At 39.4% G+C, this 72,089-nt stretch overlaps 3 protein-coding genes and 1 pseudogene across 3 annotated transcripts in view; 1 reads left to right on the top strand and 3 right to left on the bottom strand.

Annotated features, from left to right (window-relative positions):
* Positions 1–3,200, bottom strand: part of LOC119734507 (gamma-crystallin N-like) — a 9,081-nt gene extending 5,881 nt beyond the window's left edge. Inside the window, exons 1-3 of the mRNA XM_038208043.1 lie at positions 3,070–3,200; positions 2,177–2,213; positions 1,208–1,329 (exon numbers count right to left, since the gene is read on the bottom strand). Coding sequence (XP_038063971.1) covers positions 1,208–1,329; positions 2,177–2,188 — 134 coding nt within the window. The 5' untranslated portion in view covers positions 2,189–2,213; positions 3,070–3,200. The remainder of the gene's footprint in view (positions 1–1,207; positions 1,330–2,176; positions 2,214–3,069) is intronic.
* Positions 3,201–22,908: 19,708 nt separating this feature from the next.
* LOC119734553 lies at positions 22,909–23,631 on the bottom strand (annotated as a pseudogene).
* Positions 23,632–39,354: 15,723 nt separating this feature from the next.
* LOC119734201 lies at positions 39,355–40,562 on the top strand. Its single transcript, XM_038207558.1, has one exon. The coding sequence runs from the start codon at positions 39,648–39,650 to the stop codon at positions 40,530–40,532; it is 885 nt and encodes a 294-aa protein (XP_038063486.1). The 5' UTR covers positions 39,355–39,647; the 3' UTR covers positions 40,533–40,562.
* Positions 40,563–41,185: 623 nt separating this feature from the next.
* LOC119734552 lies at positions 41,186–43,106 on the bottom strand. Its single transcript, XM_038208088.1, has 3 exons — positions 43,074–43,106; positions 42,749–42,829; positions 41,186–42,412 (listed from the first exon to the last, which is right to left on the bottom strand). The coding sequence occupies exons 1-3, from the start codon at positions 43,104–43,106 to the stop codon at positions 41,186–41,188; spliced, it is 1,341 nt and encodes a 446-aa protein (XP_038064016.1).
* Between the last annotated feature and the right edge of the window lie 28,983 nt (positions 43,107–72,089).

Here is a 72,089-nt window from a genome sequence, read left to right as displayed (position 1 = left end):
TGCGAGCTCCACAACATAATAATTCCATATTATAAACGTCTTATATGAACATGCAAATTTTATACCTGACCCCGGCTGTCAGCCAATCACAGACGACTTTACAAATTGTGACGTCATTTTGACAGGAAATTATACCTAATCTGATGATTGGTCAATTGGCTGCCATGTTTTTGTGATACAACAACGGGCTACCGAAGACCTAGTAGAAGGCGCCTGTTGAATGGTCAGAATCTGGCGGTCTTGTGTTGCATATTATCAATGGCCAAATCTGCACGCGTATCGTACACGCTTGCTTTGCAAGCGGCTATTTCATTAGCCTTGTTCAAGGCGGTCTCTCGGCTTTTTGTCGAAGGGAGATAATCGGGCCCTGCACCCACAATCAACGCGGCTATACGTGCGTGTACCACCGACCCTTGTCCGTATGAACGGTTCGGTACTAACACAACCAGCAAGCACACACACGTGAGTACGGACTGTACGCATGGTGTAATAAGGCAGTAAATGTCAATAATAATAATAATTTGGGAGGCTAATCATCCTTACTCGCAGCTGGTATGCTGAATTGCGAAGGACGCGGCTACAATGGCTGCCGGCCACATCGACCCATATATGACCACGGAGCACAGCCTGAGATCGAAAGTGTTTGATTTTTCCGGAGGGAGGAAAACCGGAGGGCCCGGAGAAAAACCCTCGTGGCACAGGAGAGAACCAACGCACAACTCTACTCGCATGCGATCCGCGGCCAGGATTCGAACCGTGGTCACCTTGGTGAGAGGCGAGCGCTTTACGCACAAGCCACCCATGCCACCCTATGCATGTAGGCCTTCTATGCATGTTCTGCGTGTGGGTGTGCGTACGTACGTGTGGGGGATATACGCGCCGCGTGGCCTGTGCATGTACATGTACTGTGTGTGCATGGCTGTTACGAGTACGTGTGTTTACGTGCGTACGTACATGTACAAGCATAGCCTTGCTGTATGGTACAAGTTACTTTCTCACTAGCAGCGTACAGGCATCGATATGTGCACGCAATTATGCCTTGCCAAGTTGATTAGGGATTTTCTTATAGGCGATTTTTTTTTATCGGCGAATCGATAAGCCCAACGCCTTGGTCAAGGCTACTATTCCATTGACTACTTTAAAATTGGAGCAGTTCCATACATTAAAATTGGAGTCATTCCCACTGGTAATTTTGAAAAATACTTACACGCTCCCAACAACTTTGATCGACGACACTCGGTCGTTGAAGCCGATGGAACTCAGTTTGCTGATGTCTCCTGTAACATCTCGGGATGCTCCCCTGAAGTTCGAATCCTGGTAAAGGGTGATCTAAGAAACAAAACAATACCTCAGTTGGTTAAAAAGTCTGAGTTAGTGTATCGCATTCAGCAGTGTCATAACTTCTTGTGGGCACGTGTGGTCTAGCGGTAGGGCACAGGATTCATGATCGTAACATTGTGGGTTCGAGCCCCGCCGTGGCCATGCCCTTGAGTAAGGCGCTTTACTCCTCTCCACCCTGGTGTTAAATGTGTACCGGCATTATTCAATGCTGGGAAGGTAACAGGCTCGCTGTGGAGGAGGTGTGGCGATCCCCCCCCCCCCCCCCCCAGCAGCATTTCATGGATTCGAGTCTGGCCCAATCGCTTCGAAAGAGAGATGGGCACTCCGAAGTTCCTGTAAACATAGGTTCGGGACTTCGTTCTCCTTCTTTTGTTGTTTGTTCAATGTTTTGTTTTTAGAAAATGTTTAAGAGAAAAGCGTGATACACACGTTGGCTACTTTGGGTTGGACATGTCTTGAAGAGAGGAGGGAATCAAATCAACTAAAATTCTTGTACAAGGTCATTAACAACATTCACCCAGCAGCACTGGGTGAATGTTGTTAATGTGTGGCATTATGGCATAATGGTTAGGGTTTCCGTGAATGATCAGAGAGTGATCACACGTTGTGTCCTCGAGCAAGCCCCTTTATCCACACTTGCGTCTAGCTGTACACCCAGTAAAAATTGGTAATTGGTACCGGCATTGGTTGAAGAGTAACCTTCGATGGACCGGCATCCCATCCAGGGGAAATAGACATTTCCAGTCGTTTCATGCCACTGAAACCGGAGATAAACGCCGGTTAGATGGGCCACATAGCCTCGTACATGACAGACTTGACTTTGCATTTGTCTTACCTTTGCCGTCATTTTTGCTGAGATTCAAGCTGATAAGCTGCAGAGAAAGAAGAAAAGACGATGAATAAGTTTTAAACGTGATTAATTTCAAAGACATGAAACGAAATTCGCATCCAAGGCCAACGCACGTACATTCGGAAGTCTGGGGGGGGGGGGGGGGGGGGGGGTTCACCGTTAAACTAAAATCCCGTGAAGACAGAATCAGTCTATTTCGACAAAGTTTTTTCGTCACCTCGGCAATAGTTTCTGAGTGAATGTGAACGATTAGGTCTATAAATTAATTATCAGTTTGAAACTAAATGAGTGACGTTGTTATTTTCGACTCAATGTATTTGTTGACCCAATAGTTTTTCTTCAAGTCAATCATACCGAAATTTTATTGCATGAATGAAACAACTGCGAACGGACAAGGTTTTAAAATTATAGTTAGTACTGTAAGGGTCCCTAAAAACAAAACAAGAAAGATATATTGTGGGAATCAAATTAATCAATCGGTCCCAGGTTTCTAGAAATAATAATAGAAAAAAATGAATATAATGGATGGGCACACGTATAAGCCCACACCTCGTGCATGCAATTAAAACGTGCAATTAAACAGAAAGAAGAAAATATCACGCATGACCTTTGATAAATGAGATTGAACATTAAGAAGTAGGCCTACAGGAAAGCCGAATTCCGATTCCGACAAAAACAAGTTCCGACACGAGGCACCCACCACTAACTTAATTGGGGAATTCTTCACCGTATGACTATATCAGCCCACTAATGCAAACGTGTATGGACGAGTGGAAGCGATGAGTTGTGTAAAGCCGGCGAAATTGGGGGAAGGAGAAGTGAAAGTCCTGACTGCATGCGCGCAGCAGACCAAAATGTTATCAAAGACAACAACTCACCTCAGGATCAACAACCAGAACATCAATCGAGTGTCTCTAGAAAGTGAAGGTGCGGAGTGATGCTACAGCGGTCCGCGCTCTCCCTTTTAAAGGCTCTTGACAGCTCCCTGCACAGTACAGTGACACCTTGGCCGCGCCTCTTCTGTGATTGGCTCGGGCATTTTGACGTCACTCCTATGACAGATATAACATGGTTTATTTCGGGTTGACAGTCGATATTAGCCCCCCTCGGTATTGGAAGTTGACAAACTAGTTCCCTCGGCTTCGCCTCGGGAACTAGTTTGTCAACTTCCAATACCTCGGGGAGCGAATATCGACTGTTCACCCTCAAACCATGTTATATTTGTATACTGTCCGACCAAGTGCACTTTCACCTGTATATCCCTTCCGCCCGTGCACATGTGCCTAACCTTCTAAATCCTTTCCTACACTGGTGGCGCCAAAAAGGTTTGCACTTTTTCAGACGAAGATTTCTCAAAATTAGGGAGACATAGGCCTATTGAAATTGTTTTAAGATATTCCTAAACTACCAGGTTGTGGTGGCATATGGTGAAAATGGCACTGAATAGAAAGCCTAATTTAAGAAATGACGGTCATTTACAGAGAAACGGTCAAAAACTGGTTTGTCCACAACTCCAAATGCAAGTCTATGAAACTTGCTCAAATAAGAACACTGAATTTGTGCCTAGTAATTATTGACTTCCAGATTTCAAAATACTATGAACTATTCGTTTTCTCTCGCATGATACGTATAATAAGTTTGTTTAACTTATACCACTATTCCATGGCTGGATAAGTTTGAATTATATCAAAAAAGAAGTTGGGAACACAAAGGAAAGTCGAGGGAAAGGTTGTGAAACGTTGTTTGATTTGGTTAATGCTTGCAACAGTGTTTAATTTGGTTGTTTTCGTGACTGTGATATTGAATGCGACTTTTGTATTTTTGAATAAGTTTTAAACAAGCATCAGTTCTCACTGTTACTTGCACATTTGTTTTAACTGACTTTATTTATATGAGAAAATTTTTATACAAAGTTTTGCAACACGGAGCAATAAATCTATCCATTCTCCCGGCAGCAACAACAATGAATCAGTGACGGCAGGTTAAAACAAAACACTGTTACTTGCACATTTGTTTTAACTGACTTTATTTATATGAGAACATTTTTATACAAAGTTTTGCAACACGGAGCCATAAATCTATCCATTCTTCCGGCAGCAACAACAATGAATAGTGACAGCAGGTTAAAACAATGATCCAGCCTTTCACTTAAAATCGAAAGACCAAAAATGACACCTGTTTCCTCATCCGTGTTTTACGTTTCATCGGAAAACAACGTACACACAAACAAATTGTTGTGTCTCTTGACTCACTTTTGGACGATTTTAGTGAGTCATAGTAAATTTGACTCGTATTTAACACCATATGCATCGCATCAGACTCACTGAAATTTACGTAGCGAGTCAAAAGGGCATTGACTCACTTAGAATGTTTATTGTTGACTCACTTGTCCCTTGAAAATGAGTCTGGTTTGACATATGACTCAGTACCAAGCTGGCACCGAGTCATCCCCGAGCCCGTGCGGGCAAGCATAGGAAACCCGTTGTTTGCATCAATCCGCCATTGTTTTTGTCGCGTAGTAGTGGGAGCCAGAGCTTTTGTCATTGTCATTTGGTATTTTCATGTTCTTAACGCTGCTATCGTGTTGTTAATAATTGAATGCAATCTTCCCGATTCACGGTAGTTTTTTAATTCCTTGTTATCAAGCACTGTTTGCTCTGTGTAGCCAAGCCTAAATTACAAGTGGCTTTGCCGTCGTACGCCTAGGTTTAACGTTAGTACTAGGCCTACATTGTGTTAGGCCTAGTGTTAGGCACAGTGAGCAAAGTGAGCATTTTGTGATCAACAAGGTATATATGCCCTCTAAATCTTTTTGTACTTGTGTTACTGATGCTCTTGTGCGTAAACTGTCTTCGAATTTGATGGTTTATGCACATCGCAGTGTTTCAGCACAGGACGCAGCTAAAAAAAAACATTCAAGTCACATGACTCACATGTATCCCATTCTGAGTAAGTGGACTCGTTTATCACATGGGAGTGTGTCGCTACACGGACACAATGGTGACTCATTTAAATACCACAAAATGAGTCAAATGACCCAAATATTATTCCAGCCCGAGTAACTTGACTCATTTCATGTGAGTCAAATGACTCACTTAAGTCCAAAAGTGTCTCACTACACGGACAAAATCATGACTCACCTAAATGAGTCTTATGACTCAGCATTTATTTTCTGTGTACCTTGACCGATGCCAGATATCCTATTGCACTCATGTTTGACTTTTTGCTGCCTCGCGTTGCATCAGCATTTCCTCAACCAGAACGTTTCCTCAACCTGAGGAATGTCATCAGGCCAAGGCAGCAAGATAACAGATAACAATTTGCGGGAACAACTGCAATAGCCTGAACTCTTAACATTTTGGACGACATTGATTTTTTTAGCACTCGCTTAGGGGTAAAACCAGCCTCGACTCCATGGGCGCGTGCGCGTTCCTTCCCGCAAGGCATGATGGTAAACAACATGGCGCAGTAAGATCGTACCCATGTGGAACGAGGTTGGGGTAAAGCGGAAGTCACGGAAGATACAACATTTGCAAACATCAGAACATGGAATGATCAAATTATCACGAAATACCTTACTGGATTGTTAGGGAATGACAGTCTAAAGCATCCTGTAAAATCGTGGCACCTGGTGCGCTGACATTTTCAAGAAGAATTGTATTTTTCCAACGCTGGTCGGCCGACCTGCATTGGAGAAAACTGGCTTTTTTCAAAAACTGCTCCTATATTTTTATACATGTGTATTTATAGTTTTTCCACATTTTCTTTGCAATTGATTAGGCCTACACACCTGTGAAGTAGTACAAACCGATTCTCTGACCTTACAAACCGTATTATCTTACGTGGGGTCAGGGAACCAGACTACAAGAATATGATTGGTTTTGAATTCTTGGTTTATCCAGCATCTACAGGCCCAAAACGTGAAACAAGTCAGTTTGACAATATTTGCTTTAACATACTAATCCTCAAAATTCATTTACTTCTTAAACTTACATAAAAAGCACATGTTGTTGTACATTCCCTTTAACTTTGTATACAGGGTGAGTGAAAAACGCATTCCAAATGGCAGGACCAATTTTTGAATGAAGTTTTGCCTGTGGCACTTTCAAAATCTAGGATTCGAGAGCCCAATTAATGAGCGTTCTTTTATTACAAGAATCATTCAATTTACCCATGTACTTTTCAAGTTACGGCATTTTGAACACGCACACCGTCTTAAGTTCATTCCACGTATCACAAAAAAGTATACAGGGTGTCCTGAAAATAATGGTGCATGTAAACCCCGCCATTTTCGCCAATTTACAACCAGAATTTACTGCAAATGTTTACACGATCTTCAAGGTTACAAATTTAGCTTGAGAAAACCGTTTATTTAATTAAGAATGCTTTTGTAAATCCAGAGATATGTTTGAATAACCGCAAAGCCGAAAAAACAACATTGTAACACATGCTTTCCGTAAGGATTATTTAGACATACATTTTATCATGTTGCACCGAAATATCTTCCGTGGAGGTCAATAATAGTACAGGCATTATGTGAAAAATTAAGGGGTAACCTCAAACAAATTGCAGCAGAAACCATTTAAAAAGGTTATTACTCAGAAAAATCTCCTCTATAACATATTAAAAGTCTTAAGAAATCCGAGTGGTGGAAAGTAGTTTTCTAATGGGTTTCTTAAACACACCCAGTACCACTTTTTTGCTACTTTATAATGGAATATTTAGTGATGCTGCAACAATATATTTAATACTAAACACAGAGAGTTGATCTTGTTTTATTATTGAGATGCCCATTGACTTCAGAAAAGATCTGCAGATGACTTATATTCATTTATTATGCTGTAATATATATATATACTATCTGCAATATGATATATATGAATCTATAGATATATATGTATATAGTTAAATATCAAAATAATGCGTTTACTTGACTTTTAAAATTACATGGCAAGTTTCTTGACTATCTAATTGGCACTAATCGATGTTTGCACTGATGAACATCAACTTAAACATAGTCAAATTACTTAACATATATATGTCACTTCCAAATATTACAATTGAAATGTTACTTGAACAGTGACGAAGACAGTAAATTAAAAAAGTACAATGATATACCTTTAAGCAGCTTTCTTGTGAAACCCTTACACAGCTGCTGAAACAACTTGAAGGGGAAAAAAAATGAAAATTACATAATTATAAACAAACAACTGGTAATGAATAAGTTTCATAATGCATAACCCAATTTATTGAAAATAGCAATGTTCAGTGGTTTGCTATACTACTTAGGTGGGAGGTAGTACAGGCAAAATACTTCATTTTTTGAGTGAACCTCAAACAAATTGCAACAGAATTAATTTTTTTCACCACAGTGCATTTCTATAAGGTCCCTAAATTGACATACTAAAAGTCTTTAAAAATCCAGGTGGTGGAAATATGCCTAATTTGCATAAATCCAAAATGGCGGCATATTTTAGGACTTTCGCACTGATTTGGTCATATTTCATATACTAGGTAGCTTTTTGAGGTATTTTAAACAATAATTTTAGTCCTTTTACATTGATTTACTCATTATTCTAGACCTTGGTAAGTTTCAATATCCCTATGTTTCCAAAATTTGCAATATGCCGATAATAATTTGCATAAATGCCATTTATTAATTTGCATAGATTAAAGTTAAGATTATGGCTGTCATGTGTGGACATGTCACAATTAAATTTTCCCTGATTATCCAAGTTCTGTCATGTACATAAATTAATTTCACAACATGGTGCATTGCTATAAGGTTCCTTAAGAAAGGAAAGAAATCCAAGTGGTGGAAATGTGCCTAATTTGCATAAATTCAAAATGGCCACTAATTACATGATTTTGGATTTGGCCATAACTCTTGTCCTGCATTGCTTTTTGGAGTACTTTGAACAACCATTTGTCCTTTGACATTGATTTCATCATCATTCCAGTCCAAGGTACCTTTTAAGATCCTATGTTTCCTATGGAGTATAATATTTTTTGTTAGGTTTCTAGCTCTTGTCAAAGTTGGTATAAGTGTTGAAAAATGTGATATCCCTGTGTCGCAGAGCAAACCCTTGCGCCGCTCTACTCAGACCAAAAATCAAGGAATAACTCAAGAGAACAGAGGATTCAACACAGGAGTTACAAATCACAAAATCAAATTATATATTACGGGAAATAAATAAACCAAAAACCGCAAAACTCAATCCGAAAATACGTGGGCGAGGGTTTTATACCCCTCCCGGATGGGTGCAAGCCCGGAATTGGTATGCAACAAAGGAAAAAGGAATTACGATTTGCACAATTCACCTAGCACCCACCTCCGAAGTTAGATAACACTTTACGGCCGTAAAAAAAATAGTGATTGATAAATCAACTCAGAAAATAAAAGGAATAATTTTAACAGTCTTGTGACACCCTGTACATAAACACATTTCAGGGACAAAAATCCCTACTTTAAATCGACTAGTAAACTGCATAGGGATATCACATTTTGCAACACGTATGCCAACTTTGAGGTGAGCCAAAAACCGAACAAAATATTGTTCCCAATTGTTTGATATTTTGTAGCGAACATCTTGGGGTTTAATTTTTATCCAAGTTTGTCTTAATGTCGGGTGATCCACTAGGCTAAATTCAAGGTCAAATTAAAGGTCAAAATGTCATTATACTTCAAATAACTCCGACATGAAAAAAACAATGGTAAATTTGGATTTCTCATGATGTAACCTTTCAAAAGAAATTAAGATTAACAAATTTGGCTCACAGATTATAGAAATATGGTCATTTAAAAAATGGCAGCAATGTCTATTTTGACTAAAATTGCCTGGGCGGTAGCGCGAAAACTGTTTGTCCGATGGTGCTAAAAATTAAAATTTCGGCTTTTCAGCCGAAATTACCCCATAAACTAAATATGATCCAATTTGAAGAGGTTGGGGTTTCAAATTTAAAAGTTTTTTTTTGGGGGGGGGGTGATTTGACACTGAATGGCCCCAATGTCAAATGACAAAATGTTGTTTAAAGTACCCCGAAAAGCAACTTAGGAAGAGAGTTATTACTAGATAGCATTTTATGTCGTATTTTTGGCCACTGCATTTTTCTTTGCTAAAGAAGGAATGTTTCTCATATTTGGATAGACTTTACCTTCCTAAGCTGGAAATCCATTGGTAACATTTTTTTCTATCTACCATGTGGCGGTCATCTTGGAATTCAAAATGGCCGCCATTTCGGGCCTAATTTGTAATACTTCGGACCTGATTGTCATAAGAAGTTCAGTTTGGTGGCAAACCCCATGTTTTTGATACCAAGGAACCCAAGAAAATCATTGTTGATGGGATATACTCCCAGTGCAGTACCCCCATCAACAATGATTAACTTGGGTTCCTTGGTATATGCAGTTTACCACCAAGATTGACTTCATACGACATTCAGGTGCCACCTTATTATTTAAATGAAATCCAAGATGGCCGCCATTTTTGAATACCCAATATGGCTGCCATCCATTTGGGATGCCTAAATGTGCTAATTGGATTCCTTGGTTACTTTGGTATCAAATTTATGGCGTTTGCCACCAATAGTGACTTCATACGACATTCAAGTCCAAAATTAATATGCAAATAGTTCCGAATGGCGGCAATTATGAAATATCCAAGATGGCTGCCATCAACTGTAAGTACCCCGTCCACAGTGATTTACTTCAGTTCATTCAAATGCATGGGCTTCATAGGACATTCAGTTGCAATGTTATTATAAATGAAGATGGCGGCTATTTTGGGGTTTGCCATCAAAATGAATTTCATGTGACAATCAAGTCCGAAGTTATGATACAAATTAGGCTCGAAATGGCGGCCATTTTGAAATCCAAGATGGCCGCCACATGGTAGCTGGCAGAAAATGTCTCCAATGCATTTCCGGCTTAGGGAGGTAAACTCTTTCCAAATATGGCAAAAATTCCTTCTTAAACAAAAAAAAGCAAAAGTACATAACGGCTTATATACTATTATGGCCGCAAATCATATGAAAATCATGTAATTAGCGGCCTTTTGAATTTATGCAAATTAGGCATATTTCCACCACTTGGATTTTTAACAACTTTTTTAGGGACCTTATAGCAATGCACTGTGTTGTGAAATTTGACTTGGATCATCAGGGAAAATTCAATTGGTACATGTCCACACAGGGCATCCATTATTTTAACTTTAATTTAGGGAAATTGATATACGGCATTTATGCAAATTATACGGCATTTTGAAAATTTCGGAAACATAGGGATCTTGGAATTTACCTAGGTCTAGAATAATGAGTAAATCAATGTAAAAGGACTAAAACTGTTGTTTAAATTACCTCCAAAATCTACGTTGTATGAGAAATATGACCAAATCAATGCGAAAGTCCTAACATATGCGGCAATTTTGGATTTATGCAAATTAGGCATATTTCCACCACCTCGATTTCTTAAGACTTTTTGTATGTCATTTTAGGGACCTTATGGAAATGCACTGTGGTGAAAAAAATTATGTTGCAATTTGTTTGAGGTCAAACCTTATATTGCCTGTACTATAATCTGTGTATCACCCACGAGGTCTTAGTCTGGTTTATGTTGTGCATGTTACAATAGTTTCGGGCTGTAGAGTCAAGACACAGACATATGCTAGTGTGCATTGTTTTATGTGGGCTTTCTGCATCAACGATTTTGGGAAAGATAATCTGCCCAACTTCTTTTGTTTTTAATCAATAAGTAAGAAAGCGACATTCAAGGCAGTTTGACCTGACGTCTTTTCTGCTAGTTTGCTGTAGTTGACCTGTGCTCAACAAAGTCGTGAGTCTTTGGTTTCATGACTATTTGGCGTGCAATCATTGTTAGGATTGGGACTCTGAGGGGCACACATGTTTGGGGGAATAACACATGGGGATTTGTAATGCTGTCACATTCCTGATTTTGTTATTATATCTGTTCGACACTAAATTAACTGAATAATTTACTCCTCACATGGTTATGTTATGTATGTGTATTGTTTATTGTCATGAAAACATACTTACAAATTGTTATTTGATCTGTAGTTAATTTCAGATTAAACCTAGTTATATTCCACAAGTAGCCTACATTTGTGTGGAAAGCGTCAATGACCTCATGAGAGTGCAAGGGTTTATGCAAACAAGGCAGCAGAATTGCGTTACAAACATTCTGTGCCACTTTTAAGAAGCGAGCGCTTCAAAAGATCAGACAATGCCAGTATGGCTCTTTTGATAAGTTTATCCCAATGGATGTAAGATAAACATTCCATTCACACGACAATTAAGGGTTTTGTTGTTATGTTGAAACAGTTTAATAGTACAGACAGGTTCACACTCTCCTTAAAAATGTTAAAATCACTAACAGTAAAGTGATTTGGTTTTAGACTAGGACTATGTATATTGGTTTTAACTGCTTCACAGAAAGTGACACAAAGTGGGTTTCTTGGCTTTGCCGTTATTCAAACATATATTTGGATTTACAAAAGCAATCTCAATGAAACAAACGGTATTCTCAAGCTAAATCTATTACCTTGAAGATGGTGTAAACATCCGGAGAAAATTTTGGTTGTAAATTAGCAAAAATGGAGGGGTTTACTTGCACCATTTTTTTTCCAGGACGCCCTGTAGTGTTCTTTCAGCTAAACGGAAACAATTCTCATAGGGATGCCGATGTGAATGATTCTTATACTAACAGAAAGCGTAATGACTGGGCTTTCATATCCTAGATTTTGAAAATGTTACAGGCATTTGGCTATTTGGGTTGCGTTTTTTTTTAGCCTTACCCTGTAGTTTCAAATCTTTGAACTCGGGCCCAATTGTCTGATAGTACAAGACATAGTGAAAGTCATTTGAAATCGTGCTCGCATTACGGTTTCAATATCAACGTGTGCGCGCGCGCACGCGTACATCAATAACCTTCAACGTGAGCCTGTCCTTCATGGCAACCGCTAGTTTTCTTTAATAACCTCGGTTGAAAACAGGTCATATTTCCGCAAAAAAAGGTGTCCTCACTCGTTTCCTGGAAAGAACCTGCTGACTGTATTTTGACCTGTCTTGCCCAGAATGAACCTGTTTGTCAGGTCTAATCTGTGCAATTTTTTTTCATTGTTTCATTTTGATGGAACAGTCGCGAAACAAAGTAGCTCTTGCAAGTTTTCACTACTTTACTTGACTTTGAAGCCCCTCGCGTTGTGCCCGCCTTACACGAGAGCTATAGGTGCTGAGCAAGAAGTAATTCGAGGCCGTTTGTCCAGCACCTAGCTCAGAAAATACCCCCGCGTGCGGTCCCATTTCGCTGAGTTTTCTGCCTCGCGAGGCCGTGAGGCAAATATTTGTCCTGTTTAATTTCTTTCGCCTCGCAAGGCGAAAAACTCACCGTTTGCGGGCAACCGTGGCTACGTACCGTGCTGAGTCCCCAGAAAGTTATTAGCCAATGAAAGCACATACTCTGTTAGTTCGAGGTTGCCGACGTCACATTTGAGGGCATGTCTGTCTTCCTGTGGTATGCATACGCAAGAGTCGAGCACACATTTTTTTTTTTTTTTACTTTCATTGTTACCGAATTTAAAGAAGACACCAATTCCCTCGGTGAGGGCGCACCTTGCCTTGCCGTCATTTCAATTCTTCCTTGTACCGTTTGTCTGGACCACGGAATTATAAGCTCCGTTGGCGTTTCCCAAGCTAACAGAGCTTCCTGTATGATTATCCTGGGTTCATTGGGCCACGGATCCTACAAACAACAACGACGTGGCCAAACTCCTGGTTAGACGCGTGATAACGGCCCGTACTGGTGGCAAATACCATGAATACTTGTCAACAAAGACCCCTGGGTGCGGAGGATTCTGTCAAGCCAGCTAACTATACTTTTGAATATCCATGAGTCTACGTTTTTGGTCTTTATTATTGAATTCTGATAAGTGATAATTCTGATAAGTGATAACTGCATATCCGAGCACAATATCTTAAGCTTTAAAATGAACAATGAAATGTCGCTTTTGTTTCATCGGTTCGGGATCACATCTGTCTAAAACCTCTTAATAAAATCCTAATTATAAACGAAATTTGGGTAAACTGTGTTCTCGAAATTTGACGTTTATTTTCCGGGTAAATACTTCATCTTTGACGACAAAAAGTGCACAGTACCATCTGTTATATCATGGTTTATACTATAAGTCATTAGTTTCATCTCTCATTTCATAACCTAATTTGAAACCAAAGGGGAGAATAATCGCATTGTTCCTCCATGTTGGTTCATCACTTTCATCACTGTCCTTTGGAAGTTTGAAAGAAGGATTGTGTTCTTGACTTGGGCTCAAGAGGCTGGCATTGGCAGCCCACCGTATAGGCAGGAGTTTGATATAACCATTATTAAGTTCAAGTTCCTCTCTTTGCAGTCCAAAAGATCTCGTCCTGCTTTGCCTGCTGCTTTCCTCCTGTCCCTGCATGGTCATGTTCCCTTGTCCCCTGTGGCCTATGGTCATGGTTTTTAAGGCTATCATGGCAGATTTGGATCAGAACCAGACTAGGTGATTTTCCTATATACAAAGAAGTTTGAAAAGAAATAGATTCGTGTTATAAGCCGTCCTCTAGGCTGAAGCTTCTTACGAAAAATCAGGTTGATTATTTTGCTTTTCAAGCCAAGCTTTTATTCGTGTTTACATTTCTAAACATTAAAATAAGGTTCATCGTTTCGCAGAGAGTGTCTTGGCATCTACCATTGTACATGGCATTCACTCGGGATGTGGTAGTGATAATTATGTGGCCATATATCTTTGGGTAATCTTTATCTTTAGGACACCTCTATTTTTACGATTTCTGTTCAAACACTGACTTTGGCAGATGACTGTCTAGTACCAAAGTGACTTTTGCAGGCTATAGCAGTCTTGTTTCTTCAGAAAAGCTCATGTTAGTTGTAATTTTGAAAGCACTTTTTAAAAAAAATGTGATTTTTCCACCTTTTTTTGCAGTTCGCCATCTTGCTTTTTTGATATGTTTTCTGTTTCTCATCGTCGTCTTTAACCCCTCATAAATCAAAGTCCCTACACTCTTCCTACCAAATTAAACCTGCTGATATTCAAGGTGTCATTGCCAACTGTTCAAATGTGTCAAGAAATATCAGAATTTCACTTTTGAGTGTCATTTAGTCAGCTGTTTTGGTGAGACTTTTAACCTTATATTGGTAACGGGGTCCTAAAGGTAAGGATTACCTATCTTTGGCTCATATCCTTCCCTAATAAAGGGTGCACACCGGCAAATTGGCCTAAACTCATCAGCCGAGCTCACGAATAAAAGTTATACCCTCAAAATACTATATATTAGACAGTTCTGAGAGCCATAAAATTAGGGAATTAAAGAGATATGGCAATGAACCTCCGGCCCGGACTTTGGGCTTCCAATTCTGAGCATTTTGGATGCAGTTGGGCTCGATGCGCTCGAAAGTGGCACTATTTTGCCAGGTTGTGGAGGGATCGTTTTTATTCAAGATGGCTACTTTTCCGCTTTGGGGAAAAAAGGGGTCGTCTTCTTTGGGTGAGAATATCTCAAAAAGTCAATGGTCAACCCACCAAAAAATGAAACGAAACTGAAAGATGACATGTTAATCACCATTATTCTGTGCAGCTTAAATGCCTGTGAGAGTTTTGAGTACTTTTAAAAGAATTTTGAAGTATGGGCATTTAGCTCTAGTGTCTATGGGAATTGTAATACAAGGTTGTACCCTATAAGATGTGTGGACGTTTAGGATCCTGACTCCCTGGAAGGTTATGTTTGGAATCCCCATGCTCTTCTGTTGCCTCTCTGTTCTCAGTCTGGTGTTGACAGTTAGCATCCTCTCCTTGTGTCTTCTCCCCGGATATAGGTTTGGATAGGCTCCTGTCTTCTTTCAGGGATGTGCGTGTGGATAAGGTGTCATCTCACCCTTTGGTTGTTATATAAAATAAAAGAAAACCCAGGAATTTTATTGCTGAATTGTATAACATTCGTTGTAGAGCGTGTACGATGTTGCAAATCTGCTGACACCTGATACGAGGGCCCACTTTCAATCAACGTATACAAACTGTATAAGATGGTGTTTGCTGTTTAGTGGTTTTGCTTTGTATTTAAAAAAACTGCTGATTTTTGTTTAATCGTCATCGAAGTTCTTTTCAAAATATCAAGTTTGGTCGAAACAATATAAGAGAATCCTTTTCCATCGATGATTAAAAACGTTTAACATAAAAATAACTTAAAGCCTGTTCACAAACCTTAATATTCCTTTTCCCATCCTCAATGTATTTTAACCATATTTCCAATACTCCTATCTAAGCTCATTCCAAGAATGATCATTTTTTGTGATCATCCCTGTGTGTAATTTACCAACTTTTATCACAGAGTATTTTACCCCTGCACTACACTCTAGTTGCTGTTTCCAGTTTCAAGTGTTCACTTAGTCTTAACTAAAAATGACCACTAAATACAACTTAAATATTATTTTAACCCCCAACCCCCACCCGCTATATTGTCGTTATGTTTTTAGAGATCCGATTTGGTGTATACGTCGTATTGATATTGCAGTTGATTTGCAGATTCTATAGTTAAGCTGATTTTTTTCCACTAACATTTGAATGGTATTTTGTTCACTTAAATTTGAAAGGTATATATTTTTGTCCCCTATATATTTGAATATAGAATAACTTTATGATAAGTAGAAGATGCACGGCAGAATAGTTTTCTAACGTTGCTGATTTCCTAATTGTATAAATTAAATTTCAAAAACCCTGTAAATCACACTATTAACAAAAATCTAATCATTACTTTTTCTACTCATTTTCTGTGATGCTATTATTAAACGTGAATAACAGGAACACTCCTGGTAGTGGAGCTGCTTAGATCCATTTTTTGCCAAAATCGTGCACTTTGTGGTAAAAGCATGAAAATTGGCATGTGGGGTCAAAATGGGCTAGAAATCATTTTAAGATCGGGACCCATCCTGGATTTTGCCCATTTTGGGGGCGGAGCTTGATTTTTTGAAAAGGGGGTGCAAACAATAAAAACTGTATTTAACATCCATTTCCCTCATTTTTTCTTTGCGTTGAAGTAAGCTAAAACATAAAATAAGACATTCCAGCTTGTTAACACCTGTTATTTTCCACCCATTTTGTGGGCGTGGCCTAAATGTGTAAAAGAGGCGGTATATATTAGCAGTTTGGTTCAAATATGGAAAAAACCATTCAGTTAGGTGGTAAAATCTTGTAAATTGGCATGTTTAGTCGAAATGAGCTGAAAAATCATTTTAAGGGATGGATCCATCTTGGATCTTGCCCATTTTGGGGGCGGAGCTTTATCAGTTAAAAAGGGGAGTGCAAACATAAAAATTTAGAAAAACTGTATTTAACATCCATTTTCCTTTGTTCTTCATGCTTTTAAATACACAGAGACATGATAAAAAAATTCAAACATTCTAACACTTGTTATTTGTTACCCTTTTGTGGGTGTGGCCTAAATATGAAAAGGAGGCCGCACATTAAAGCAGCTTCATTCAAACGAGGGATAATGCAGCACTTTTGCTGGTAAAACACAAATTCTGCATTGGTTAACTATGTTTGCCATACACTTTAAAGTAAAGATAAGTTTAAAAGGTTGCAAGGATTTTGCCCTTTTAGGGGTGGAGCTACATTTTAAAGTAGAGGGCTGAATATTCGCATAGAAAGGTAAAAGGTGGTAATATTTCTGTGGTCATATTTCTACTGGGTATACTCACTCAAAGTGGTTTCATGTCCTTAGATGTACTGGTACATACAGCCTAGGCCACAAAATAGTTCTGCTTCTGATAACATGGCATTTGAAAATAGGGTAGGAAGGCAAGTGCATTCTTTTTGTGTTGATCATATGTAGGTGTCTGTGTGTAGTCCATGGTAAAAGGTGGTATTGATGGTTTTTGTTAAATTTTGTCATTGTTCCCAAAACAAAATTAGGGATGGGGCTGTCAAAATAGGGTAGGTGGGGTAACCGGAAGCAGAATCATTATTTCTTGGCCCTATGTGTAAATATTGAAGCAATTGCCAAGTCAGAGTCAATGGCTGTGTATTCTCTCTTCATTGATAGGACTACAGTCTATTGAAAGTTAACCCTATCACTATCAGGACTGGGGTGTTTTGGATCTGCTAAAGACCGAATTGCTGTTCCCCCTCACTCCCCCATTGTAATTCCTATTATTTTTTTGGGGCGTGATTTTCCTAATATTTGGCATGAATGTTGGTTGGCCAGTACTGTATATGATGTCATTTTGGTAGATACCACATTTAGAGTGCACTTTCGAAATTCACCCCATCTAATTCCATTTAGATGAATTCAAAACATCTGCTCCCAGAACGCCTTCAGGGCTTTTCTGCGCAAAAAAAGTGAGGAGTTAGCGTTCTGGTGATTTCATATAGCTCTGTGGGTACAACCCGATCAGAATTTTGAAATGGTCACAATTTTTCTTTTGCCCTTATGTTTCCTTTTATTTTTTTTCTAGATGATGCTCCGCTTCTTTTCTTCTAAACAGTACCTTGTAACATGAAACTTTGAACAAAAATTAACCCTTATCCAACATCTTCAAAAGTGGCCATCGCTTGAACGAAGTCTTGAACAAAATAAAACCCATGTTAATATTTTGTAATCAGATAGACCATTAATTGACAAACAATATTTTGTCAAGTACGTAAAGTCACTTGACCTTTACTTTAATACGGGGCTTACAAAAAAGTGAATGGTATTATCATCGCCTGAAAGAGCCCCGCCCCCCCCCCCCCCCCCCCAGCGGCACGTCCTAGAAGTTGGACTATTTAAAAACCATTCATCAAACTTTTACCAAACTTACCCTTGGATATTCTATGGAAAAAACGTAAAATTATGAATTTGTGAGGTTTTAGGAGCGTGACGTCATCAAACCGGAAGTTGTCATAGCGAGAATTAGAAAATGATTAGACCCTTAGACCCTTAAAGTCTCGCATGTATGTTAAAGTTTTGGAATTTCTCTCGTTTCCTAAATATTTGCCCAAATTTCCATAAAACTTGGACACAAGGGTCATTGGGTAGCAAAGATAATGTGTGATATATTTTAGATCAAATGTCATGGGTCAACGGTCAACTGAGGTTAATCATGATGTAATTAACAGTTTTGGGGAAAGCTTACAACATTCTTCATGCTTTCATGGATTTTGATGAAACTTAGATGCAGTGACCCTTGGGTGCATGAGAAGACACAATTCTTCATGGAATTACTGGGGTCAAAGGTCATCTAGGGCTGATTAGAGGTCATTGTTCAAATATGCTTCAAATGTTTCTTTGTCTAGTACAGAATTTGATGGATTATAATGTCACTTAGGAGTTGGATGGAGCGATCCTTTGGTTGGGGTTCATCACAACTCTTCCAAAATTGGAGGTTAAAAGTCATGTAGGGGTCATTTGAGGTCGTTGTTTAAAAATGCACAAAATGTCAAGAACATTTTTTTAAGAACACAAAATATATAGGTGACACATGCGATCCACAGATATAAGTCTTGTATTAATTCGTATCAAGTGGCAATGTTCGTGGCACAAATAATGGCACAAATAATGTTATCAGCTACATTGTGACGTAAACAGACTGTGCTTTCATTACATACATTTATTCATTCCTGCATGAAGTTTGTTTATTTTGGAAATGTTTATCAAATTGCAAGCACATTTTTTAAGAAGCTACATAATTTCTCAAAATATTAATCCCACCTTTTCAAACATCAAGATATTACTTTCCAAGTCCAAACATCCATATGATATAAATCCAGCAGTACACACTGCAAGGAATTGACATACATGTATACTCTGCGCATATTTTTTATTATTTTCATGTTTACATGCCCATATATACATGAAAAGCGCTTGCAAGAATAGGTGAAGTCCACCGTTGGGCCGCCCCCCCCCCCCCCGTGATGCCAGTAGTGTTTACAAACAAGGAAATGCCGCAGCTGCTGTAACCTATGTTACTTGTAGCCAATCACACTAATTTAAATATTAAATATTTAATCTTCTAGAATATTCAACCCCCTACTTTAAATTGTAGCTCCACCCCTAAAAAGGAAAAATCCTTGCAACCATTTTAAACTGATCTTTAAAGTGTATGGCAAACATAGTTAACCAATGCAGAATTTGTGTTTTACCAGCAAAAGTGCTCATTTTCCCTCGTTTGAATGAAGCTGCTTTAATGTGCGGCCCCCTTTTCATATTAAGGCCACGCCCACAAAAGGGTAAAAAATAACAAGTGTTAGAATGTTTGAATTTTTTTTTATCATGTCTCTGTGTATTTAAAAGCATGAAGAACTAAGGAAAATGGATGTTAAATACAGTTTTTCTAAATTTTTATTTGTTTGCACTCCCCTTTTTAACCGATCAAACTCCGCCCCAAAATGGGCAAGATCTAAGATGGATCCACGTCTTAAAATGATTTTCAGCCCATTTCGACTAAACATGCCAATTTTTAAGATTTTACCACCACACCAAACGGTATTTTCCATATTTGAACCAACTGCTAATATATACCGCCTCTTTTACACATTTAGGCCACGCCCACAAAATGGGTGGAAAATAACAGTCGCTAAAATGTTAGAATGTCCTATTTTATGTTGAAGTTTATTTTCAAAGCATAGAAAAACTAGAAAAATGGATGTTAATTACAGTTTTTATGGGTTTTTATTGTTTGCACCCCTTTTTCATAAAATCAAGCTCCGCCCCCAAAATGGGCAAAATCCAGGATGGGTCCCGATCTTAAAATGATTTCTAGCCCATTTTGACCCAACATACCAAATTTCATGCTTTTACCACAAAGTGCACGATTTTTCGCTTAGCAGCTCCACTATGGGGAATAATCCCCCCTTTTTTCCCACGGAATGTTAGTTGTCCTCCCTTGATCTGGGCTCATGTCCTCGATGATCCAGACGTCTTTCCAATCCCATCTCTCAATCCCATCTTCACTGTAAGGTAAAAAACGCATTAAATTAAAGGGAATATACATCATTTGCTTTTGCTGTAATTTTCAGAAAATGGATGGAATTGGGGGGTTGGAAATATATAGCAAATATAGTTACACTGACTTTTTTTAAGGTTTTAGGTTCGAAAATGCTATAAAAACCAAGAAAAACAATCATTTTCCTGCAGTCTGGTTCCCTGACTTTATTTAAGAAGAAACAGAGCAGTTTACAAACATTGGGGAATTGTAAGGTCAGGGAACCAGTCTAGCTGGCTTGTACCCGTTCATAAGTGTGTAATCGATTGCAAACAAGTGCGATGGTCAACTGGGGCCAGTATTTGAAAAAAAGCCAGTTTTTTCCAACGCTGGTCGGCCGATCAGCGTTGGAAATTGATACAAAAATACCACTTTTCTTGAAAATGACAGTATACCAGGTGCCATGATTTTACAGGATGCTTTACACTATCATTCACTAACAGTCTAGCAAGATATTTCAAAATGATTTGGTAGTTTTATTTTTTAATGTTTGCAAATGTTGTTTTTCCCCTTTAAACGCAAATGAGTGGGGCAGGTAAGGGGTGGGGGATTGTTTATACTTTGATGATAAATGCAAGGTATTTGGCACACAGTCCAGAGTATGTCTTTGGGTAGATACTTGGCTTTAGACCGTTATCATGTTGCAGCCGTTTGAATTTTCCCCATTCAAATCAACGTAACCAAAGCGAGGCTGGAAGAAAAATAGTCTGGTTCCTTTTTGCACAAGAAACATTATCATCCAGTACTGTGATTGGAAACAGGGACCATAACTGAAATGGTGGCAGCATGATAAAGGTCTATAGGGCCATCGCAGATTTGTTCTTTGAAAAAATAAAAGTATAGAATGACAAGCAAATTTCAAAATTTTCAAAATGACTGCCATTGTTTGTTATTTCGTATACCTTTACGTTTTTCAAAGGACACAATGACCCTATAGCCCAATATATCCTTCTCATTACATACTCTGACTGTGTGCCGAATTCCATGCATCTATCATCAAGTTAACAATCACATCACCAATCTGACGTACTGCATTATAAGCAGACGCTTGAATAAAGACAAGCACACTGATCAATAGACATAAGACATAATGACGTCATGCTTTGTTTACATGTGCGCTTTCATATAGGAACCAGGGAGGGACAAGAGCCACTCGTACCTACACGGCCGCATATGAATGTGTGCATTTAAACAAAGTATGATGTCATCATGTCTTATTTAGGTGTATTAGATCCCATTTGGTGAAGTGATTCTTCTGGTGCAGTTGACATCCTATATCCCATGACTACATGTCACAAAGGGAAATGTTACAATGTAGGTACACGATTCTTCAGTAGTATCTTTCTAACTACTACATTGTAATAATTATTGTCTTATTATTATTTTTGGTAATTACTGAAGGGTTTACCGAGCCAATCTGATGAGGAAGAATATTTATCAGACTTTTCACGATTTGCACTATTTTGCGACATTCACCTTTGGAGTGATCCTCAGTTGCCATATCCCAGTAGAACGATGATCACCTTCATCGACAATAAGTCGCGCGATGATGTTACACCCCCTCCCCCTCCCCCCCCCCCCCTTCCCGTGTGGACTGCGTCTCTGCACCGAGTCTTCAGAAGGAGAGAGATCTTTTAGGCTGGCCGCCAAATGTCGGTCATGGACCACTCATCATGGGCCGCCACTCTTGGTTGACATGCAGAGTGGCGACGTAGGGCACAGGGCCAGGACTGATGAGGGTCCACTAGGGCGGCTGGAGATCTCTCTTTAGGAAGACTCGGAGGTACTTGGGGAAAGTCGCTTGACGTTGATGATCCTGCAAAATGAGTTTTCATGGGAAATTTGTTGTTAAATGTCACTCATGCACCTGTTCTTTTTCAAAAAATACTACCACTTCCAGGAATCCTTTTTTGTATCATGCTACCACAGGATTTACGGAGAGCCATTCAGGGATAAATACATTCCAGGTCTCTAGCTTACCTTTTAGTCCTCCTGTATCCTGTTTCTTGGTGAATTCTGATGTTGCTCAAACGTTCTACTGGCGTCGGTCCGGTGTCTTCAGCTATTGCCAGCCCCATGATAGATGACATTTGGAGGCTGGCTTGGCAGGGCAGCTTGGGCAGGGGGCTGGGACTGAACTTGTTTACCGGGCTGGTTTTCCTTTCTTTGACTTGTCCAATCAGTAACGGCCCAGGCTGCCACGGGACGGGCGTCCACACCTGCAGGCAATAGGTTGGAGCCTAGAGGTGTTGTATCAACTCCAGATACGATGCTGCCACCGGAACTAGAGTCGAGGTGGTATAAGCAGGAATGTCACCCTGGTGGTGTACAGTGTGTTTCTGCTCCCAAGTCTTCAGGAGGAGAGCTCTTTAGGATGGTAGTCTGACAGACAACCAGCTAGTCGCCAAAAGTTGGTCATGGACCACTCATCATGGGCCGCCACTCTTGGTTGGCATGCAGAGTGGCGGCTAGGGCACATGGCAGGCTTATGAGGGTCCATTAGGGCGGCCGGAGATCTCTCTTAGGATCATTAGGATGGTAGTCTGACAGACAACCAGCTGTATGGTCGCCAAAAGTTGGTCATGGACCACTCATCATGGGCCGCCACTCTTGGTTGGCATGCAGAGTGGCGACTAGGGCACAGGGCCAGGACTGATGAGGGTCCATTAGGGCGGCCGGAGATCTCTCTTTAATAGGAAGACTCGGAGGTGCTCGGGGATGATGACTTGACGTGGATGATCCTGCAAAATTAGTTTTCATTTAAGATTATTTTTTTCTCTTACTGCCATTAAAAGAAGATTTAAAGAGCTGATGCATACGCATCAACATATTCGTCTGTTTTTCCTTTGAAGATTTATAAAAAGCTCTCCAGGGATGAATACATCATGTACACGTATGTATATCGTCTGTTGTTTACCTGTGAGTCCTCCTGTATCCTGTTTCTTGGTGAATTCTGATGTTACTCAATCGTTCTACTGGCGTCGGTCCGGTGTCTTCAGCCAAGCCAGCCCCCATGACAGATGACAGTTAGAGGCTGGCTTGGCTGGGCAGCTTGGGCAAGGGGCTGGGACTGGACTTGTTGAATGGGCTGGTTTTTCTGTCTTTGACTTGTCCAATCAGTAACGGCCCAGGCTGCTACGGAACGGGCGTCCACACCCGCAGGCAATAGGTTGGAGTCTAGAGATGTTGTATGAACTCCACGTGGGATGCTGCCAACGGAACTAGAGGTGTTTGTCGAGGAGGTGTCAAGCAAGGGGGTAACCTTGCTAGTGTACCTCCCTGTATACGTGGCTTCTACTGCCTTCCACCTTTCCCCCTCCTTGGTGCTTCCCGCTCCCCTGGTTGCCCCCTTTCCACGATGTTTTGTTGGTCCAGGGATGCCTGAAGTGAGATGGTTGGTCTCCACGTTGGAATTTGTGGAGACCTTTTCAGGCTGAGAGGCACCTGAAGATCTAGGATGAAACAAGATCTTTTTGGATAATGTGGGGCAAGAATGTTCATGTCAGTTCATTTAGTCATCTTTTATTTCTAAACTTAACATGTAAAACAGATTCACACAGAGAGACTAATTTACCCATTTGCAACCTCATAGAAGCCTGGGGGACCTCCGGGTGGCATGGGTGTTCTCGATCCCTTATTCCAAAAATCCCTGAGGTATCCGCAGGCTCGTCGGAAAGGACCAACAAGTCCGCCCTTCTTGGCCAACCCAGAGAGTCTCTTTCCCTCGTTACCCTTCCCGTCAACAGTATTGGAAGTTGAGGATTGGCTGCCCTGCTGGTCGTCACCCGGACCGTGTGGTGTTGCTGGACAGCTGGAGGAACCACCACTCTGCTGTGGGCTGTTCATGTGAAGAAAAAAAAAATCATGTTGATTTTATTATACAATTAAATTCCCTTTTTTACTCAGTGCTTTGTCCTCAGAGATGCCTACATGAACCACAAACTGTATCAGCCTGAGGGTTTGGTTGGTATCAAAAATGAAGGAAATAATGCTCATTGTGATTTTTGGCAAGGAATTCACCCCTGTAGTTGGAAAACATGTGATAGCACTTGCTTTCAACGATGTTAGCCTGTGGGTGGGTTGATCTTTCCGAAAAAATGATCGGTGACGCCATCAAGTGTTCGAGCGCCCTCCAGCGACAGGTTAAAAAATGTCCAAAACGCATTTTCAGTTGATGTCTGTTGCGAAATTTGCGGTAATCGCTTCAAAATTAATATACATAATAACCTTAATGCAGACAAGACCTGTGCACGAAAAATAAATGATTACGTCATCAGACCGGAAGTTAAAATGAAAATGCCTCTTTTCCTTTGAAAATTGTTACAAAATCAACCGTCAGAGATATAATCCAGTTTTGTGCTTTAAATGGCACTTTAATAATAGGTCTTAAACTTCCCAAGGTTTCGTTACAATAAATTAACTAGAAGATGCCCTGCAGCCCCCCTGAAGTTTGAAGTTGAACACGCCTACGTATTGAAACGCTCATTTAATGCCACGTACATTATGTGTACAACAAATGGGGATAATTGCGTACAAAGGGAAAATCCCGAAAAACAGTGTGCTGCGATTGCGTAAAAGGGAAATTCCCGTCATATGATACTCAAAAATTGGGCTGGCAAAAGCGCCCAATTGGGCGCCTTTTTAATTTGGGCGCTTGTTTTCTAAAAACATGCACATTGGGGTTAAGAGGATATGGCGAGCAATATCTTGTATTGCTCTGTATAATTACTCCTCGCGCTATTTTTCAACCCTCAACCCTCAACATCAACATCAACAATCAACATCAACAATCAAAATTAACATCAACAATTAACATCACTAATCAACATCAAATCCAACAATCAACAGCAACATCAACAATCAGCATCAACAATCAACAATCAACATTAACATCAAGAATCAACATCAACAATCAACATAAACAATCAACAATCAACATAAAAAATCAACATCAACAATCAACAATCAGCATTAACATCAACAATCAACAATCAACATTAACATCAACAATCAACATCAACAATCTGACATTCAATATCAATAACCAACATCAGTAATCAACATCAACAATCAACATAAACAATCAACAATCAACATAAACAATCAACATCAACAGCAACATCAACAATCAACATCAACAATCAACAATCAACATAAACAATCAACAATCAACAATCAACAATCAACAATCAACATCAACATCAACATCAACATCAACATCAACGATCAACGATCAACGATCAACGACCAACGACCAACGACCAACGACCAACGACCAACGACCAACGACCAACGACCAACGACCAACGACCAACGACCAACGACCAACGACCAACGACCAACGACCAACGACCAACGACCAACGACCAACGACCAACGACCAACGACCAACGACCAACGACCAACGACCAACGACCAACATCCAACATCCAACATCCAACATCCAACATCCAACAATCAACATCCAACAATCAACATCCAACAATCAACATCCAACATCCAACATCCAACATCCAACATCCAACATCCAACATCCAACATCCAACATCCAACATCCAACATCCAACAATCAACATCAACAAACATCAAATATCAACAGTTAACATCAACAATCTGACATTCAATATCAATAACCAACATCAGTAATCAACATCAACAATCAACATCAACAATCAACATCAACTATCCACATTTAACATTAACAATCATTAACAATCTACATCAATAATTGTTAATCACTATCAACAATCAATTATCAACAATCAACAATCGACATCAACATGAACAACTACCATCAACTATAATCAACAATCAACATCAACATCAACATCAACAATCAACAATCAACATCAACAATCAACAACAATAATCAACAATGCGAAAAAGCCACACCTCTAGCCCAACACCGTGCGTTTGTCCTCAGACTCTAGTTAGGTGTTGGGCTTTAGCCCAAAACCTATTGTTTTTGCTAGGGTTTTTAGGTTTTTTTTTCTTCTATACACATTCCTTCTCCAGAACTGTGTGTCAAAATGAAAACATATATGAACTTCAATTGTCAATACATGAATGCACAACCTACCGCAGATGTGCTTTTTTGCAATTACGTAATCATGACGTCATCACGGGTCACGTGACGTCACTTCAAAGTTTAATAAATTTAATCTTTGAAATTCCATATAAAATCAACCGTGAGAGACCGGAACCTGAAATTTGCGAGAATCGACATGGTAATACATGATCTTCATTTTATCCTGTGAAGGTAAAATCAAGTGACCCTTCCTTCCGGTAGAAACCGGAAGTGCCTAATAAATTAAAAGTGGAAAAAGATATGAACTTGCTTTTAACGATTTAAGTGTCTGCCTGGATTGACCTTTCAAAAACAATAATGGGTGACGCCATGAAGTGTTGGAGCGCCCTCTAGCGGCAGGTTAAAAAACGTCAAAAACGCATTTTCACTTGATGTCTGTGGCGAAGTTTGCGGTAATCGCTTCAGAATTAATGTACATGATGACCATTATGCAGACAACACCTGTGCGCGAAAAAAATTGATTACGTCATCAGACCGGAAGTAACAATAAAAAGACCTTTAAATCTTAAAATTGCTAGAAAATATACCGTGATAGATATAATCAAGATTTGGCTGTATACAGCACAGTAAATATAGCTCTGGAGGTTTCTGGTAATGACGTCATAATGACGTCATCAAGTATCGTATTACAAGCAATCAAAGATTTCTAGATTTAATCTTTGAAAATCAATGTAAAATCAACCGCTACAGATTTGATTTTGTTTTTTATGGCAATCGATACAATATTGCAGGGTCTTCATTTTTGGTATTAAGGGCAAAATCACGTGACCCTTCCTTCCGGTCGAAACCGGAAGTGCCTTATTATTTGAAATTGGCAGAAGATGCGAACTTGCTTTCAACGATGTGAGTGTCTGCCTAGGCAGAACTGTACAAACATATTACAGGTGACGTCATCAAATGTTAGAGCGCCCTCTAGCGGCAGTTTAAAAACGTCGAAAACGCATTATCACTTGATGTATGTGGCGAAATTTGCAGTAATCGCTTCAAACCTAACATACATGATGAACTTAATGCAGAAAAGACCTGACCTGTGCGCGAAAAAAAAAAGATGAAAGAAAAGAAAAGACCTTTAAATCTTAAACAATTGCTAAAAAATCAACCGTTTAAGATATAATCAAGATGTGGCTATATATAGCAGAGTAAATATAGCTCTGGGGGTTTCTGGCGATGACGTCACAATGACGTCATCAAGTGTCATATTACAAGCAAATAAATATTTCCATATTTAATCTTTGAAAATCAAAATAAAATCAACTGCTACAGATTTGATTTTGTTTTTTATGGCAATCGATAAAATATTGCAGGGTCTTCATTTTTGGTTTTAAATGCAAAATCAAGTGACCCTTCCTTCCGGTCAAAACCGGAAGTGCTTTATTAATTGAAATTGGCAGAAGATGCGAACTTGCTTTCAACGATTCGAGTGTCTGCCTAGGCAGTACTGTACAGCAATTTTACAGGTGACGTCATCAAATGTTAGAGCGCCCTCTGGCGGCATGTTAAAAAGTCAAACATGGATTTAGACATGCATATTTCGAGTTGATGTGTGTGGCAAAGTATCAGTTTCATGAATGACGCGTTAGGAGATAACATACAGAGACTCATCGCTTATTGCGAACCGCGTGTGGTATTTTCACACCATCAACGGATTCTTGCTCATTGTGAACTATCACTTCTTATGAATTCACTTGTCCATGTTGACTATACAGGGTGAGTAAGAAAATGAAATCCAAATGACAGGACCAATTTTTGAATGAAATTTTGCCTGTATCACTTTCAAAATCTAGATTATGAAAGCCCAATCAATGCGCTTTCTTTTAGTCCAACAATAATTCAATCACTCATATACTGTTCAAGTTACAGAATTTTGAACACGAACGCCCTTACATAAATTCAAAGTTCTGTCCACGGATCACAAAAAAAGGTAAGTGTTCTTTCAGCAAAACGAAAACAATTCACATGCATCCCTATGAGTATTGTTTTCGTTTTGCTGAAAGAATATTTACTTTGTTTGTGATCCGTGGACCGAACTTTAAAATGTGGTTGTGTTCAAAATTCCGTAACTTGAAAAGTACATAAGGGTCATTCCATGTCAGACCAACGCACTTTTTTACCTCATGTCTTCCGATTTTGATAAAAATTGTTGTGCTTGTAGGTCCTGATGAGCAATGAATGCACACCAATTTTTAGCCCGATCCGACCTACCATATGGTCAGGGCAGAAACCACAAAAAATGGACACTTGTAGAGTAAAATACCACCCTTTTGGTAGAAATATGTCAAAACCATGTCAATTTTCATCGAATATATGCGAATTTGGTATCAAAATAATAAGAATTGAATGTTCAAATCAACTCTTTTGTCAAAATTAAATTTTGTGAAAAGTAGGTCACGTGACGTTTAATATGTTATCGTGACCTTTGACCCCATTTATGTACTGATGTATCATTCCGAAAATCAACGAACTGAAAATGACTTGATAGAGCATGTTTTTCTCTATCAGAATCCACTAAAAATCAATTGGGGTCTTTAAAATTTACAACTTTATGACTATTTTTGTACAGTTGGTAGGTTACAAATTAGTCAATTTATAGACTTTACATTAGAAATCCACCCACACAACTTACTATTCTGTTTCTAAAGGTACTTAAATGAATCTTGGTTTGGGAATTTCTCATGTTTAGGGCTGATGAGTTCTAACCAGACTCATAATATAAATTATCAGCAGTGGCGCACCCAGGATTTTGCTTTTTTTGTGTGGGGGGGGGGGGGGGCTCATAATTTGTTTGTTTTCATATTTCTGTAGAAGATTAAAAAAAAAAAAATTACCCCAAAATCAAACAAACAAATTGACAACCTTGGAGGGGGGGGGTGGGTTCCAGCCCCTCGAGCCCCCCTCCCCCCCCCCGGTTCCACTGATAATTAGTTATCCCACGAGTGCGCTTTGAATTGAGGCCCCCCCCCCCCACCCCGGGGTGCCACTGATAATTAGTTAGCCCACGAGCGCGCTTGGAATATGAAACAATGCAATGCTGCTGTGACCCATATGCCACCCGACGCACTACATTATTCCATGTTCCACGAGCATAAGTGGGCTAACGAATTTATCTTCAAGCAAACTTGACATCGAATGCTTGATAGTCTATTGTCATCAGCAGTTACTGTTTAGGGTACGCAACAGCTATATGCTGTTTACCCGGACCCAGTACAGTGGACACACATCCAGGTGAAATTATCTCGAAGGAAAAAAATGCCAAGTCTGTGAGACTCATTACATTTCAAGAAGCGTAGTGATGAATGAGTAAGGTGACTTTGATTGCGATATTGAGTATTATCTTCAAGTAACCTTGAATCCTAGACCCTGATTAGTCCATGTATAGCAACAACAGTGTGATATAATACTGCACAGCTATATTGCACCCCAGATATCGAATGTACATGTACATGTATGTATTGTGTTCTTCTAATTTGCTGCTGAACGGTCTGATACACTATGCACCTACATCGAGGGATCGAGGGGCTTGCACCCACCCCCCTCCAAGGTTGTCAATTTGTTTGTTTGATTTTTGTTCAATCTTCTACAGAAATTTGAAAACAAAAAGCTATGAGCCCCCCCCCCCTCCCCCCAAAGCAATAATCCTGGGTGCGTCACTGCTGATAATTTATATTATGAGTCTGGTTAGACCTCATCAGCCCTAAACATGAGAAATTCCCAAACCAAGATTAATTTAAGTACCTTTAGAAACAGAATAGTAAGTTGTGTGGGGGGATTTCTAATGTAAAGTCTATAAATTGACTAATTTGTAACCCACCAACTGTACAAAAATAGTCATAATGTTGAAAAATTTTGAAGACCCCAATAGATTTTTAGTAGATTCTGATAAAGGAAGACATGCTCTATCAAGTCATTTTCATTTCATATATTTTCGGAATGATACATTATTACATAAATTGGGTCAAAGGTCACGATAACATATTAAAGGTCACGTGACCTACTTTTCATTTGAGCATGCAATTCTCATTTTTTTAATACCAAATTCGCATATATTCGATGAAAATTGACATGGTTTTGACATATTTCTACCAAAAGGGTGGTATTTTACTCTAAAAATGTCAATTTTTTTGTGGTTTCTGCCCTGACCACATGGAAGGTCGGATCGGGCTAAAAATTGGTGTGCATTCATTGCTCATCAGGACCTACCAGTACAACAATTTTTATCAAAATCGGAAAACATGAGGTAAAAAAGTGCGTTGGTCTGACATGGAATGACCCATAAGTGATTTGAATGATTCTTGTACTAAAAGAAAGCTTAATGACTAGGCGTTCATATCCTACATTTTGAAAGTGCTACAGGTAAAAATTGGTCCTGCCATTTGGGTTTCATTTTTTTACTCACCCAGTATGATGCATATATGCACTTCCTCTTCCTAAACGCTACCTTCGACTTTCCCATCGTCTATTTGACATGCAAAATTCAAGTTGTTCAACCTTTTAGTTTCAGATCTTTTCCATTTTGGATTAGTGGTTGTCTCTGCAACGTCGTGCACCTAGCATTGGAAAGTAGCGTACAGCTTCGAGTGAATTTATCGACGTGCGTTGTTATTTGGCAATCGTATCGACCTATGACCACCGAAGAACACACTGAATTTCTGCACTTGTTACAAGAAAGATGGCAATCGAGTACGGTCAAAAGAAGGGTATTTTTTTACGTATTTCCGTTTGACATATATTACGTAATAATGTCGAGGGCGCCCTCTACACATGCCACAAGGTGCTTCATTTGTGTGGACGGGAATGTCTGATTTAGCTTCACAATTTCTGGGTCGTGTTTAAAAACATCTTATGATACATTTTTGTATCCATTTTTTTGGTCAATTTGTATACACAAATAACTACATCAGTACAAGGCTGTTAACCGAATGCACTTTCTGAACTATTAAACTGTGAACACCATTAATTTTCTGTACATAAAATCTATATTGTATTGTTATTTTCACGGCTGCGATTCAAAGCCACATCATACCACAGACAGGTGGCAGGTTGATATTTTTTTACGACGTTATTGTGCTTGTGATTTTTTTATGACCATTGATTTAGTTGAGCTTTTCTCAAGCTAAACCGAGGTATTTCCTTTTTTGACATGTCTGGTTATTGGTGCAAGGAGAATTGCTTTCTACCTTGTTCACACACCGGGAATTTTAGTGATTAATGATCCTGAAACCACACTGCGTGCAGCAATGCCTCTCCAATTGTAACTCCACTTTTATTTAGTACGCGTTACTCCACCCACGGTTAGTTGAGGATTAAGGGGGGAAATACCCCCATCTTCCGGCTTATGTCAACGAATAGTTGATATGATATATTGAGCCGAAATGGCATACAGCATGAAGGTAGAATAAAACAACGATCTTGCACCCTTTTAAAACTGGTGCAAATCCACAATGGGGAAAGTACACCCCAGAGTTAATGAACCCATCAACTTGTGAACACCTGTTTACGACACAGTAGCTCTAAAATGTGAAACATTTCACTTACAGGTCAACATGGCTCATTTACACCATTTTGTACACGGACCAAAAGTGTTGAACACTAGTAGATTTTGGTTCAGCAGATATTTTTGAAATAACACAGACAAAGCACTTGCAACACGATCCGTTAGAATATTCAGGGGCGGATCTAGCTCTCGGGAAACGGGGGGGGGGTGATATAAGGGGTGGATCATAGGCTATAAGGCACACCCTACTGAGGGGTTCGGGAAAATCCCCGCCCCGAAAAATTATTTTGAAATCTACGATACCTTCTCTTGCATTCTAAGGCAGTTAGAGAACAAATTTAGGAAATTTAGCATATTCCATTCGTTATTTTTGGCTTTTATGTTTTTCTTTGAGCGCCCGGTGAGGACCCATAGCAGATACAGGATAGAAGTTATCATCTGGTCGCTGGCAAAACAAAATTCTGGCAATTATTTTTCTTTCAAAACCCGTATTAATTGATATTCATGCATGGGATTTCCCTCGGGTGTTGTCAGCCGTTCGTTTTTGACGTGCAGGTTTGACCAAAAAATTTAATTTTGACATAAGAGTTGATTTGAGCATGCAATTCTCATTTTTTTTAATACCAAATTCGCATATATTCGATGAAAATTGACATGGTTTTGACATATTTCTACCAAAAGGGTGGTATTTTACTCTAAAAATGTCAATTTTTTTTGTGGTTTCTGCCCTGACCACATGGAAGGTCGGATCGGGCTAAAAATTGGTGTGCATTCATTGGTCATCAGGACCTACCAGTACAACAATTTTTATCAAAATCGGAAAACATGAGGTAAAAAAGTGCGTTGGTCTGACATGGAATGACCCAGAAGTGATTTGAATGATTCTTATACTAAAAGAAAGCTTAATGACTAGGCGTTCATATCCTACATTTTGAAAGTGCTACAGGTAAAAATTGGTCCTGCCATTTGGGTTTCATTTTTTTTACTCACGCAGTATGATGCATATGCACTTCCGCTTCCTAAACGCTACCTTCGACTTTCCCATCGTCTATTTGACATGCAAAATTCAAGTTGTTCAACCTTTTAGTTTCAGATCTTTTCCATTTTGGATTAGTGGTTGTCTCTGCAACGTCGTGCACCTAGCATTGGAAAGTAGCGTACAGCTTCAAGTGAATTTATCGACGTGCGTTGTTATTTGGCAATCGTATCGACCTATGACCACCGAAGAACACACTGAATTTCTGCACTTGTTACGAGAAAGATGGCAATCGAGTACGGTCAAAAAAAGGGTATTTTTTTACGTATTTCCGTTTGACATATATTACGTAATAATGTCGAGGGCGCCCTCTACACATGCCACAAGGTGCTTCATTTGCGTGGACGGGAATGTCTGATTTAGCTTCACAATTTCTGGGTCGTGTTTAAAAACATCTTATGATACATTTTTGTATCCATTTTTTTGGTCAATTTGTATACACAAATAACTACATCAGTACAAGGCTGTTAACCGAATGCACTTTCTGAACTATTAAACTGTGAACACCATTAATTTTCTGTACATAAAATCTATATTGTATTGTTATTTTCACGGCTGCGATTCAAAGCCACATCATACCACAGACAGATGGCAGGTTGATATTTTTTTACGACGTTATTGTGCTTGTGATTTTTTTATGACCATGGATTTAGTTGAGCTTTTCTCAAGCTAAACCGAGGTATTTCCTTTTTGACATGTCTGGTTATTGGTGCAAGGAGAATTGCTTTCTACCTTGTTCACACACCGGGAATTTTAGTGATTAATGATCCTGAAACCACACTGCGTGCAGCAATGCCTCTCCAATTGTAACTCCACTTTTATTTAGTACGCGTTACTCCACCCACGGTTAGTTGAGGATTAAGGGGGAAAATACCCCCATCTTCCGGCTTATGTCAACGAATAGTTGATATGATATATTGAGCCGAAATGGCATACAGCATGAAGGTAGAATAAAACAACGATCTTGCACCCTTTTAAAACTGGTGCAAATCCACAATGGTGAAAGTGCACCCCAGAGTTAATGAACCCATCAACTTGTGAACACCTGTTTACGACACAGTAGCTCTAAAAAGTGAAACATTTCACTTACAGGTCAACATGGCTCATTTACACCATTTTGTACACGGACCAAAAGTGTTGAACACTAGTAGATTTTGGTTCAGCAGATATTTTTGAAATAACACAGATAAAGCACTTGCAACACGATCCGTTAGAATATTCAGGGGCGGATCTAGCTCTCGGGAAACGGGGGGGGGGTGATATAAGGGGTGGATCATAGGCTATAAGGCACACCCTACTGAGGGGTTCGGGAAAATCCTCCCCCCCCCCCCCCCCGCCCCGGAAAATTATTTTGAAATCTACGATACCTTCTCTTGCATTCTAAGGCAGTTAGAGAACAAATTTAGGAAATTTAGCATATTCCATTCATTATTTTTGGCTTTTATGTTTTTCTTTGAGCGCCCGGTGAGGACCCATAGCAGATACAGGATAGAAGTTATCATCTGGTCGCTGGCAAAACAAAATTCTGGCAATTATTTTTCTTTCAAAACCCGTATTAATTGATATTCATGCATTGGAATTCCCTCGGGTGTTGTCAGCCGTTCGTTTTTGACGTGCAGGTTTGACCAAAAAATTTAATTTTGACATAAGAGTTGATTTGAGCATGCAATTCTCATTTTTTTAATACCAAATTCGCATATATTCGATGAAAATTGACATGGTTTTGACATATTTCTACCAAAAGGGTGGTATTTTACTCTAAAAATGTCAATTTTTTTTGTGGTTTCTGCCCTGACCACATGGAAGGTCGGATCGGGCTAAAAATTGGTGTGCATTCATTGCTCATCAGGACCTACCAGTACAACAATTTTTATCAAAATCGGAAAACATGAGGTAAAAAAGTGCGTTGGTCTGACATGGAATGACCCAGAAGTGATTTGAATGATTCTTGTACTAAAAGAAAGCTTAATGACTAGGCGTTCATATCCTACATTTTGAAAGTGTTACAGGTAAAAATTGGTCCTGCCATTTGGGTTTCATTTTTTTTACTCACCCAGTATGATGCATATATGCACTTCCGCTTCCTAAACGCTACCTTCGACTTTCCCATCGTCTATTTGACATGCAAAATTCAAGTTGTTCAACCTTTTAGTTTCAGATCTTTTCCATTTTGGATTAGTGGTTGTCTTTGCAACGTCGTGCACCTAACATTGGAAAGTAGGGTACAGCTTCAAGTGAATTTATCGACGTGCGTTGTTATTTAGCAATCGTATCGACCTATGACCACCGAAGAACACACTGAATTTCTGCACTTGTTACAAGAAAGATGGCAATCGAGTACGGTCAAAAGAAGGGTATTTTTTTAACGTATTTCCGTTTAACATATATTACGTAATAGTGTCGAGGGCGCCCTCTACACATGCCACAAGGTGCTTCATTTGCATGGACGGGAATGTCTGATTTAGCTTCACAATTTCTGGGTCGTGTTTAAAAACATCTTATGATACATTTTTGTATCCATTTTTTTGGTCAATTTGTATACACAAATAACTACATCAGTACAAGGCTGTTAACCGAATGCACTTTCTGAACTATTAAACTGTGAACACCATTAATTTTCTGTACATAAAATCTATATTGTATTGTTATTTTCACGGCTGCGATTCAAAGCCACATCATACAACAGACAGATGGCAGGTTGATATTTTTTTACGACGTTATTGTGCTTGTGATTTTTTTATGACCATGGATTTAGTTGAGCTTTTCTCAAGCTAAACCGAGGTATTTCCTTTTTTGACATGTCTGGTTATTGGTGCAAGGAGAATTGCTTTCTACCTTGTTCACACACCGGGAATTTTAGTGATTAATGATCCTGAAACCACACTGCGTGCAGCAATGCCTCTCCAATTGTAACTCCACTTTTATTTAGTACGCGTTACTCCACCCACGGTTAGTTGAGGATTAAGGGGGAAAATACCCCCATCTTCCGGCTTATGTCAACGAATAGTTGATATGATATATTGAGCCGAAATGGCATACAGCATGAAGGTAGAATAAAACAACGATCTTGCACCCTTTTAAAACTGGTGCAAATCCACAATGGTGAAAGTGCACCCCAGAGTTAATGAACCCATCAACTTGTGAACACCTGTTTACGACACAGTAGCTCTAAAAAGTGAAACATTTCACTTACAGGTCAACATGGCTCATTTACACCATTTTGTACACGGACCAAAAGTGTTGAACACTAGTAGATTTTGGTTCAGCAGATATTTTTGAAATAACACAGATAAAGCACTTGCAACACGATCCGTTAGAATATTCAGGGGCGGATCTAGCTCTCGGGAAACGGGGGGGGGGGTAGCCCTGGTGGACTCCCTTTCCTCCCTACGTTACGGAGGGAGTCCTGAGTACACATGTGCTCACAACCGAACGAAAACATTTCTGACCAATAATTTTAATATTTTTACCTTGTTGGAGAAGCTTATTTTTACGTCGTAGTATTCTATGTGTCCTTATCTGTTAGCACGCTGGGTTCAGGAATTCCATATGCGATGCTGACTGACGTCAATCAGGAAAATAAACTCGAAAGCAACGTTAAACTAGACTCTTTTCATCAGTTTCTCACCGCCGAGTCTATTCTAGTCGTACATGATGTACGTCTGTGCAGCGTGTAGTCTGGTTCCCTAGACCGGGCAATTATTCTCGACACTCATATCACGTCTGGTCCGGGGGCCAGACTATGCAGCATGAATATGCAGTGCGCACGCGCGATTTGCTTAGTAACCACCCTCATACGCACGCGCACTTACTTGAAGGCGCGGTCGCTAATCCAATGACCGAGCGTGTTTTCGCGCCAGTTACCAGAAACACGTTTCGGCTTTGGTCATTGGTTGAGCGTTTTTCGCGACATCGGTTGACTGGAGTGACGTAACGGTTCCAACCAAAACTAAACAAATGAGGGCGCTAGCGTGCGTACGCGCTTGCGTACGCACGTACATTGTACATGACGTACGACTCTGGAATAAACTGATGAAAAGAGACTACAAACACGTACAAGTTTAACGTTGCTTTGGAGTTTATTTTCCTGATTAACGTCAGTCAGCATCGCATATGGAATTCCTGAACCCAGTGGCCAATAGATAAGGATACATAGAGTATGTAGGCGTGAAATAAGCTTCTATAACGAGGTAAAACATAACAAAACTCTGGTAAATGTTGGGATGGTTTCATGTAGAAAAGTCTTGTCCTGGACGTTAGTCGTATTGCAATGAAGACTTCGTCCAACCTGGGCTAGGGGGGGGGGGGGGGGTGATGTATGCGCGCTGAAGCGCTCTAGGGGGCTGGTCATGAATGATGCAACGGATTCTTACTGATGATTACTGGCATTTATTGAATCACCGTGAAAACTGAAAGAAGATAGATACAGATATAGAGTTCAATGAGCACCAATTAATTAGAGAATTACAATGAAATCAATTGACTATATAAACAACCGCTCGTATGAAATGAATAAATGTGAGCGCATATACTCTCTTAACCAGTACGACGTGTCTGCGCTCTAACAAAATACTGAGATAGGCATTAATATAAAGTAGCTAATATAAAGTTATTGAAATAGCAAATGTCATACCGTTAACGCCTTCAGACCAGCTTTACTATGAGGCTGTGGTAATTCGGCAGGATACTCTCTGTGGCCCAAGCTGAATGAGAATACAAATAACAAAACTCTTAAATGTCCTAGATCTATAAATATTATAAAAGCAGAGGACTAAGAAATAATAAGAAATAACGTAAGGTGTATGGCTCATTTGTATAACATAACAGAAAAGAGCATTTTCTTACCTAAAGCAGTCGATTGGATGAAGAAATAAGTAGCTAGCGATTATGTAACACTCTTATGTAGGATTATGAAGTGAAAGTGAAAGTGAAAATAACGTACACGAACGCGCATCATATAGACGAATCCAAGCGCGGTTTACGAAAGGGCGCCCTCTTTCTTTCCCGCCATTACTGGGACGCATTTTGCATTATGCGTGTGACCGCTGACCTCTGATTATCGATCGGTATGGCGGGAGATATAAACGAAGTGCACAGTGGCAGACGATCAACAACAAAATTATGTATTTTAGACCTTAATGTTTTATTTAGTTTGTTGTTCTTTACCATATTGATGGTGTAATTGTTTTGCTTCAAGAAAATATGTCTAAGAATAAAAAAATCCTCCAAGACATGCCTAAAATTATTAATTTACGCGCACTGCCCGGCGGAATTTGTCCGTGTCCTAGCGCGCAATTCGTTCAGTCTTCGACGGGGCTTGCGTGGCGTCAGCCCCCCGTGCAGTCAACTGCATTCACGGTGCGAATATTTGGGTGTCATGACATGGTGCAGCCGTGTACAGCTGATTTATTTATTGCCAGGATTAGGTTTTGTATCTGAATAGCTACCAGCATTACAACTGCACACAGGTGAGTTTCGCTTCTGACATGTCTGACAATGACGCGAAGAAAGGCTTAGAAAAAGAGAACTTGAACAAGCTGAAGTCGAAGTTGCAAATTTTCTGGGTAGGCCTAGCCCTATAGCCTGACGTTTTACATTATCATGCATGATTAGTACTAGCAATACTTCATGTATTTTTAGCAATTCATGTAAGCCTTGTAACAGGCCTAGATTTTCTCATAAGTCCTGTGCAATCCCTTCCCAAGTTTAAAAATAATTGTGCACAATGTAATTTTCCAAATTATCATTATAAATCAATAAGCCATGGAATGCCAACCAAAATGGTCATGATCAGCAATATTGTTTTTGTTCATCTTATAACAGGCCTAGCGTTTTTCCAAATACATGTAATTCATGGAGTGGACTGATGATGTACGTCAGTGGCCTAGGCTAGAATTTCAAGGTAATTTAAAAAGAAGGCATGGTCATTTACAGATTACAATTTACAGATAACTTTATTTTCAGTAGGTTTAGAAAACTATGCACAATCATATTTGCAATAGAATTATGAATTATCTTTTGCAATTACTAGTCTGTCTATGGTCAGTTGCAGGATTTTTTTTTGAAGTTGCTATTTTTTTAATTTTGTGATATGGATGAGGCTGCATATGTGTACATTTTAGTAAATTTAATTATTCTTTCAAATCTTAATAAATATGTATTACATTTTTACATGAAATATACATAAATTTTAATTCAATTCATCTATTATCTCAAATAGTCTTCATAAATAATTATTACGTTTTTACATGAAAGACATGTGCGCTGTAAGTAAATTCAATGATTGTTTCAAAAAATATTAATAAACATTACCGTTAACTCTTTTTAATTTCAGATATTTATGACTTCTACATAAATGGACCTGCATGCGATGATCATCCCAATTTAAATCATAGAAGTATAAGTGAAGGGCTTAACTACCTTCATTCAGGATGGGTAGGAGCTATAAAGCATTGCTACAAAACTGTTAATAAGGACATTATTACACTGGCTGGTCAAATTCGCTTTTCCCAAAGGATAAACAACTTTCACAATGTTGAAGTAACAGTGAATAAAGCAAATAGGCAAATAGTTACTGTGAAATGTAATTGTACTGCTTCTGAGGGGAAATCCTGCAGCCATTCAGCTGGCCTTCTCTTCAAAATTGTGGAAGCTAACAAGTGTGGATTCACAGCCAGTTCATGTACGGATTAAGCGTGCATCTGGAATCATTCAACACAGGAAAATGTACTTCCAGACAGCATAAGTAATATCCGAGGGAAGAATGAATCCACCGTCAATACAAGTCTTGCATTTGATACTGATGAGCAACTTATGGACCATTTGAATAGTTCAACACTGAAGGAACTATCTGCAATACCCGGAACTATTTTAAATCACCTTAAATCAGCTAAGCCATTATCCCATCCCCACAACAAGCGCACACTACCAGACCATGAACTGCACAACACCAACATGGAGTGCCCTGCATGTCTCATGACTTATGAGAAATACGTGCACCTTTCAACTACTGACGCTGTATTGCTTGCACAGTCTACAGTTAACGAAAAGTGTGCTCTGTGGACAACACAGAGAAAACTTCGAATAACAAGCAGCACAGCAGCTAGTGTTCCCAAGAAAGTTGGCACAGACCCTGCCAAGTGGATTGCAAATCATTTGCATCCAACATTCTTAGGAAATTCTGCAACTCGTTATGGGCAAGAACATGAAGCGGTTGCACGTGAGCAGTTTGAGAGGGACACTGGTAAACATGTGGAAACCACTGGTCTGGTTGTCAATCCAGAAGAAAGCTGGCTAGGAGCCAGTTTAGACGGAATTGTAGATGAAAATACCATTCTTGAAATTAAGTGCCCCACACAACAGAAACTGTCTAAATATGGTTCTGTCCGTGGCTTGATAAATAGTGGACAGTATGACGTGAGAGTTCAGCATGATGGATGTTTCTATTTACGAGAGACAACAGCAGCAAGTGGCTATTACACACAAGTACAGATTGCAATGTTTTGTTCACACAGGAAAATGTGCAAGTTCATGGTGTGGTCCCAGACTGATTATGTCATTGTAAATGTGATGTATAATGAAGAATGGGTAAATAACAGAATTTCACAGCTTAGAGAATTCTATTTCATACATCTACTGCCAGCCCTTACAGATAACATTGCTAGAGGGGATCTACATATAGTTGACTTACAAAGCTAAAATGGAATGGATATCTGCAAACAAACAAAAGCCAAGATTTAAATGATTTATGGTTTTAAGTACAAGTACATGTACATGTAAGCCTTACAAGTTAGGAAAGCATCCACATGCAGAAGTACTTAGCAAAATACAAAAATGTATGTTATCTTCAAGTAAACTTGTATCCTCCACCCTTATTGGTCAATCCTTGGCAACAACATATCACACTGCTGCATCAGTGTGATACACAATGTATATCCTTTCACACGTTCCCTATTCCAAGCTGCATGCGCAATAACCGCTAAAAGGTTCTTGTTAAGCGTGCTAGTTCCAACACACATGCCCACTTTATACTGTGCATCAAGTTTACTTGAAGATAAATTTGTTACCCCGCTCTTGCTCGTAGAACACGGAAAAATGTAGTGTGTCTGTGTCCATAGACGCACTACATTATTCTGTGTTAAACACGCACTCGCGGGATAACTTAAAAAAAGTATGAAATATGTATTTAGCAAAGTATTTAAAATTTCAAACATGTGATGTAAGTTTATGGGCGAGGTTTTGAACAGCGTATACATGTACCACCAGAAAAAAAAATTGTGCAAAATTTAAAACTTGGTTTCATGGAGGTGTGAACTTAGTATTGACTACTTTGTAGCTAAGCAGAATAAAACTCAGTCCTCATCTTCAAACAACCATTCATCCTCAAAATCATCGTCTGACTCTGTGATCATTTCCTCAGTTTCAGGCTCTCCTTGAATTAGTAGCGGTTGTAGATTACACAAACCTGCACATACAGTGACAATGTTGTCCACATTCATGACACGTCCTGGGATAACTGTGCTTAATATCTTGTAACACTTCAGGCGTCTGATGGCTCTTTCCACATGTATACGAACATTTGCAAGTCTCCTTGTGCGTGTAACCTCCTCTTCTGGAAGTATATGGTCCTTGTTGCCAGTGGTGAAAGCTGGGATGGATAATTTCACCCCCGGTGGCAGAATGTCATCAATGGTAAACCCCTTGTCAGCAAGAACTTCATCACCAGGTTGTAGATGCTGTAAAATTCCTGAACTTTGAGTGATAAATTTGTCACTTGCACGCCCACCAAATAGTTTTGATAAGTACATGACAAAGCCATTGGGAGCAATACAATAAAGAAGCTTGAATGTATTGTGATGCTTATAATTTGAATAGGTCTGAGCACGTTGTTTCAGGTTCCGTGGTCTTTGTACAAACATTTCGGTACAATCTATTATACAAGTGGCCCTAGGATAGTGTTCCAAAAAGCATCTTGGTCTGATCCTTTGCAGTGTGTCCCTCGAAGGCCAAAATATCAAGTGTTCACGCATAAATCTTGCCAAGATGGGAATCCATTCTCTGAAAATCTGGCATGCTGTAGATTGGGAAACCTTAAAACGTGTTCCCAAGTCAAAGAAGAACAAACCAAGTCGGAGTCGCATCAACACAAGCAGAAGTTGATTGCAGAGCTTCATCTTGAAAGTTGGCAGATTTGGCAAAATTGACAGGCATTTAACCAATGCCCAAAATACATGGACACTCAAGCCAGTGTAGAATTTGCTTGTATCATCACCCATATCAGATGCGGACAGTTCGGGAGAGGTATCCGTCTGACGTGTCTGAGTTGCTTTCACTTGGCTTTTCATGGGGCAACTGGGATTTGTAGCATATGTGTGATCTGCAGTGCTAAAATCATACCACTGCACTGAGGCGTCTTTACATGTAGTTGCTAAAGAAGCAGGCAGTATGGTTTCTCCACACACAGGGGAAGCATGTGGCATCTCGTGAACGGCATGCTCAGACACAGACACAGATTCTTGCTCTTGAAGCTTCAAATCTCGTCTCAATCTTGGGGCATGTCTGCCAGAAGATAGTTGTTTCTGTAATGACAAAAATGTATACATGTACATTCATCTATCCCCACACCATGTGTTCATCTTGCCCTTAAGCTTGCGTCCCATTATAAAGCTATGTAAATTTCAAACTATAGCATAACCACCCCTGGCTGAAAGGTAAGGTCGGAAAATCCCTCATATGACATGTAATAATTTCACATGGCTTATTCCAGCCACTGTTCAGAGAATATACTTTGTTGCTTAAAAATATTTAGACACCTGACCCTACTACAGCAACCTACAGATTGTCAAATTATTTACCTATCAATGGATTAAACATACACGTATTTAGTAGTTATGTGCCATGATTTTAGAACTTACGTGAGGTTTATATCCCATGTGCAGTGATGGGTAGGGGTTATTCTTTGATGGTTTCTCATCCTGAAAGTGGATTGAACAAATCTGCAAAATGAAAAAAAAAATGAATAAATATAAAACTAAACCTAAACAAATTTATTTATTTGGTCAGATATATTGGCTTTGGAGTTTGGGCAGCACTGCAGGTTACTATCCCTCCGTTCATCACCAAACACTTCAAAAAAGGGAGAGTGCTGTTTTTTTTTATTTCGCAGGCTATTAAACAATTTATTGGATTTTCGTTTTTGTTTTTTGTAATTTCGCCAAAAAAGTAAACCACACTTCTTACAATAGCCTGCGTGAAAAGTAGATATCCAGGCATTTTTGGATCAATTTCCCTTGTAATATGAAATAATGTACACCACAACATGTGTAAGCACACAACTGGAAATCAACTTACAAGACATTATGCAGATTGTCAGACTGAAAAAAAAACCCGATACTTTTTCCACAGGTGATAGGGGCTAAAGATACACATACACGTACACGTAGTTTGGAAAAATTCCATACACAGACATTGTTAATTGTTTTCTGCAGTGGCATACACTGTAGTAAAGTTGGTCTCATTTAGTTTTGCACGTTTCTGAGCACTCCAGAGCACTGTCTGGCTAGTCTTCAAGTTTTATTAATTAGGCCTAATAATATTCAACATGTTCAATAAAGTTAAACTACACTTGTCAGTTTATCAGGTAATTTAAAAAGGTGTGCATACTCACCCTGCTATTTTTAGTTGGCTCAAAGTCCTTTCTATTAAGGTTTTTAATCCAATTATTACGGCTGCTGAAGGACCACACCTCACAGTCACTGCCGGCGGGAAATCTGTGTAGCTGCCATGGTTGCACACATACATTCACGATGAGACTTTGGCGAGTGCAGATCGCACACCGACGTTTTCCACTCAGACAGCTTTTTGCTGCTATTTTTGCAGCCCACCACCGCACAAACTTTTCCTGAATTTTCCGAACTCATTTCCTCTTTGCCTTTAATTTGGTTTACTTGAAATCTGGAAATGAGCTTAATTATAAACGGAAATATCTCAAAAATTGACTTTCGCCAATGTATCTGTGCACAAAATTTGACAAAAATGCGTCCCAGCAATGGCGGATTTGAAGAGCGCCACCTTGTGACAGAAATACAGCGGCGCCGAAAACGCGCGTAATGGATTTGTCTATAGAATGTTCAGTGTGCGCATCGTAAAACAACCTGCGCGCATATTTGGAGGCAAGCCCGCGCGCGCATGCTTAAAGGTAAGCCCGCGCGCACTCAACCTGTCACTTACAGGTGATATAAGGGGTGGATCATAGGCTATAAGGCACACCCTACTGAGGGGTTCGGGAAAATCCCCCCCCCCGGAAAATTATTTTGAAATCTACAATACCTTCTCTTGCATTCTAAGGCAGTTAGAGAACAAATTTAGGAAATTTAGCATATTCCATTCATTATTTTTGGCTTTTATGTTTTTCTTTGAGCGCCCGGTGAGGACCCATAGCAGATACAGGATAGAAGTTATCATCTGGTCGCTGGCAAAACAAAATTCTGGCAATTATTTTTCTTTCAAAACCCGTATTAATTGATATTCATGCATGGGAATTCCCTCGGGTGTTGTCAGCCGTTCGTTTTGACGTGCAGGTTTGACCAAAAAAAACACCGAGTTATTTTTTTCTCACGTGCAAAAATTGATTGCGAACTTGCCAAACATGCTCAGTTTAATATAAAACTGGTGCAAATTTACAATGGGGAAAGTACACCCCAGAGTTAATGAACCCATCAACTTGTGAACACCTGTTTACGACACAGTAGCTCTAAAAAGTGAAACATTTCACTTACAGGTCAACATGGCTCATTTACACCATTTTGTACACGGACCAAAAGTGTTGAACACTAGTAGATTTTGGTTCAGCAGATATTTTTGAAATAACACAGACAAAGCACTTGCAACACGATCCGTTAGAATATTCAGGGGCGGATCTAGCTCTCGGGAAACGGGGGGGGGGTGATATAAGGGGTGGATCATAGGCTATAAGGCACACCCTACTGAGGGGTTCGGGAAAATCCCCGCCCCGAAAAATTATTTTGAAATCTACGATACCTTCTCTTGCATTCTAAGGCAGTTAGAGAACAAATTTAGGAAATTTAGCATATTCCATTCATTATTTTTGGCTTTTATGTTTTTCTTTGAGCGCCCGGTGAGGACCCATAGCAGATACAGGATAGAAGTTATCATCTGGTCGCTGGCAAAACAAAATTCTGGCAATTATTTTTCTTTCAAAACCCGTATTAATTGATATTCATGCATGGGAATTCCCTCGGGTGTTGTCAGCCGTTCGTTTTTGACGTGCAGGTTTGACCAAAAAAAACACCGAGTTATTTTTTTCTCACGTGCAAAAATTGATTGCGAACTTGCCAAACATGCTCAGTTTAATATCGCAGTGTCCGTAAACTACGGGGCGAGAGATACAACCACACCGGATCAGTCTCCTCCATCTACGCCGGTCGTTTCCCGGTTACCTTATCGTGGGGTCAGTCTGAACGAGCGCCACATTCAACAGGAGTTGTGGATTGCATGTTTTTTCTTTCTCGATTCCCCCACGTCGACAAAACAAAAAAAAGATATACGAGGGGAAAAAATGGCATCCACTTGAGGCTGTTGGATATCTACCGTCTGCGACAGCGGTGTGAAGTTGGTTACTTATTCCTCGTTCCTTGTTCGACATTCGCACGCTAAACACTACATGTACAAATCATGCATAGAGTGTATCCAAAGCTGCATATACACATTCGCAAACGGCTCATAGACTGGTTTCCTATCCCGCTAGGCCCAGGAACACTTTGTTTTGCCACACATTTTCGTACAACAGAGACCTCTTTTAAGCATGAAGAACACTTTGGACCGGGAAAAGGCTGGATGTAGGGGGGTGCATGAGGACCTGGGGAACTGGAAAATAATGAGTCTGACCTGGTCCAAGGGGTTTCAGTATTTTTTTCACATTTTTGAATAAAACAAATCTACGGCGATTTTAATGCACATTTTTCCATATGTTTGTGTACAAAATCGGCGCTCCCAAAGAAATGTCCCTTTAAGCATGAAGAACGCCTTGGACCGGGCAAAGCTGGATGTAGGAGGATGCAGAAGGACCTGAGGAACTGGAAAATAGTGAGTCTAACCTGGTCCAAGGGTTTTCAGTATTTTTTTCATATCTTTGAAAAAGACTTAAATCTACGGCGACTATAATGCACGTTTTTCCCTATGTTTGTGTACATAATCGGCGCTCCCAAAGAAATGCCCCTTTAAGCAAGAAGAACGTCTTGGACCGGGCAAGGCTGGATGTAGGAGGATACAGGAGGACCTGAGAAACTGGAAAATAGTGGGTCTGACCTGGTCCAAGGGGTTAAAATATTTTTTTCATATTTTTGAAAAAGACTTAAATCTACGGCGATTTTAATGCACGTTTTTCCATATGTTTGTGTACATAATCGGCGCTCCCAAAGAAATGCCCCTTTAAGCATGAAGAACGCCTTGGACCGGGCAAGGCTGGATGTAGGAGGATGCAGGGGGACCTGGGGAACCTGAAAATAATAAGTCTGACCTGGTCCAAGGGGTTGGATTATTTTTTCCATATTTTTGAAAAAGATTGAAATCTACGGCGATTTTAAGGCACGTAATCGGTGCTCTCAAAGAAATGTCCCTTTAAGCACGAAGAACGTCTAGGACCGGGCAAGGCTGGATGTAGGAGGATGCAGGAGGACCTGAGGAAATGGAAAATAGTGGGTCTGACCTGGTCCAAGGGGTTAAAATATTTGTTTCATATTTTTGAAAAAGACTTTAAATCTACGGCGATTTTCATGCACGTTTTTCCATATGTTTGTGTACATAATCGGCGCTCCCAAAGAAATGTCCCTTTAAGCATGAAGAACGCCTTGGACCGGGCAAAGCTGGATGTAGGAGGATGCAGAAGGACCTGAGGAACTGGAAAATAGTGAGTCTAACCTGGTCCAAGGGTTTTCAGTATTTTTTTCACATTTTTGAATAAAACAAATCTACGGCGATTTTAATGCACATTTTTCCATATGTTTGTGTACATAATCGGCGCTCCTAAAGAAATGTCCCTTTACGTACGAAGAACGTCTTGGACCGGGCAAGACTGGATGTAGGGGGATGCAGGAGGACCTGAGGAACTGGAAAATAATGGGATTGGCCTGGTCCAAGGGCTTTTAGTTTTCGTCAGGACCGGCGCCCTCTTTTTAAGCTTCCTTACATTATGAAAAAGTTTTATTTAGTAAATGCTTCAGACAAGCCTACATCAATGACAAGATAAAATCTGTTTCAGTACTAAAACATGTAAATGTGGATGTCCCAAAACTAATTGCACAGTTCCAAATTATGTGCTGTCAAGACTTGAAGACGGACTCGTCCATTGATTTTATTTAACATAAAGCCTTTTATAGGTTTTCCTGGCCAATTTCGCAGAAATAGCATCCGAATTCTTTTTGATATTGGCCAATTTGAAGCGACATGTCTCGTGGTTCGTATTAGATTTCAGTCGTTCAAATTCATTTTAAAACCTTACATTTTCATGTTGAACACATTCTTAATTGAAGTTATGTCATTCGATTTAAGTGATCATTCAATTTCGAAGTCGGTTTGCCATTTGGTTTAGAGTTATTTGCATGAGATTCTTGTTTTTGTTTTCATTTCCGCGCATTCTATTTAGCACTTTTCTCATTCAAAATGAAAGTCAACGGAGGAATAATTACAGATGCCAGTCTTTTTATTTCTTTCACCTTTTCATTATTTCTGTTTCATATCGTGGTCCACTTTTTTGAATGCCCTGTTTTTGAAATTGCATGATTAAAATGTGAAATCGCATGCTTCTAATGTGAAATTGATTGGTGTTTTTAGGTAATTGAATGTTGATCTCAACGCCCATTCAAATTCGTGCGAAAATGGGTGATTGGTCGCCATTTGGCCGCCAAATCTGCTAACTTGGCCGGGAAAACCTATAATTCTATAATTAAACCTATTTTCAAACTCACATCAAAGAATAAACGTTTTCATGCACTTTCTAGCAACACAAAAGTTAGGCTTTTTTATAATGAGACATCAAGCCAAAAAAAGCGCCATGTTTGCATTAAACATAGTTGATATTGAAATTGTAATGAAATATAAAAATATACTGCATTGTTTGCAGCTTTACAGTATTAATTCAGGCTTACATTATACGCGTGACGGGCGCAAAAAGAAATTTAAATCCAATTAAAATAGACAAATTTAGAATTTGCTTGAATAGAATACAAATTAAATCTTACTTTGTGATGTGACACAAAGCATTTTAGCATAGACCTACACGTCATCTTATACAGTTGCCCCTCTAGAAGACACAATCTCGAAGACCATAGAAGTCCGCAATGGCAGAGAACATGACAAATATATAAAATGCAATCTTGTGAATTCCTTTCAGATTTTAAACTCAGTCGCCCACTGGTATACATTGGTGTATACCCAGAAATACGCTCAACATAACCGATGGCAAAATGTAATGTTTACATGAGAAACTCACAGTTTATAACGCGACAAATGAGCGGAATCTGAGAAAATACATAATGTCGTTGTTACACATGCTTTTCCGTTTAAGGATTATTTGGACGTGCAATCAGCATATTTTACCGAAATATATTTCGTAGAGGTCGATAGTATACTGAATCACCCACGAGGTCTTAGAGTGATTTATGTAGTGTATGATACAATATATCAGGGCGTAAATACGGGGCATGGGGTCAGGGGGATGGGCCATTGAATCACCCCACACCATCCCCTTTTTCGTGATGAGAAAAAAAATCAACGTATTTTTTAACATCCCAACAACAAAAATGTATTCAACAGCAATGAAAGTGGTGTTTTGGAAAATTGGTCATCCCCGCCGCCGCCACGCCCCCCCCCCCCCAACGCACACCCACGTTTGTTGATGGTGTAAATTGAGAATTTTCTTCTGTTTCTCTTTCATTTTCTTTTGTTTGAATACTAACTTTTTCGCTACAGCTCTCATTGATTTTGTACTCGTTTAAATCGAGGTCGTCCTCGATATGGTTCCTATCCTCGATTCACCAATGATGTTGCACGTGTGTTTTCTCGATTTACACCATAGAAAATCTGCTACACGGTACCCAGTGGATACTTGGGTATAATAGGGAACAAAAGACTGAATACGTCTCCACATGGCAATTTCTATAGATGAATACGTCTCCACATGATTATCACGAAATAGATATAGGCCTATGGATTTTACCCAAGTATTTTGTGTGAGGGATATTAAGTACGAATTTCTGCCCAGGAAATTAATTCAGGTTGAAATAGGAGCATTTCGAAACGACACTTTCAAACTCGAAAACTTTAGAACACGAAAGCAAAGTGAGGATACAAACTCCATATCCAGTGAATTTGCCTGCAATCGGGGACCCCCTATTGTCCCTCTTTTGTTTGTACTACCAGCTTTTTAGGAAGACCTCCCATATGTTTTGTACACAAATCCAAATTGGGGACCTCTCAGGAATTGGGGACCCTATTGTCCTCTATTGAACAACGGACCCCTATTGAATGCAGAAACAAACTCGCCGGCGCAGATTTACGCCACTGTCGTGCTGTACACGTAGAGTTTGGACACAGACATACTTTAGTGTACAATGGTTCATGTGCCCAACCACTAAAAAGTGTTTATTATGAGATATTTAGTGGAATCACCTCATCCAGAGGGTAGACTATTATATCCCCAGACATGGATTGATTGATTTATGAAGTCATAGCTCATTTGGTTAATAAGAAAGGTGGATCAGTTGCCTAAGTAATTTATACGACGGAACTCAGATTGCTTAGAATAGCAGCAAGCTGAGCATACCCTCCTTTATAGTCCAGTGGCTCAAGGACAAAAAAAATCACGACGTACACGCCGGATTAAAGCTCCAAATGTGGTACACTTACTGCATTGATCTCTATAGAAGATATTCTAGAGCCGGGGGGGGGGGGGGTGCACGGTTTTGGCGGCCTAAATCAAAGTCACACCAAAGTCACGTCCAAGACACATGATCAAGTTTGCTTTATGTACTGGGTTTGAGAAACAGGCTCTGCAAAGTATTTTAATAACATGATATCATTCCATGATTACCATCGATGAATAACTAATCTCTTTTTTTAAAGACTGGCGTAAAGTAAGCGGATTTCAAGATACAACTTACAGGACAATAATTCAAGGCACAACACAAAGTCAGCAGCGAAAAAAAAAATTCTTGATGAATAATAAAGTACTTTGCAGGCAGCTGCTTTGCAAAACTTACACATGCATTTCTTGATTTCAATTTACATGTATAAATAAACAGTACAGTTTCAGTTTTATTGAATAACAGATTTATATGATGTTTCTTTGATAATTAAATCCAGTGAAACCAATGGTTTTTTTTCGGTACACTATTGAGCACAAAGTTAAGGTGTCCGTCCTGTAAAGTAAGGCCTACATGATGACTGTAACGCTATTCCGCTGTTGCCATGATTAAAGGGACACTCCGTCCTGGAACAGCCAAACCGGGCTACAAAACGCGCTTTGAACGAAATAGTGTTAATCGGAAAGAACGTTTAAAAGTAAAAGTAGGATATAAACATCCACACAACTATCCTTCAAAAAATCGGCGTTTTGGCTTATTCATGTATTATGCTAGCGAGAGCGACGTTCGGAGCCCACTTTTGCACCCCCAGAAGTCGAGCTTGTGATTTCATCTGTAAAGGGTTCGCCCTTGCGGACGTGTAAGAAACACATTTTGTGCATTGGTGATCGGTCACCGCTGACCTGTTCACGAGCACTCAACACTGAAATGTGTATCCTCGTGGAGACATTTCTTTGTTCTCGTGTCCGTAGTAAAGCTTTCGAGTTTGAAAGTGTAGTTTCAAACTTTGTTTTATTTTAACTATAATTAATTTCCTTGGCTGAAATTCGGTTTTTGAGTAAAATCCATACGTCTGTTTGGTGAAAACCTTGTGGAGACGTATTCATCTATAGAAATTGCCCTGTGGAGAGGCTTTTGTTCCCTATTGTGTGCATGTCTCCAGAGGGCACGGTGTATCAGATCATGCTGCAAGAAACACCCACACAACCCATTGACACTTTCTACGCGGCTGTTGCACTTGTGTATTGCAACTAAGTTTAATCTGAAATTAACCATAATCAAGTAATATTGTAAATGTGTTTTCATGACACAACAAAACTATATGAGAAATTTAATTGCCAATTATTGTGATGTTGAACAGATACAATTACAATATCAGGAATACACTACTGCAAAACTAGCAAGACGACTGTCGGACACTTCGCCCCATTTCCACTTCGCCCCATGTCACTGCGCCCCTTACCACTTCGCCCCTTACCACTTCGCCCCATCCCCACTTCGCCCAAGCCGAGCCGTTCCATGTAAAAAAAAATCTCATCTATTTTATTGGCTTAAAAACAATTCCAAAGATTCACTTATTGCTGCAACGAAAATCATTGGCTGATATCTGCTTGGTGTCAGTCGAATGAGCATTTTTTGTTAAGCGCCGATTTTCTTTAAAAAAAAACCCACCTTTTATTAAACGGACATGCACACTGCATCCAAATTCCAAAATGTGAAAACTTTGCCAGCACAAATTTCCCAAAAGCGGCAGCACTCTTGAGCTACTAGTTTTCTGCATGCTGCGAGAAAAAATAATCACATACAAGATTTCTGGCTACGCCACCGGCAGCTACCATTCAGACATCACAGGGGAGCCTCCTAGCAACAGTATTTCTAGGCAACCAGCACGTTGGAATGTGAAAATGGACACGGAGCCATGCAGCATGCACCTGTGGCTCAATATTGACAATCACTCCAGTTGCGTGTGAAGAACGTCATATTCATGAAAGCAGACGGTCCGTGATGAAATCAACCAACTGGCTCATTTCATTGGCTGAGATACTGTCATCACTGTTTATCATCTAAGAATTTTCCAATTACTGGCAGCAGGTCCTCATCAAAGGTGGCCTACAGCTGAACCCAAATGTATATACTTTGTAACGAACTAGAGTAACCTTGTATAAATTTGAACAATGCGGCTGTCAATCATTCTCCGGAAAGGCTTTTTCGGAGCTGGATTTTATTTAAAGTCCGGGGAAAAATTTATAACGTAAAGTGAGGGAAACTGAAATAAACATGGAATTTCACCCCGTAAAGGCCTGTATATCGTGTTCATGTACATCAAAATTGAACAGAAAAATAAAGATGATGAAATGAGCAAAAAGTTGATGTGTGTCTCGGTCCCTGTGTCTCGATTACCTTATCAGTGATTTGTATTTTTCCTGAGTTTCTAGAATCATGAGAATTGGGAGCATATATTATCGGGGGTCTTTGGCAGTTTATTTACTGATCTGCACCCCTCACCTTTGAACATGGGGCGAAGCGGGGATGGGGCGAAGCGGGGATGGGGCGAAGAAGGAGTCGGGTGAAGAACCATGTACGTCGCAAGGGGCGCAATTTTATTGCTCATCTATCAGCCCCAAACTTACTGGGGTTTTTTTTAACCGTTAAACTATGACCATTCTCTTTAAACTGGTTATTAAATGTTAATGTTCTTCGTTTCGGCGTATTGTTATTGTTTTTTGGTATTGTCGTGACATATTTTTCAGTAGTTTATCCCTATTTTACATAGGATGTAACTGGTTTTACTCGTATTTTTTTATATAATTATGTAATACGCGTATGATCATTTTAATATAAACCGCGCCATCATAGATTTTAATTTATTTATTTTTTTAACATGACATTTTCTTTGCGCAATTAAAAATGAAATGCAAAGTTATAAACAAGCTTTATAATAATAACAAAAAATTCGCTGCCGAGTCCAAGGCGCTTCATGCCTAAAGGGGTATTTGTTTGGGGGCGCCGATTATGTACACAAACAAAAACGGAAAAACGTGAATAATATCAAAGTAGATTTAAGTCTTTTTAGAAAAAAAATATTTTTAAAATACTGCAACCCCAGGACCAGGCCAGGCCTGTTATTCTCCAGTTCCTCAGGTCCTCCTGCATCCTCCTACATCTAGTCTTGCCCGGTCCAAGACGTTCGTCATGCTTAAAAGGGGAATTTCTTTGGGAGCGCCGATTATGTACACAAACATAAGGAAAAACGTGCATAAAAATCGCCGTAGATTTAAGTCTTTTTCAAAAATATTTAAAAATAAATACCGAAACCCCTTGGACCAGGTCAGACTTATTATTTTCCAGTTCCTCAGGTCCTCCTGCATCCTCCTACATCCAGCCTTGCCCGGTCCAAGGCGTTCTTGGTGCTTAAAGGGACATTTCTTTGGGAGCGCCGATTATGTACACAAACATATTCAAAAACGTGCATTAAAATCGCCGTGGATTTCAATCTTTTTCAAAAATATGAAAAAAATACTGAAACCCCTTATTTTTAGGTTTCCCAGGTCCTCCTGCATCCTCCTACATCCAGCCTTGCCCGGTCCAAGGCGTTCTTCATGCATAAAGGGGCATTTCTTTGGGAGCGCCGATTATGTACACAAACATATGGAAAACGTGCATTCAAATCGCCGTAGATTTCAATCTTTTTCAAAAATATGAAAAAAATACTCCAACCCCTTGGACCAGGTCAGACTTATAATTTTCCAGTTCCCCAGGTCCTCCTGCATCCTCCTACATCCAGCCTTGCCCGGTCCAAGGCGTTCTTCATGCATAAAGGGGCATTTCTTTGGGAGCGCCGATTATGTACACAAACATATGGAAAAACGTGCATTAAAATCGCCGTAGATTTAAGTCTTTTTCAAAAATATGGAAAAAATATTCCAACCCCTTGGACCAGGTCACTCTTACTATTTTCCAGTTCCTCAGGTCCTCCTGCATCCTCCTACATCCAGCCTTGCCCGGTCCAAGGCGTTCTTCTTGCTTAAAGGGACATTTCTTTGGGAGCGCCGATTATGTACACAAACATATTCAAAAACGTGCATTAAAATCGTCGTAGATTTCAATCTTTTTCAAAAATATGAAAAAAATACTGAAACCCCTTGGACCAGGTCAGACTCATTTTTTTTAGGTTTCCCAGGTCCTCCTGCATCCTCCTACATCCAGCCTTGCCCGGTCCAAGGCGTTCTTCATGCTTAAAGGGACATTTCTGTGGGAGCGCCGATTATGTACACAAACATATTCAAAAACGTGCATTAAAATCGCCGTAGATTTAAGTCTTTTTCAAAAATATGGAAAAAATATTTTAACCCCTTGGACCAGGTCAGACTTATAATTTTCAGGTTTCCCAGGTCCTCCTGCATCCTCCTACATCCAGCCTTGCCCGGTCCAAGACGTTCTTCATGCTTAAAGGGACATTTCTTTTAGAGCACCGATTATGTACACAAACATAGGGAAAAACGTGCATTAAAATCGCCGTAGATTTCAATCTTTTTCAAAAATATGGAAAAAATAATCAAACCCCTTGGACCAGGTCAGACTTATTATTTTCAGGTTCCCCAGGTCCTCCTGCATCCTCCTACATCCAGCCTTGCCCGGTCCAAGGCGTTCTTCATGCTTAAAGGGACAATTCTTTGGGAGCGCCGATTATGTACACAAACATATGGAAAAACGTGCATTAAAATCGCCGTAGATTTCAATCTTTTTCAAAAATATGAAAAAAATACTCCAACCCCTTGGTCCAGGTCAGACTTATAATTTTCAAGTTCCCCAGGTCCTCCTGCATCCTCCTACATCCAGCCTTGCCCGGTCCAAGGCGTTCTTCATGCTTAAATGGGCATTTCTGTGGGAGCGCCGATTATGTACACAAACATATGGAAAAACGTGCATTAAAATCGCCGTAGATTTAAGTCTTTTTCAAAAATATGAAAAAAATATTTTAACCCCTTGGACCAGGTCAGACCCACTATTTTCCAGTTTCTCAGGTCCTCCTGTATCCTCCTACATCCAGCCTTGCCCGGTCCAATACGTTCTTCTTGCTTAAAGGGGCATTTCTTTGGGAGCGCCGATTATGTACACAAACATAGGGAAAAACGTGCATTATAGTCGCCGTAGATTTAAGTCTTTTTCAAAGATATGAAAAAAATACTGAAAACCCTTGGACCAGGTTAGACTCACTATTTTCCAGTTCCTCAGGTCCTTCTGCATCCTCCTACATCCAGCTTTGCCCGGTCCAAGGCGTTCTTCATGCTTAAAGGGACATTTCTTTGGGAGCGCCGATTTTGTACACAAACATATGGAAAAATGTGCATTAAAATCGCCGTAGATTTGTTTTATTCAAAAATGTGCATTAAAATCGTCGTAGATTTCAATCTTTTTCAAAAATATGAAAAAAATACTGAAACCCCTTGGACCAGGTCAGACTCATTTTTTTTAGGTTTCCCAGGTCCTCCTGCATCCTCCTACATCCAGCCTTGCCCGGTCCAAGGCGTTCTTCATGCTTAAAGGGACATTTCTTTGGGAGCGCCGATTATGTACACAAACATATTCAAAAACGTGCATTAAAATCGCCGTAGATTTAAGTCTTTTTCAAAAATATGGAAAAAATATTTTAACCCCTTGGACCAGGTCAGACTTATAATTTTCAGGTTTCCCAGGTCCTCCTGCATCCTCCTACATCCAGCCTTGCCCGGTCCAAGACGTTCTTCATGCTTAAAGGGACATTTCTTTTAGAGCACCGATTATGTACACAAACATAGGGAAAAACGTGCATTAAAATCGCCGTAGATTTCAATCTTTTTCAAAAATATGGAAAAAATAATCAAACCCCTTGGACCAGGTCAGACTTATTATTTTCAGGTTCCCCAGGTCCTCCTGCATCCTCCTACATCCAGCCTTGCCCGGTCCAAGGCGTTCTTCATGCTTAAAGGGACAATTCTTTGGGAGCGCCGATTATGTACACAAACATATGGAAAAACGTGCATTAAAATCGCCGTAGATTTCAATCTTTTTCAAAAATATGAAAAAAATACTCCAACCCCTTGGTCCAGGTCAGACTTATAATTTTCAAGTTCCCCAGGTCCTCCTGCATCCTCCTACATCCAGCCTTGCCCGGTCCAAGGCGTTCTTCATGCTTAAAGGGGCATTTCTTTGGGAGCGCCGATTATGTACACAAACATATGGAAAAACGTGCATTAAAATCGCCGTAGATTTAAGTCTTTTTCAAAAATATGAAAAAAATATTCCAACCCCTTGGACCAGGTCACTTCTACTATTTTCCAGTTCCTCAGGTCCTCCTGCATCCTCCTACATCCAGCCTTGCCCGGTCCAAGACGTTCTTCTTGCTTAAAGGGACATTTCTTTTAGAGCACCGATTATGTACACAAACATAGGGAAAAACGTGCATTAAAATCGCCGTAGATTTCAATCTTTTTCAAAAATATGGAAAAAATAATCCAACCCCTTGGACCAGGTTAGACTTATTATTTTCAGGTTCCCTAGGTCCTCCTGCATCCTCTTACATCCAGCCTTGCCCGGTCCAAGGCGTTCTTCATGCTTAAAGGGGCATTTCTTTGGGAGCGCCGATTATGTACACAAACATATGGAAAAACGTGCATTAAAATCGCCGTAGATTTAAGTCTTTTTCAAAAATATGAAAAAAATATTTTAACCCCTTGGACCAGGTCAGATCCATTATTTTCCAGTTCCCCAGGTCCTCATGCATCCCCCTACATCCAGCCTTTTCCCGGTCCAAAGTGTTCTTCATGCTTAAAAGAGGTCTCTGTTGTACGAAAATGTGTGGCAAAACAAAGTGTTCCTGGGCCTAGCGGGATAGGAAACCAGTCTATGAGCCGTTTGCGAATGTGTATATGCAGCTTTGGATACACTCTATGCATGATTTGTACATGTAGTGTTTAGCGTGCGAATGTCGAACAAGGAACGAGGAATAAGTAACCAACTTCACACCGCTGTGGACGACACGCAATTGATCCTCATCTGTCTTTTTCCGCCCCCTTTTTTGGGGGGGGGGGGGGGGGTTGAGATAAATAAAGCTTATCAGTTAGAGCGCAACACGAACCCGACTGGCCGGGGCCGAGACCTCCACCGGTTGACGCGGCCGTGTTGCGCCCCGTCTAGCAGGTCGACCACGCCATCAGTAAATGATTTCTTCGTTGTGTGGTTTGAATTTTGATAACCACTGTTCCCTTTTCCCCAAGTTTCTGACAAATTGGTGCTTCTTTCCTGTACAGTACACAGATCTGGAAAGAATGATGGCATAATTATCATGTTATCGCTCAATTTTATTCCGTCAAGCTTTCGAACTGTTGGACGATTGCAAGGTTCTTTTCTGTTACTACAACATGTTGGCCTTTTTACAGCATTGATATGGTCATCGAACTATCTTGCGAGTTTAGTCGCTACAGTTCATCAGTTAATTTTTGTTTTAGCTTATTGGACACGGGCCCAGAGAGACGGTGATGTCGCTTTAAGGCGAAGTGTCATCGACGATGTGTACCAACGATACGGTAACACAATGGTAACGTGTAGGTTGTTCTCGTTAGGCCCAACAGCTACTATTATTCTATGAGTTCACTTTTCTTGTTCGGTGTTGGGCGTCAAAGCCCAACACCTATTGTTATTGTAAGAATTTACTATTTTTTTTCTATTCAAGACACTTTCGTTTCCAGAGCTGTTTGGCAAAATGAAAACATATATGAACTTAAATTGTCAATACATGAATGCACAATCCACAGAAAATGTGTTTTTTTTGTAATTACGTCATTATGACGTCATCATGGATCACGTGACGTCACTTGAAAGTTTAATAAATTTAATTTTTGAAATTCCATATAAAATCGACCGTGACAGACTTCATTTTATCTAAATTTATGGGTGACGCCATGAAATGTAGGAGCGCCCTCTAGCGGCAGGTTAAAAAACGTCAAAAACGCATTTTCACTTGATGTCTGTGGCGAAGTTTGCGGTAATCGCTTCAAAATTAATGTACATGATGACCATAATGCAGACAAGACCTCCGCGCGAAAAAAATATTGATTACGTCATCAGACCGGAAGTTACAATAAAACAATCTTTAAACCTTAAATAATTGCTAAAAAATCAACCGTGAGAGATGTAATCAAGATGTGGCTATATATAGCACATTAGATAAAGCTCTGGACAACCTCGTCCCCAGGGTGTCGCGCAGTACGCGCCCACCACTACCTGCTCTCTCACCCTGGTATTGGATCATTTGCATGTGCAAGATTTTTGAACACGTATGCAAATTAGGAGTAGTCTGGTGCCTGCCTGTGCGTTACATTTGCGTTTGTTTTTGTATGCGGTGTCGGGGGTAAAAACAGAATCAATTCATCGCAGCGCGAGCATGGCGTGAGTTACGAAAACATGATTTCATTTTAATGAAACTGTTATACGATCTTAACGAGACAACATGCTGTATCACATTTCATATTAATATTAAACTGGAAAGGAAATTAATATTTTCGAAAAGGCGTGGACGAATGATCGCGAAAATACGTACTGCACGTGGTGAATAACAACACCAAGTACACGATATAAATCCATTTCTAGCCAATTGCAGTATCGAATCAGGATGCAGGAAGGAAGTTTCCTATCCAGGGTTTACTATTGGAAACAACGTTGGAAATAAAGTAAACACTGTGGACGAGGTTTAGCTCTGGAGGTTTCTGGTAATGACGTCTCAATGACGTTATCAAGTGTCATATTACAAGCAATCAAAGATTTCTAGATTTAATCTTTAGTTGAAAATCAATGTAAAATCAACTGCTACAGATTTGATTTTGTTCTTTATGGCAATTGAAGCAGGGTCGTAATTTTTGGTAATAAGTGCCAAATCATGTGACCCTTCCTTCCGGTCGAAACCGGAAGTGCCGTATTATTTAAAATTGGCAGAAGATACGAACTTGCTATCAACGATGTGGGTGTCTGCCTCGGCTGTACTTCAGAAACATATTACAGGTGACGTCATAAAATGTTAGAGCGCCCTCTAGCGGCTGGTTAAAAAACGTCAAAAACGCATTATCACTTGATGTATTTGGCAAAATTTGCGGTAATCGCTTCAAACTTAATATACATGATGAACTTAATGCAGAAAAGACCTGTGCGCGAAAAAAAAATTGATTACGTCATCAGACTGGAAGCTATAAAGAAAAAGCCTTTAAACCGTAAACAATTGCTAAAAAAATCATCCGTGCGAGATATAATCAAGATGTGGCTATATATAGCACAGTAAATATAGCTCTGGAGGTTTCTGGCAATGACGTCACAATGACGTCATCAAGTGTCATATTACAAGCAAATAAAGATTTCCATATTTAATCTTTGAAAATCAATATAAAATCAACTGCCACAGATTTGATTTTGTTTTTTTATGACTATTTATACAATTTTGCAGGGTCTTCATTTTTGGTATTAAGTGCAAAATCACGTGACCCTTCCTTCAAGTCGAACCGGAAGTGTCTTATAATTTGAAATTGCCAAAGGATGTGAACTTGCTTTCAACGATGTGAAGCTCTGCCTAGGCTGTACTTTACAAACAAATTACAGGTGACGTCATAAAATGTGACAGCGCCCTCTAGCGGCATGTTGACTAAGTTAAACATGGATTAAAACATGCATTTTCAGTTGATGTGTTTGGAAAATTTTGCGGTAGTCCATGGCCGAACACCGTGTGGTTGTTCCTACAACCTCTAGTTTTTTTTTAGTTCTCCTCAGCAAATCGTTTCCGGAACTGTTTGTCAAAATGAAAACATATATGAACTTCAATTGTCAATACACGAATGCACAACCCACTGCAGATGTGCTTTTTTGCAATTACGTCATTATGACGTCATCATGGGTCACGTGACGTCACTTCAAAAAATAATAAAGTTAATCTTTGAAATTCAATATCAAATCAACCGTGAGAGACCGGAACTTGAATTTTGCGGAAATCGACATGATAATACATGCTCTTCCTTTTATCCTGTGCGCGTAAAATCACGTGACCCTTCCTTCCGGTCGAAACCGGAAGTGCCTAATAATTTGAAAGTGGAAAAAGATATGAACTTGCTTTCAACGGTGTTGGTGTCTGCCTTGATTGACCTTTCAAAAAAAATAATGGCTGACGCCATGAAGAGTTGGAGTAACCCTCTAGAGGCAGGTAAAAAAACGCGAAAAACGCATTTTCACTTGATGTCTGTGGCGAAGTTTGCGGTATTCGCTTCAAAATTCATGAACATGATGACCTTAATGCAGACAAGACCTATGCGCGAAAAAAAATGATTACGTCATCAGATCGGAAGTTACAATAAAAAGACCTTTAAACCTTCAAAAATTGCTAAAAAATCAACCGTGATAGATATAATCAAGATTTGGCTATATATAGCACAGTTAAAATAGCAGTTGAACTTTCTGGTAATAACGTCACCATGACGTCATCAAGTATCATATTACAAGCAATCAAAGATTTCTAGATTTAATCTTTAAAAATCAATATAAAATCAACTGCTACAGATTTGATTTTGTTTTTTATGGCAATCGATACAATATTGCAGGGTCTTCATTTTTGGTATTAAGTGTAAAATCACGTGACCCTTCCTTCCGGTCGAAACCGGAAGTGCCTTATTATTTGAAATTGGCAGAAGATGCGAACTTGCTTTCAATGATGTGAGTGTCTGTCTAGGCTGTACTACAGCAATATATTACAGAGCGCCCTCTAGCGGCAGGTTAAAAAACGTCAAAAATGCATTATCACTCGTTCTATAATGGTTCCTAAAAGGAGCGAAGGTCACTCTGCCTGAGAGATTTCAAGCATAATATTTGGTTGCTAAATTTAATCTGTCGGCCAACAAAAGTATTATCATAATGACGTACCTGAAATGTTAACTTGTTTTATATGTTGACATGTGAAAATCCGTGAATAAATGGCTGAGAACGATCTGTTACTTTTATGCTAGCATATAAAACCGCAATTCACCAGAAAGTTCCAGAAAGCAGTGTGGCTAACAGGTGGTATTTCATTTAACCACAAGTCATTATCTTGCTTGGTCTGTGCAGCAGGGAGTGGAGTTTGGTTTACTTGCTCCCCAGGGGCTTTCGACAGTGTGAAACTAGCCACTTTCTTAAGAGGGCCAGTTTTGTCATGCAAAGTTTGCGGTAATCCATGGCCCAACACCGTGTGGTTGTTCCTACAACCTCTAGTTTAAAATTAATTTTCGAGGTTTTCTCAGCAAAAATCATACGGGGGCCCCGAAAAAAATTTGGATTCTAAATGCTCTGTGGTGCGATCTGAGGCAATTTCTGACCACTTTAACCAATATTTTCTTAGCAAAAGATAATAATTTAAACATAATTTTAGAGGTGTTCTCAGCTAAAGGCATAGGGTCCGGGGCCCGCTTAAGGGCTCCGAAAAATGTTTGATTCTAAATGCTCTGTGGTTCAATCTGAGGCAAATTCTGACCACTTTAACCAATAATTTTCTTAGCAAAAGATAATAATTTAAGCATAATTTTCGAGGTTTTCTCAGCTAAAGGCATATATGGTTCGGGCCCGCTTAAAGGCCCCGAAAATGTTTGGATTCTTAATGCTCTGTGGTTCGATCTGAGGCAATTTCTGACCACTTTGACCAATACATTGTATTTTCTAAGCAAAAGATATATTGTAGTACATAATAGTGCCCTGTAAATGAGACACAAGTTCAAAAATCGGGGGGGGGGGGGGGGGAGGGACATTTGATATTGTGTACCCCACCCTTCAAAAAGTCATGCAAAAATCATGCACCCTCAATAGTAAACAATTAAGTGATTGTCTTGTGTCATTTCCTTGACTAGTATAACTAGTGATAGTGTCGTCCGAAATAGCTTGATATAATTAACTGGGCTATTTTATGGACAGGTTCGATTTCATGTTATAATATTGATTACTCTAATTTAATGTGGTATATTGTGTGATTCATAAACTTAGACATAAGAGCGCCCTCAATAGTTGATAAAAACCGAATAATATTGCATGCTCGCACTCACGTGCACGCGGGAGATACGACACCAGGGACATAAAGTACTACAAAGTACAAGATGTAGCAGCTGATGGGTGAGTGCAAAGCATACAATCGGAGCAAGTCCGAAAATTTGGGACTCTCAATACTGAACTGTATATGATCTACCTCCATGGTATGATTGAGAGTCCCAAAACTTAAGGTATTGTGTTCAGCAATTAAACACTTTTCTGGCTATCAAATGCTAAACATGTTTAGAGTATTTAAGGATAGATACTAGTGTTAAGTAATTGACCATTGATGTTTTAGTAATTGAACATTGATGTTTAGCTTCTAACATGTTTACGACGTAATAGCAAGATTGTGTTTAATTGCTAAACACAAGTTTTAGAGTGTAGACTGTATGACACCTGAAACAACCAGTACAGTAGAACAACGCTTCAGTGCTGCATCAATCAACTGTGCCAGAAGAAGCATGTGGCATGAACCGGGAACAAGTCTCTGTCTACTACACATTTCTCCCTAGTCAGCCACCAGACTAGTGACACTGAATATGAAGAGGTCAGTCTTTTCAAGTGGTTGGACCATGATTGGACATGTACCAGTCTAGTCTTTAGCCTCATTTTGAAATCACTTGACTTCCTTCTCATGTGCTAAATATTGAAGAAATGTCTCCTTGAAAAATTGAATTGAGTCGTCAGACTTGGTTGGTAAAATACTGAGGACCTTTTCTTGAAAGATTTCCATATACGAAGTTCACTAATTTTCCTCTGTATCGACTAACAAGCCCCCAGATAGCAATTTCATGTCATCAAAGTCAATTTGAGCAGTGAGAAAATACAAGCATTTTCTTAGAAAACACTTAGAATTTTTCAGTCCAATCTCATAGGGTTTGTACACAGGGTGTTGAGTGAACTTCGTATATGGAAATCTTTCTGTCATGTCAGTAAATAAGGGAGAGTGTATGGCCTTGGGTGGTTATAGGGTTGGTGACTTGTGATTAGAGGGTCAGGGGTTCGAATCCTGCTGCTGGCCATATGTTGTGTCCTTTGGCAAGCCACTTTACCCCAGTTGCCTCTCTCTACCCGAAGTATAAGTAGGAAGCGGTATTAGCTCGGGAGTAATCTGTGATGGGCTGGCATCCCATCCAGGAGGAAAAAGAAATATTCTCCGTGTTTCAAGCCACTGAATCTGGATGTAAACTGCGGCCCCCATGGGCCGCGTATTGGCTTTTCGTATGCATAATCTCAATAGCGTGTATTAACACACGTTTTGTAAGCTGTTGGTGGCGCACATGTTTTGGATGCCAGTTTTAAGTCCAGGTGGGCATGGATTAATTTAGTCCGAAAATTTGGGACTCTCAATACTGTGTATGAGAGTCCCAAAACTTAAGGTATCCATATTGTGCAAAAGTTTGTGCTGCATAATAAGACCAGTGTGAATCAAATGTGCAAGCTTCTTACTCACTACAGTTTCTTCAATAATCCCTGAAAATTTTGCCTCGCAAAGTTGCTGTTGTGAGCATTGCCTCACCAAAAATTCAGCTTTTAATTCTAATTTTACAGAGAGTTATCAAAATCCAAACGTGAGACATCATGTTGATGTGTGCTGCAATGCATTGTGCAAAAAGACTCCTCAGCTACAACGTTTTCATGCACTCACGGTCCCAGTCTGGGATTAATTGTGCGTCCAACAAGTCTGTTAATTGTGTCTTTCGTTTGTTGGTCCAAAAATTGGGCAAGCCTAGTGTCCAATTTGTACCAATTTCACTGACTGACTGACGCCCTGACTGACTGTCTGTCCCATATGAGCCAAGCAGTGCTATCATATAGGATAACCCTGAAATGCCAATGAAAAGGCTAAATCGGGCCCATTGTGTGGACCACATGCATAGAAGGACGCTTAGTGAATATAGCCAGTCTGAATCCATTGCAAATGGTTATGTGGGCACTGGGCCTGGGGCGAGCTTTAACCAGTTAGCAACTGACTGTACAACATTGTGTCATCCAACAATGATGACACAATGATGTGTCAACAATGTTTTTCAGGCCAAAAATAAGTATTTTTGATGACCGCGGATATGGAAAACTTTTTAGATTTGGGCCATTTTGGGTAAAAAAAAACTTAAATTGTTTGTTTTTGTCCCTGGATCCTGACTAGTGAGCTGAAATCTCTTCTGGATTCACATCTGGCATCTACCCACCCTGTGTGAACATGTGACTTGGTTTCATGAAGTTGGATTTTTTAGCCAATTAAGTTAGTATTTTTGATGACCGCGGATATGGGAAACTTCTCCAATTTGGGCCATTTTGGTTACAAAACTGAAATGTTTGTTTTCTGCTGGATCCTGACTGTTGTGAGCTGAAATCTCTTGGGGATTCATTTCTGGCATCTGCCCACCTTGTGTGAACATTTGACTTAGTTTCGTAAAGTTTGATTTTTTCCCCAAGAAATTAGTATTTTTGATAACTGCGGATATGGAAAACTTTTGAAATTTTAACCTTTTTGGGTAAAAAACTGAAATGTTTGTTTACTGCCTGGATCCTGACTGTTGTGAGCTGAAATCTCTTGGGGATTCATTTCTGGGATCTGCCCACCTTGCGTAAACATTTGACTTAGTTTCGTAAAGTTTGATTTTTTTTCCCAGAAATGAGTATTTTTCATGACTGCGGATATGGAAAACTTTTGAAGTTTTGACCATTTTGGGTAAAAAACTGAAATGTTTGTTTTCTGCATGGATCCTTACTGTAGTGAGCTGAAATCTCTTAAGAATTCATTTATGGCATCTACCAACCTTGTGTGATTATTTGACTTTCGTGTGAAGTTGGAATTGTTTTCCAAAAATTAGTGTATTTGATGAACGCAGATATAGAAAACATTTCAGATTTTTACAATTTGGGGTGAAAAACTGGGGAATTCAATTCTGGCCTCTAGTCACCTCGTGTGAACTTTTAAGCAATTTTGGTGAATTTGGATGTTTGGGTGAAAAACTGACTTTTTCGATGACGCCGGCTATGGAAAACGTTGAATTTTGGGGGTATTTTGTAAAAAATCAAAAAGTGTTCTTTTCTCACTGGATACTGAATGTAATGAGTTGAACTCTTCAGGGAATTCAATTCTGGCCTCTAGGCACCTCGTGTGAACTTTTGAGCAATTTTGGTGAAGTTGGATTTTTGGGTGAAAAACTGACTTTTTCGATAATGCCGGCTAAGGAAAAGGTTGAAGTTTTGTGGGCATTTTGTAAAAAATCAATAAGTTTTCTTTCTCACTGGATACTGAATGTAATCAGTTAAACCCTTCAGGGAATTCAATTCTGGCCTCTAGGCACCTTGTGTGAACTTCTGAGCAATTTTGCTGAAGTTGGATTTTTCTGGTGAAAAACTGACTTTTCGATGATGCCGGCTGTGGAAAACGTTGAAGTTTTGGGGATATTTCGTAAAAAATCAAAAAGTTTTCTTTACTCACTGGATACTGAATGTAATGAGTTGAACTCTTCAGGGAATTCAATTCTGTGCTTTGGCACCTCGTGTGAACTTTTGAGCAATTTTGATGAAGTTGGATTTTTTGGTGAAAAACTTACTTTTTCGATGATGCCGGCTATAGAAAACGTTGAAGTTTTGGGGGCATTTTGTAAAAAATCTAGAAGTTTTCTTTTCTAACTGGATACTGAATGTAATGAGTTGAACTCTTCAGGCAATTTAATTCTGGCCTCTATGCACCGCGTGTGAACTTTTGAGCAATTTTGGTGAAGTTGGATTTTTGGGTGAAAAACTGACTTTTTCGATAATGCCGGCTAAGGAAAAGGTTGAAGTTTTGTGGGCATTTTGTAAAAAATCAAAAAGTTTTCTTTCTCACTGGATACTGAATGTAATCAGTTAAACCCTTCAGGGAATTCAATTCTGGCCTCTAGGCACCTTGTGTGAACTTCTGAGCAATTTTGCTGAAGTTGGATTTTTCTGGTGAAAAACTGACTTTTTCGATGATGCCGGCTATGGAAAACGTTGAAGTTTTGGGGATATTTCGTAAAAAATCAAAAAGTTTTCTTTACTCACTGGATACTGAATGTAATGAGTTGAACTCTTCAGGGAATTCAATTCTGTGCTCTTGGCACCTCGTGTGAACTTTTGAGCAATTTTGGTGAAGTTGGATTTTTGGGTGAAAAACTGACTTTTTCGGTGACGCCGGCTATGGAAAACGTTGAAGTTCTGTGGGCATTTTGTAAAAAATCTAAAAGTTTTCTTTTCTCACTGGATACTGAATGTAATGAGTTGAACTCTTCAGGGTATTCAATTCTGGCCTCTAGGCACCTGGTGTGAACTTTTGAGTAATATTGGTGAAGTTGGATTTTTGGGTCAAAACTGATTTTTTCGATGATGCCGGCTATGGAAAACGTTGAAGTTCTGTGGGCATTTTGTAAAAAATCTAAAAGTTTTCTTTCCTCACTGGATACTGAATGTAATGAGTTGAACTCTTCAGGGAATTCAATTCTGGCCTCTAAGCACCTGGTGTGAACTTTTGAGCAATTTTGGTAAAGTTGGATTTTTGGGTCAAAAACTGACTTTTTCTATGATGCCGGCTATGGAAACATTGAAGTTTTGGGGGCATTTTGTAAAAAATCTAAATGTTTTCTTTTGTCACTGGATACTGAATGTAATGAGTTGAACTCTTCAGGGAATTGAATTCTGGCCTCTAGGCACCTGGTGTGAAGTTTTGAGCAATTTTGGTTAAGTTGGATTTTTGGGTCAAAAACTGACTTTTTCGATGATGCCGGCTATGGAAAACGTTGAAGTTTTGGGGGTCTATTGTAAAAATCTAAATGTTTTCTTTTCTCACTGGATACTGAATGTAATGAGTTGAACTCTTCAGGGAATTCTATTCTGGCCTCTAGGCACCTGGTGTGAAGTTTTGAGCAATTTTGGTGTAGTTGGATTTTTGGGTGAAAAACTTACTTTTTCGATGATGCCAGCTGTGGAAAATGTTGAAGTTTTGGGGGTATTTTGTAAAAAATCAAAAAGTGTTCTTTTCTCACTGGATACTGAATGTAATGAGTTGAACTCTTCAGGGAATTCAATTCTGGCCTCTAGGCACCTCGTGTGAACTTTTGAGCAATTTTGGTGAAGTTGGATTTTTGGGTGAAAAACTGACTTTTTTGATAATGCCGGCTAAGGAAAAGGTTGAAGTTTTGTGGGCATTTTGTAAAAAATTAAAAAGTTTTCTTTCTCACTGGATACTGAATGTAATCAGTTAAACCCTTCAGGGAATTCAATTCTGGCCTCTAGGCACCTTGTGTGAACTTCTGAGCAATTTTGCTGAAGTTTGATTTTTCTGGTGAAAAACTGACTTTTTCGATGATGCCGGCTGTGGAAAACGTTGAAGTTTTGGGGATATTTTTTAAAAAATCAAAAAGTTTTCTTTACTCACTGGATACTGAATGTAATGAGTTGAACTCTTCAGGGAATTCAATTCTGTGCTCTTGGCACCTCGTGTGAACTTTAGAGCAATTTTGATGAAGTTGGATTTTTTGTTGAAAAACTTACTTTTTCGATGATGCCGGCTATAGAAAACGTTGAAGTTTTGGGGGCATTTTGTAAAAAATCTAGAAGTTTTCTTTTCTAACTGGATTCTGAATGTAATGAGTTGAACTCTTCAGGGAATTTAATTCTGGCCTCTATGCACCGCGTGTGAACTTTTGAGCAATTTTGGTGAAGTTGGATTTTTGGGTCAAAATGTGACTTTTTCTATGATGCCGGCTATGGAAAACGTTGAAGTATTGGGGGTAGGCCTATTTTGTAAAAATCACAAAGTTTTCTTTTCTCACTGGATACTGAATGTAATGAGTTGAACTCTTTAGGGAATTCAATTCTGGCCTCTAGGCACCTGGTGTGAACTTTGAGCAAGTTTGGTGAAGTTGGATTTTTGGGTCAAAAACTGACCTTTTCAATGATGCCGGCTAGGGAAAACGTTCAAGTTTGGGGGTATTTTGTAAAACATCTAAAAGTTTTCTTTTCTCACTGGATATTGAATGTAATGAGTTGAACTCTTCAGGGAATTCAATTCTGGCCTCTAGGCACCTCGTGTGAACTTTTGAACAATTTTGGTGAAGTTGGATTTTTGGGTTAAAAGCTGACTTTTTCGATGATGCCGGCTATGGAAAAAGGTTGAAGTTTTGGGGGTATTTTGTAAAAAATCTAAATGTTTTCTTTTCTCACTTGATACTGAATGTAATGAGTTGAACTCTTCAGGGTATTCAATTCTGGCCTCTAGGCACCTGGTGTGAACTTTTGAGTAATATTGGTGAAGTTGGATTTTTGGGTCAAAACTGATTTTTTCGATGATGCCGGCTATGGAAAACGTTGAAGTTCTGTGGGCATTTTGTAAAAAATCTAAAAGTTTTCTTTCCTCACTAGATACTGAATGTAATGAGTTGAACTCTTCAGGGAATTCTATTCTGGCCTCTAGGCACCTGGTGTGAAGTTTTGAGCAATTTTGGTAAAGTTGGATTTTTGGGTGAAAAACTTACTTTTTCGATGATGCCAGCTGTGGAAAATGTTGAAGTTTTGGGGGTATTTTGTAAAAAATCAAAAAGTGTTCTTTTCTCACTGGATACTGAATGTAATGAGTTGAACTCTTCAGGGAATTCAATTCTGGCCTCTAGGCACCTCGTGTGAACTTTTGAGCAATTTTGGTGAAGTTGGATTTTTGGGTGAAAAACTTACTTTTTCGATAATGCCGGCTAAGGAAAAGGTTGAAGTTTTGTGGGCATTTTGTAAAAAATCAAAAAGTTTTCTTTCTCACTGGATACTGAATGTAATCAGTTAAACCCTTCAGGGAATTCAATTCTGGCCTCTAGGCACCTTGTGTGAACTTCTGAGCAATTTTGCTGAAGTTGGATTTTTCTGGTGAAAAACTGACTTTTTCGATGATGCCGGCTGTGGAAAACGTCGAAGTTTTGGGGATATTTCGTAAAAAATCAAAAAGTTTTCTTTACTCACTGGATACTGAATGTAATGAGTTGAACTCTTCAGGGAATTCAATTCTGTGCTCTTGGCACCTCGTGTGAACTTTAGAGCAATTTTGATGAAGTTGGATTTTTTGTTGAAAAACTTACTTTTTCGATGATGCCGGCTATAGAAAACGTTGAAGTTTTGGGGGCATTTTGTAAAAAATCTAGAAGTTTTCTTTTCTAACTGGATTCTGAATGTAATGAGTTGAACTCTTCAGGGAATTTAATTCTGGCCTCTATGCACCGCGTGTGAACTTTTGAGCAATTTTGGTGAAGTTGGATTTTGGGTCAAAATGTGACTTTTTCTATGATGCCGGCTATGGAAAACGTTGAAGTATTGGGGGTAGGCCTATTTTGTAAAAATCACAAAGTTTTCTTTTCTCACTGGATACTGAATGTAATGAGTTGAACTCTTTAGGGAATTCAATTCTGGCGTCTAGGCACCTCGTGTGAACTTTTGAGCAATTTTGGTGAAGTTGGATTTTGGGTCAAAAACTGACTTTTTCGATGATGCCGGCTATGGAAACCGTTGAAGTTTTGGGGTATTTCGTAAAAAATCCAAAAGTTTTCTTTTGTCACTGGATACTGAATGTAATGAGTTGAACTCTTCAGGGAATTTAATTCTGGCCTCTAGGCACCTCGTGTGAACTTTTGAGCAATTTTGGTGAAGTTGGATTTTCGGGTCAAAAACTGACTTTTTTTGATGATGCCGGCTATGGAAAACGATGAAGTTTTGGGGTATTTCGTAAAAAATCGAAAAGTTTTCTTTTGTCACTGGATACTGAATGTAATGAGTTGAACTCTTCAGGGAATTCAATTCTGGCCTCTAGGCACCTCGTGTGAACTTCTGAGCAAATTTGATGAAGTTGAATGTTTGGGACAAAAACTGACTTTTTTGATTATTCCGGCTATGGAAAATGTTGAAGTTTTGGGGGTATTTTGTAAAAAATCTAAATGTTTTCTTTCTCACTGGATACTGAATGTAATGAGTTGAACTCTTCAGGGAATTCAATTCTGTCCCCTAGGCACCTCGTGTGAACTTTTGAGCAATTTTGGTGAAGTTGGATTTTTGGGTCAAAAACTGACTTTTTCGATGATGCCGGCTATGGAAAACGTTGAAGTTTTGGGGGCATTTTGTCAAAAATCTAAATGTTTTCTTTTCTCACTGGATACTGAATGTAATGAGTTGAACTCTTCAGGGAATTCAATTCTGGCCTCTAGGCACCTCGTGTGAACTGTTGAGCAATTTTGGTGAAGTTGGATTTTGGGTCAAAAACTGACTTTTTCGATGATGCCGGCTATGGAAAACGTTGAAGTTTTGGGGGCATTTTAAAAAAATCTAAATGTTTTCTTTTCTCACTGGATACTGAATGTAATGAGTTGAACTCTTCAGGGAATTCTGTGCTGGCCTCTAGGCACCTGGTGTGAAGTTTTGAGCAATTTTGGTGAAGTTGGATTTTTGGGTGAAAAACTTACTTTTTCGATGATGCCAGCTGTGGAAAATGTTGAAGTTTTGGGGTCATTTTGTAAAAAATCTAAATGTTTTCTTTTCTCACGGGATACTGAATGTAATGAGTTGAACTCTTTAGGGAATTCAATTCTGGCCTCTAGGCACCTGGTGTGAACTTTTGAGCAAGTTTGGTGAAGTTGGATTTTTGGGTCAAAAACTGACCTTTTCAATGATGCCGGCTATGGAAAACGTTCAAGTTTTGGGGGTATTTTGTAAAACATCTAAAAGTTCTTTTCTCACTGGATACTGAATGTAATGAGTTGAACTCTTCAGGGAATTCAATTCTGGCCTCTAGGCACCTCGTGTGAACTTTTGAGCAATTTTGGTGAAGTTGGATTTTTGGGTCAAAAACTGACTTTTTCGATGATGCCGGCTATGGAAACCGTTGAAGTTTTGGGGGCATTTCGTAAAAATTCGAAAAGTTTTCTTTTGTCACTGGATACTGAATGTAATGAGTTGAACTCTTCAGGGAACTTAATTCTGGCCTCTAGGCACCTCGTGTGAACTTTTGAGCAATTTTGGTGAAGTTGGATTTTCGGGTCAAAAACTGACTTTTTTCGATGATGCCGGCTATAGAAAACGATGAAGTTTTGGGGTATTTTGTAAAAAATCGAAAAGTTTTCTTTTGTCACTGGATACTGAATGTAATGAGTTAAACTCTTCATGGAATTCATTTCTGGCCTCTAGGCACCTCGTGTGAACTTTTGAGCAATTTGGTGAAGTTGGATTTTTGGGTCAAAAACTGACTTTTTCGATGATGCCGGCTATGGAAACCGTTGAGGTTTTGGGGGCATTTCGTAAAAAATCGAAAAGTTTTCTTTTGTCACTGGATACTGAATGTAATGAGTTGAACTCTTCAGGGAATTCTATTCTGGCCTCTAGGCACCTCATGTGAACTTTTGAGTAATTTTGGTGAAGTTGGATTTTTGGGTGAAAAACTGACTTTTTCGATGATGCCGGCTATGGAAAACGTTGAAGTTTTGGGGGTCTTTTGTAAAAAATCTAAATGTTTTCTTTTCTCACTGGATTCCGAATGTAATGAGTTGAACTCTTCAGGGAATTCAATTCTGGCCTCTAGGCACCTCATGTGAACTGTTGAGCAATTTTGATGACGTAGGATTTTTGGCTCAAAAACTGACTTTTTCGATGATGCCGGCTATCGAAAACGTTGAAGTTTTGGGGGTCTTTTGTAAAAAATCTAAATGTTTTTTTTTCTCAGTGGATACCGAATGTAATGAGTTGAACTCTTCAGGGAATTTAATTCTGACCTCTAGGCGCCTCGTGTGAACTTTTGAGCAATTTTGGTGAAGTTGGATTTTTGGGTCAAAAACTGACTTTTTCGATGATGCCGGCTATGGAAACCGTTGAAGTTTTGGGGGCATTTCGTAAAAATTCCAAAAGTTTTCTTTTGTCACTGGATACTGAATGTAATGAGTTGAACTCTTCAGGGAATTTAATTCTGGCCTCTAGGCACCTCGTGTGAACTTTTGAGCAATTTTGGTGAAGTTGGATTTTCGGGTCAAAAACTGACTTTTTTTGATGATGCCGGCTATGGAAAACGATGAAGTTTTGGGGTATTTCGTAAAAAATCGAAAAGTTTTCTTTTGTCACTGGATACTGAATGTAATGAGTTGAACTCTTCAGGGAATTCAATTCTGGCCTCTAGGCACCTCGTGTGAACTTCTGAGCAAATTTGATGAAGTTGAATGTTTGGGACAAAAACTGACTTTTTTGATTATTCCGGCTATGGAAAATGTTGAAGTTTTGGGGGTATTTTGTAAAAAATCTAAATGTTTTCTTTTCTCACTGG

This window comes from Patiria miniata, unplaced genomic scaffold (assembly GCF_015706575.1).
Source record: "Patiria miniata isolate m_02_andy unplaced genomic scaffold, ASM1570657v1 HiC_scaffold_27, whole genome shotgun sequence".
Classification (NCBI taxonomy): Eukaryota; Metazoa; Echinodermata; class Asteroidea; order Valvatida; family Asterinidae; genus Patiria; species Patiria miniata.
The sequence above is the reverse complement of the archived record's forward strand: the minus strand, read 5'-3'. Positions and strand labels throughout refer to the sequence as shown.

Coding starts and splice junctions, on each gene's coding strand:
- LOC119734201 (XM_038207558.1), top strand. CDS start 39,648: ATGGACCATTTGAATAGTTCAACACTGAAGGAACTATCTGCAATACCC.
- LOC119734552 (XM_038208088.1), bottom strand. CDS start 43,106: ATGCCTGGATATCTACTTTTCACGCAGGCTATT. Junction 42,830..43,073: donor TACTTTTCACGCAGGCTATT/GTAAGAAGTGTG, acceptor TTCATTTTGCAG/ATTTGTTCAATCCACTTTCA. Junction 42,413..42,748: donor ACATGGGATATAAACCTCAC/GTAAGTTCTAAA, acceptor TTGTCATTACAG/AAACAACTATCTTCTGGCAG.